This window comes from Pituophis catenifer, unplaced genomic scaffold (genome assembly GCF_029215685.1).
Source record: "Pituophis catenifer annectens isolate HBS135680 unplaced genomic scaffold, rPitCat1.0.hap2 SCAF_2, whole genome shotgun sequence".
NCBI lineage: Eukaryota > Metazoa > Chordata > Lepidosauria > Squamata > Colubridae > Pituophis > Pituophis catenifer.
The window spans coordinates 93,327,660-93,399,748 of NW_027256882.1; positions in this window are offsets into that span (position 1 = coordinate 93,327,660).

Genomic DNA, 72,089 nt, shown 5'->3' on the forward strand with positions numbered 1-72,089 from the left:
GGTCAGACTGACTAATCTACTTAGTTAAGTATCTTCTGTTGCCTAGAATTTCTTCTTCTATCCCAGTCCTACCTGCAGAGATCAGGGACTGAAAGTGAGGCTTCTGTACACATTCTACACCTGTGCTCTACCTAGATAACTTATCCTCTAGTCAATTTGACATTTCGGCTCCATCAATCATTTTTCTAAAGCACTCCTTACAGTGAATTGTTTCAATTTATACCCATCCTTTTTTTTTTCTCCCCAACACACAGCCCAAAAGCTAGCAGGTGCCTCCACTTGTTTCTGTTCAGGCACTGCATAATACTGAGCTCACCGCAGTGCCATAAGACGGTGTATTTTCCTTTGTTCAGTTTGCTGTTTCAAAGGTTGCTCAGGGCTGGTTTCATATTGCACAGCAGGTTTCCAGAAGAAAGCAAGTGCGTCTTGACTTTCTGCACAACATTAAAGTAACTAGAACATGGGATTAACATCCAATTAACCCTTACTTTCTATGAGGCACCTGCCAAGGTTCACAAGTGACTGCACAGACTCTTTTAACATGATTTAAAGAGTTAAAAATTTAAAAACGTTTGCTTTCATACAAAGGCAATTAGCTGAATTAATTAGAATGTTTCATCTTTCTGTTCCTTTCAGTCCAAACCATGCTGGCCATTTTACCATTTTAACAATGAAATACCCCTGCAGACAATAAGTTGAATCCTTTTCCAATCATATACAGTAAATTATATTCTACACAGTTGTTTGCTTAGTTTATTAAAAAATAACCCAAGCAAAAACAACTGTTCATATCTATTCTTTTACTGACACTTAGAAGAAGGGGATCTGAGTATTTATTTAAAATAGAACTAATTCAACATACAAAGATCCTTACTGCATTAATGTACTTCCAAATATATATATGGCATAGGGTTTGGAATCATCATCATAATAATCAATATCGAGTCATCTAATTATGTTGCTGCTTGAGATAATGTATGCTATAAGGTAGATTGGGATTTTTCATTTAGTTAGTATTAGACAACTGAGATATTTCCTTATTTAAACAAAAAAAACTGAATGACCATGGGAAGGCAAAAAAGCAATGGGAGAGGAAATGACTTCTAACTTCCTTCCAATTTCTTGCAGTATCCTTATGGAAATCTGGCAGGAACATCAGAAATCTCCTTCCCTCCCTCCCTCCCTCCCTCCCTCCCTCCCTCCCTCCCTCCATTCCTTCCTTCCTTCCTCCATTCCTTCCTTCCTTCCTTCCTTCCTTCCTTCCTTCCTTCCTTCCTTCCTTCCTTCCTTCCTTCCTAATCTTCAATTTGGCAGGTTATGAAACTGATTAATCTCATAATTACATGGAATTACATGGAAAGTAGTGATTAGAATAAAAATCACTATTTGCAAATGTAATAGTAAGATAATTATTAACAGTGAGGGATGATTCCTTCCTCTCTCCCTCCCTCCCCCCCCGTTTTAAAACATTTTAACAACTGTAAACCATTCAGAAATGTTGGGTATCAGACTACATATAAATTTAATAAAATATTACCAATAATACACCTGTAAAGCAATCTGACTTACTGGGGCATTGGATAGATCACAAAACACAAATAATTTTGTCTTCAATTTCTCACTATTGCTGTCTCTCTGACACTTCCTCTACCTGTCTAAATATAGTACTAGTCACAAAAGTGAAAAGCTAATGTAGGGAGAAGTTGAAGTTGGAAACATATTATTGCTATCAACGAGGCAAATATATTGGCTGCTATGATGGAAGATTAGACTGTAAAGGGCAATTTTCAGAATTTAAATGAGCTACAGTTACTTATTAAATATATATCCATGTGCACACATGTAAACGATAAAAATACTATTAATTATTTGATTCAATTCCCTCTGGCAAACACAATTATAAACACATAAGTGATAATTCTATCAAACAGAAAACTAACAGGGGCTTATTGATACATATGGAAAAAGAGACTTATATTGCCAGTAATATAAAGGGTTTTCTTTTATTTTTCATAATGTACCAGCAGCATTATACTATGTTTCAGCATGTGAATATAACTGCCTTTCATTTATTCAGGATGAAATCTGAGGCTAAAAATTAACTACTTAGATGGAAAAAAGAATAAGGTAATGAAAGATAACCATGCATTGATATTATTTCAAAGGCGTTGTAAACAGGGCCTCTTGGACAGGTTCAGAATCAACTACGTCTAAATATCATGTAAAGTTCCTGTCGCGATCATTTGTTTGACTATTTCTTTTTATATATATATTGTTTTAAATAAATAAAAAAATTAAAAAAAAAAAGAATCAACTATGTCTGCAATGCCAAGAGATTATAAATTACCATGGACTAAAACAATAACACTGTAATTTCCATTCAGTGGAAGCACCAATATTATACTGCAAGTCTTGGAAAGTCTGCAAGTCTTTCCAAGTTAATTTATACCAATGTGCTGTCCATATCCAGTCTTTTCACATCTCATTTTAAGGAAGTCTCTATGAAATTTAGGAGAGCCTTGGTCCATTAAAGACAATGGACCAATGGCATTCAGGGTAGTTTCCTACACTGAGCATGATGACTGGATTATATTTAAAGCGTATTAAACTTCATGATATATAACAGCATTAGATTCTGCATCAGGTTCTCTGCACATCTCTATCAATAGTATTCTTGACACATGGAGGAGATAACTACATCTCATCTTTCCTTTGTAGTGAGAGTACATAATGCCTGAAGGTGAAAAAACCAAAGCAGATTTTTAATAACAGTATTCAAATATTTCTATCTGATGGATTATTACTATTAAGACAAAGTAATGTCAAATGCAACCATTGTTCCCTAAAGGCTGCCTACTCCAAAACAATTCTCCCATTTCTGTAATTTTGCTGCTATTTTCCAATTTTTCTGGGGAACCAACTGAAGAAAGTACACATTAACTGAATGGGTTAATGATACAACATACATACAAAATCACAAATCATGCAGATTCTCAAGACATAGTCCTATATCTCTGAAGATAAGATCAAAACCCTAAAAAGTAATAATTCTGTGACTTACAAATCCTGAAATATATATCCATAGTCAAAAGTTTTCCAAACAAATCATACAACAAGAAGTTCACTTTCTAGCAGTCTTAAATCATCCTGACAGTTACTATAAGTGTAAGCATGGAAGACAAAAATCTTAAAAGGGATGATGAAGAATTAGTTTTGTCTTCAGATAGAAATACCATAGGATCTACTTCTTTAATATATGGATTCAATTTTAAGATATAATAATGAAAAGATGTGACTGCTCTGTAAAAATAGATTATAGAGGTCATAACTGAAGATCAAAGATCAATTATATTATTATGTGGGGAAGAACAATATTTTGAGTCCAAGATTTTAGTTTGAAAAACATGGTTTCATAATCTCAAAAAACATCCTTCCCTGTTTTATTTCCTCCTATGGTCACATTGGCTGAGATTCTGGGAAACAATCCAATATCTGAACAGCAACAGATTACTAAATGCTGCTTGCAAGAATAAATTCTCACATTTCTTTGATTTTTAGGCTCATTACAACCTTCCACCTTCCTAAATTCCTATGCATTATCATGTCATTATCAATATATTTGGGAATGACCTCTTGTGACTCCAAAACACATTGCAAAAAACAGTCCCTGCAAAAATCAGCTTTTACTCTGGAGTTGTGAACAAATTTAAGTGAAGTCAATATATTGCATATTTTGCATGTTGGAAGATGACATACAAGCTAATCTTGAAATATTCTGATATGCTATCAACCTACCTGGATCTGGATCTTATTCATAAACCAACTGTAATTAATTTTATCTAAAGCATAATTAGATATCTAGTAGCAAAACGTCAGGAGGAGTCTGGTAGCCCCTTTTCCGACTCATACATTTTATGGAAAGGCTTTCATGAGCTGTACTACACTGTAAGTCAGTGGCCAATGATCAGAAGTACCTTGACCAAATGACAGTCAATAACTGCAAAGACTAAGAGGAAACTACCAATTCTTCCTTTTGGAGGTCCAGGGTTGAAAGGAGGATGTAAAAAACCTTCAATGCCTGATTGTGCTCAAAACTACCTGTGCCTTTTCTGTCCTTGCTTCTGTCCATGTGACCAATTCTCTAAAATTCCTAGAGCAGCCCTAGGATCGTGATTATAAAATCCTATATCCTCCCAAAATGGACATATCTAGTTTATATAGCACCAGCTAGACTAGACAACAATTTTTTTAAAAAGTTAAATCAATGTGTCCTTAAATTTATCTGGCAAAATAAAAAGCCCAGAATTAAACTTAAAATGCTTCAAGAGGTGAAAGAAAGAGGGGGATTTGGTTTACCAAAATGGGAATATTATTATCAGGCTGCAAATTTAGTTTGGGTAAGGGAATGGATCCTGCTGAGAAGAAGACGGTTGTTGATTCTGGAAGGTTTGGGGCTACAACAGGGTTGGCACTATTTTCTTTGGCAAGATAAGATTAAAAAACATATGAGTTTCGCAGGACATTATGTAAGGAATATCCTAATTGATACATGGAGAAAAATTAAGGGTAAAGTCTACTCCTCGACCCCTTCTTGGTTGGTCCCGTTAGAAGCTACAACATATAGTTCGCTTTACAATAAAGAAAAACACCTATCCTACTGGGAATTGTTGGACGCCCAAGACTGCTTAAAAACAAGAACTGAGTTAGAGCTTCAAGGAATAAAATTGGATTGGTGGTCTTATGCCCAGATCAGCTCTAAATATAAGAAAGACAAGGAACAAAGTGGTATAGATATGATCCAGCAAGAAATAGATAGTATTATACTAGGAAAGGAGAAAAGAATATTATCTAAAATCTATAAATTCTTAATAACCTATTGGATAGGGGATGAGATTGTTAAAGATTCAATGATTGCCTGGGGGAGAAATATTGATTATTCAATTGAACTGATAAAATGGGAAGAAATATGGACGAAACAATTGAAACTCCTGATGGCAACCACTTACAAAGAAAACTTGTATAAGATGGTGTATAGATGGCATCTCCCTCCTGCTCGATTAGCCAAAATGTTCCCAGGACTCTCCCCAAACTGCTGGAAGTGTGGGGAGATAGGTACTTACTATCACGTATGGTGGACCGCCCTAAGGTAATCGAATTTTAGAGATTTATACAGAGGTGGATATTAGAAATCATGGGATATAAATTACAATTGAAACCAGAATATTATCTATTAAATATTAGGCCAGATAAGATAGGCATGAATATATGGTGTCTGATTACATATATCACAACCGCAGCAAGAATATGTTTTGCTCAACATTAGAAGGGGAAAGACCTACCGGCTGAAGATTTGATTTTGGGAAAAATTATCGAATATGCGGAAGCTGACAGGTTAACAAAAACTCTGAGAGATCAAAAGGATTCCATATATTTTCAATGATGGGACCAATGGTATATCTGGTTGAATAACAGAACAAAAAAAAAAAAAAGGATAAGGTTAGTGTAGATTTTATTTTTTATTTGTATATCTTGACTGAAGTTAATATACTGTGTAAAGCTCCCGTCCTGATCTGTGTGTGAATAAATATTTTGTTGTAAAGAAATCAATAAAAAATTAAAAAAATAAAATAAAATTCCTAGAGCAGCCCCATCACAGGGCATTTATGCCAGTAGCAGAAACAGAACCTTAATCCTCCATATTGGTCTCTTCTAATTGAATAAAACAGCTGATTAAGATCAGTTTGGCCTAAAACAACACCAATACACTTTGGGTTTAAAATCAATCCTCTCTATAACCTGGAATGATTAGTTCTGTGGTCTATATGACTTATTCACCCATCAAAGGCTGCAGCTAGTGTGTTTTTTTAAATCCACGAAACCAGCCTGAGCTTTCTTTGGACATGCATCTATAGGGATATCTGTTTTGCCAGTGATAAGTTTACCAAGAGAATTCCTGAGATTGCATTGGTATTCTGTTTTTTTCAAAGTAACTTTTTTTTTATCTTAAAACATTTGCCTTCCTCATCTAATTCTAACTGTTACCTTTTGCTTATTCCCTTGCTATAGAAGGCAAACATTTCCGATAATCAGAGGACTTGTTTGTTTGTTTCTAGGACTACAGAAGGATGCTTACTTTTATTAAGGCTTGAAGCAAGAGCAGTCAATAGATTGAGGGTGATGTTTTATTCGAAGTGTGTATTCCATTAACACATTCCACACAACTCTCCTTTCTCTCAAAGTTATACAGACCCATTAACATAGTATCTGATGTCACAAATACTTTAATGCATCCTTGCAGTGTTCCTTGAAGTAATGAAGTGCTTACAGAGAGAGAGAGAAAACTAAATGACTTGTCCAAAATAATCAGTGGGGCTGTGAAACAGCTCTGTGGAAATTAAAAATGCTGCTAAGGCCATTACTTGTGTGCAAGGTAATGTTATTCTGAAAAGTTTAGGCTTTAACTCATGCTGCTTTTTCAGCCTACAGCAATACCCATTTTTCTAAATGTGTCCATTCTGTGATGCTCTTTTCCACCTCAGCCCAATAGTACAGGCTGACAATGTACATTACGATGAGGATAATATTACATTCACTTTCAGTTTTGTCTATGAAGACACAGTATATCATTTTCAACGTATGCATCAGCTTGACAGAAAACAAACACAGGAAGTATCGGTATATAAAAACCTCCTTGGGGAAACCTGAAACATAAACCATAAAGGGTGCAGTTGCTGAACTCTAGAATGAGTATCACATTCAACCTTTACTCGTAGGTTTCTGAGGAGCCTCAGAAGTTGCCACTCAATAATTTTAATAAGCAGAAGTAGGAAATTGTTAAATAATTGGGGAGCAATACTTTAGTTGTATTTCATTAATTAAATATTAATGAATTAAATTTAATTAAATGTAAAAAATAAATGAAATCAAATCACACCTTTTTGCCCTAGCTTTGCTCACAACTTTAAGGTGTTATTTATCACCTTTAAAGCGCTCCATAGCTTAGGACCTGGGTACCTATGAGTCCGTATTTTGCCACCAATAGCCTCCCACCGACCAGTTCGTTCTCACAGGGAGGGACTACTCAGGGTACCGTCAGTCAAATTATGTCGACTGGCGACTCCCAGGGGGAGGGCCTTCTCTGTGAGGGCTCCAACCCTTTGGAATGAACTGCCCCCAGAGATACGGAATATCCCTGATCTCCGTGCTTTCCGCCGTGCCCTCAAGACCCTGATGTTCCAACAGGCGGGGCTAAACATATGAACATGTGAATGATTTTTTAAATGTGATCTAATTCTGGGTTTTATTTAATTGACCAAACTAAGTAATAATTTTAATTAGCAATTTTATGATGTTTGTGTGTCTATATTTTTCTTGACTGTACACCGCCTTGAGTCCTACGGGAGAAAGGCGGTATAGAAATATAATAAATAAATAAATAAATAAATAAATAAATAAATAAATAAATAAATAAATAAATAAATGAATGAATGAATGAATAATAAATCTGCCTACTTTTCAGAGTATGATCTTTGGTGTGGATCACAACAGCTAAATGCAAGCCCTTCACTCCACTCTATGGTGATGCATATATGCTTGTTCCACATCTAATGGCCCCAGATGTTCAATCTCCAGGGCTTCTAGGCTGATATGAAGAAGCTCTTATTGTGTTCACCTAATGGCTCAATTAGGTAAAACATGAAACAAGGCAGACCAGAGTGACCTCTGTATCTCTGGTGTGGTACAATGATTTGTATCTGTAGTCAAGCCTAAAATTAATAGTTAAATCATAAACTGAACCATAAGATCAAGTGGCTCTGGGTTTGGGGTTCTTTGGTCCATGGAGAATTGCCACCTTTGGTCTTGGATGGGGTGGCACTGCCCCAAACAAACTGAGTGCATAATCTGGGTGTTCTCCTGGACTCACAATTCCTGATTGAAAAGCAGGTGGCAGTCATGGCCAGGAGGGCCTTTGTGCAACTGCAGATTGTCCACCAGTTATGGCCTTTTCTGGACTAACAATTCCTACTCAGGGTCACTCATGCCCTACTCACCTCCTGTCCTGACTATTGCAATATGTTCTACACGGAGCTAAATAATTAATTAAAAAATGATACATAGCATGAAAATTCTACTTTACAATTATTTATTTATTTATTTATTTATTTGTTTATTTATTTATTTATTAGTTCAATTTATATGCCGCCCTCCTCCGAAGACTCAGGGCGGCTTACAATGCACTTATAGCAATAGCCTTCATTCTTTTGTATATAGCTGCTTAGTAGGGCTTTTGGCCCCCTATAAGCGGTGTTTCTACAAAGTCAGCTTATTGCCCCCACAATCCGGGTCCTCAATTTACCTACCTCGGAAAGATGGAAGGATGAGTCAACCTTGAGCCTGGTGAGATTTGAACTCGCACTAATTGCAGGCAGCTGGCAGCTAAGTGCTACATAACAGCACTTAGTCTGCTGCACCACCAAGGATCTTTTTAAGATATGGGGCCACCATCTTGGAGAGCTTCTTCCACTTGTCACTTATTTTCCAAAATACTTCCCCATAAAGATTTACCTTAAATAAAAGAGGAGAGTGAGAGCTGAAAAATAAAGAGCAAGCCATCTGCTTACTATATATGATAGTTCTGAACATCATAAAACTCCACATTGCTTTTTTCCCCTCAGTCATGTGACTTCTTTCTGGGCGCTTGCGTTTAGGATTGGATGCAGCATCCTGCTGTCACATTACCATGATTGATTTCGCTTATTGAATACATGGTTCATTTAACAACTTCAGGAACTTGCTTTACGACTATCGAAAAAATGGTAATAAAACTGAGGCAGATCACATGGTAGCTCTGCTTAATAACTGCCCTTCTGCACCCAATTGTCATAAATCCAGGACTATCTGTGTAAAGGGTAAAAGAGTACTTTAAAACTGTAGCAGAAAAAACACTCAGAAATCACATATGCAAAGGAAGGAACATGGGTACCGAGTGGCATCTTCTGTTTTGCCCTCCAAAAACTGGTTGGTGGCACATTCTGGAGATGGGCAACTGGGCAATGCACCTAAAATGTAAGTCTCTCTTGTTCTTCAGTGCATCTTCTGACTATGTTTAGAATACTCTGTACAGTCTGTTGCCATGGCAATGCAAATTTCCTAACTGTGGAGAAGATGGTTTATTAGCTCAGCTGAATGGGCAAAGGATCCTCCTTCAGAAGTTAAAGGGTGGAAGGAATATGTGTGAAGACACATATGCAGCCTGATGTATGAAAATCAGAGTTGCTTGTACTGACAGAAGGGTAGAGAAAGGCAGTGAATTGTAGTAGAATAAAGCATCTACAGACTTCTCAAAAGTCATGGGAAATTACTTATAGTAAACCTGTCATCTCTGTCAATATGATGATGAATGCTTTTATGTTAAAGCTCCTATTGATGAGTCATCTCTGGTTGGTGGGTCTTCATTGAATAGTCTTCTTCTTCCCCAGTGATAATGAAGGTAAGTAAAAAATAGTGTAGTGTCATTCTCACTGTCAGCTCTTTGAGTTAGGGCAAGTCAAGAAGAATGCATGACAGGGATTTCAAGAATTATTTTTCTTGTTGTAAATAATAGAATCTTGAAAGCCTGTCCAAGTTTTTCTCTGCCTCATCATATATTAAACAAACCAAGGTGGTGGAATTTTGAATTCTTTTATCATCTGTCCCTAGAACACACTTTACATGGAGCTACTCTTGAAGAGCATTTGGAAGCCACAATAGGTGCAGAGCGCAAAGATGCAGGCAGTTTTGGGGCCCCCATAAGTAGCCTCTGTAACACCACTGCTCCACGAGCTGCACTGGCCACTGGTCTGCTTCTGGGTACAATTCTTGGTGTTGGTAATCACCTTTAAAGCCTTCATGGCATGAGTCCAGGCTACTTGAAGGCTACTGTCTCACCCCACTAGGACTGGCCCTTGCTGGCAGAAGAGGCATGTTGCAGGTCCCATCAGTTAGGGAATTCTGGCTGGTGGGGTCCAGGAGAAGAAACTTCTCTGCTGTCGCATCTGCCCTTTGGAACATCTTGCCTTCAAGAGTGATGTCGGCCCCAACCCTCCTTACCTTCCATAAGATCTTAAAGACCTGGCTCTGCCAGCTGACTTGGGATTCCGATGGAAGGGTTTCACACAGGTGGTGGCTGATAGAATAACAACAGATTCCACTCTCTTCCCTTTTCATCATATGCCCTCCCCCCTCCAATCTTTTTAGCTAGGTTGATTTTATAGTATTGTTGTAATGACCCGTCGTGTGGCATGGAAGCAACACAGTCAGAGAACAGGTCTAACTCTCTTTTATTGCTCCAATTTTGCCCCCAAACGTCCCCACTAGTGGTGGGTTGCTACCAGTTCGCCCCAGATTGGGCAAACCGGTAGTGGCGGGAGGCTCTGCCCACCTGCCCGGACGCTTCTGAGCATGTGTAGAAGCTTCTGCGCATGCGCAGAAGCATCATGCGTGTTTGCCCAGGAGCAAACCGGTAGCGATGGGTTTTGAAACCCGCCTCTGGTCCCCACATTAACTACAAGTCCTGGAGCCAAGCTCTCACACGCACCTTCAACAGATTCTGGCTGCTAGTAGTCCAGTAAGCAAGGTTAGCAAAACAATAAGCAAGGCCAGCAGTCTAGTAAGCAAGGTTAGCAAAGCAGTAACCAAGGCCAGCAGTCCAGCAAGGTAGGTAAACTGAGCAAGGTATACAAGACAGAGCACAGTAATCTCCAGACATTGGCAAGTGCACACGAGGCTCCACAGATTCAACACTTGTTCCTGTCAAATGCATCTCTTCCCACAGCATCTCCTTAAGTCTCAGTCCCCAGGTGTGCCTTGTGAAGAAGGATGTGGCATTTTCCTCCTGAGCAGCTGGCTCAGTCTGCGCTGTTCTCACTTTCTCACTTCTCTCCGTGCTCGAGAACCAGGAGGGAATGGTCCTTGCTCCTCGCCTGAGCTCTGTCTCTCCTGCTCACTGCCTAGCCACTCTTGGTCCTCCTGCCCCTGTTCCTCCCTACCTACAAGCCATTTTAATCCTGAAAAGTCCTGGCCTACTGGTTCTGTCCTTCCCCATTTTCCTCTGAAGCCAGCAAAGCCGCCCCTTCACTATCTGTCATCTCCAGTTCCAGCTCATCTTCCCTCACAGATTCAGGTTCTAACGGGGGCATGACAATTGTATTTATATTATTATAAATTATATATATTTCATCTTTTAATACTGTAAACTGCCTAGAGTTACCATGAGGCAAGATGGGTGGATAATACATTTTACAAATAAATAAATAAAATAAATAATCTTTGCTGCAGGCTTGCTTAACGGCTTGCTCATTTATTCCCTATCCCCTACATTCCTTCCCACTCACAAACTTAGCTTTCTTTTTAAAGACAGCATGTAGAGTAGTCTCCCCAAATGCCTCCCTCCCAATAAAGTTGCTAAAAGGTCACAAAATCTCATGAAGGAATATCAGACTCTCAAGCTATTCCACTGCAATGGCATAAAATTATTGCTGTCTCATATACAATCTCATGATATTCCACTAATTTTTAATGACTATGGTTGACACAAGAGGCATTGTGCAAAAGCAAATACTGTCTGCAAGCAGAAACACATGCATTACTCTCCCTGTGTCCCAAGCTATTCAAAGGGATGATATGGTAGTTCTTCCGATCTGAAGAAGTCCTGTTGTTGTGAAGTTCATCTGTGGCTGGATATGGAGATGGGCCTGTAGTTCCATGCTGGAAGTGCAGAATCTAGCACAATGGGGCCATTGTTGTTTAACTGTGGGCATAGGAAAACATGGATCTCCTAAACAGCAGCATAGCAGAAGAACAAATTACAAAAGATGCAACTGAGGTCAAAAGGTGTGGGCACAGGGGAGGGAATAGCTGTAGGGTTTTGTCAGTCTCTAACAACATAAAAACCCAAATGTTTACAGGGTGGGAGAGAATCAATCCAGGAGTCCTGCAACAAATAGTGATAAAGTTGGAGTGAAGAGAGAAGTCTAACTTTGGAGAAACAGATAGCTGAGTTCATGGAGATGTTAATGGAGTAGATGTTCATTGAGTATATGAATTTCAAAAGTATTTAAAAGACTCACCTTCATACGTAGATCAGGTAAAATAATATTATTAGCGCACATCATTTTTCTTGTGTAATCTTCATAGAGAAGGTCGTGTGAGATTTGTAGAGCTTATCTTGTATAACATATTTATAAATCCATTCAAATGTGCCTAATGCTGTTTTTGAGTTACAGAAGGACCTGTTTTATTATTCCAAAAGGAAGAGGCCAAATGGTGAGTCCTTGGTCAGTAAAAGGAGAAAACCACTCTTCCTATGCTCAGAGACATTTTGTAAATTTCCATTGGGTAATTAAAATATATATTGTTAGCTATCAGGCCCAGACACAATTTGTAGACCTCTAATTACACATTAATCGATTCTCACATGAAACCATTGTGTTTATTGCTTAGTAGGCTAATCTGTTAATCAGATACAGATTTTTAAACAGTCCTAAAATGAGTAGCTGATTTGCTGTAACAGTCTTCTAATATATCAACCACTTTTAGTGCATAAGCGGGTTTTTTTTAAGAAAAAGTTTTAAGCATGCTGTCAAATTTAAAAACAAATATCCCCTCATCCTGCCAGTCATAAAGATGCCCAGATGCTCTTTAGAGGAAAATCATCCTTTCAACCTGCAACATTGCTTTTGTGTGTTTTCAAATTTAGATGGCACTTGCAGTCCCTTTGAGGTCTCCTTTCAAATGTAGTCTCTAAGCAAAGAGCCATCTATAGTAAGCAAAATAAAACGGATCATAGAGGCAGATTATGGCTGATTATTTTAGTAATTTTATAGGAGATTTTTATCAATCTAGAGAAGAATTTGGAAAATGGGCACTTGTCTGCAAGGGCCGTTGCTCTGGGCTGCTTAGAAGTCTGTCCTCCTGTGGCCTCATTAACTGAACTCTCACAAGCTAAGCAACAACACACTGCCCTAGATTTCAAGAACTTGAAACTGACATTTCTAATGTACTTTTCAGTCTTCAAAAACAGCAGTTTTTAAAATTTCATAATAGCTCCCAAATATCCCCAGTTCAGGCAGTGTAGAGAGAAGAAAAGAAAAAAAAATAACCATGTTCTTGTTAGACATGAGTTTGGGTTCTGATAGAAGAAAATAACTGCAGTTTAGGGTTGAACTGTGAAGTTTGTGCTGCTCTCTTGAACTTGCTGGTTACCAACAACCACCAAATTCAGAGACCACAAGAACAATAGTGGGTTCCACTTAACTTCACTACCAGTTCGGAACTGTGATCATGTGTGCTTGCTTTGCTCATGCGTGGCACTTCTGCACATGCACAGAGCATCCATGATGACATCCAGGTGGGTGGGTGGAGCTTCCCACCACCGACACTACCAGTTTGCCTGAACTGGGGCGAACCGCTAGAAACCCACCACTGCAGAAGAACCCCAAAGTTTGGATAGGGAGATTGGATTAGCCACGGCCAATTGATCATGTTTGTTTGTTTGTTTGTTTGTTTGTTTGTTTGTTCTATCCATCTCAATGATAAATCAATTCTGGATGGTTAGGATATTCTAACATTCTCTAAGGCTTTAGTGCCAATGTGAATCCCAGTTGAATCTCTTACAGTGATAAGAAGAAGATGGCCCAATAGCATCAAGTTTGGACCCACTTGATAAACATCTGGTCAATTAGGATGTGACAGCTTTCATCATGCTACAACTATGAGAAATTGGAGAAGAGCTACATGCCTTGGGGAACAGCCAGGACCAACAAGAGAAAAATCCATGTATGAAGCAAGAAAACCTAGTTTAGGGGCTGAATGAAGCAGGTTAAATACTAACTGGTTGAGTTCCCTTCCACCTATTTTTCAGTTAGAGCAATCAGATCTGGGCTGCAAAATACCAGATCATTATTATGTGGCATAATAATGATTAAATTATTAGATGCCTGCTCTCAGCCAGCAATGGCTATCACAGGAAATCTTTCCCAATATAAATGGAGAGTGACTCTGCTTGCGCCCAAGAAAAGGTATTTCAATCTCAGCTTTATTGAAATTTCAGATACTATGTAGCATGAGTCAGCCAGGATGCAAAGGTAAGACTAAGAAGATGGCAAGTCTTAAACCATACATTCAAAATTTATGCAGATTTGTATAAATTATTTGTCCTGTAGGCTAATTTTGAATTCTGTAGTTTAGAATAAAATCAAAGATTATGTACAATCCTTCTATTTCCTTTTCAGACAGATACCATTACTGTATAGGTGAAAACCTTATGATATAAATCAGCAGAGGGTTTCAATTTTGGTCGCTACCGGTTTGCTCGCGGGCGCACAGAAACATCCGGGCAGGTGAGCAGAGCTTTCTGCCACCGCCGCTACCGGTTTACCCGATCCAAGGCAAACTGGTAGCAACCCATCACTGATATACATACAGAAATATGAGGACTCTGAATTTGGAATAGCTGATTTTTGTCATTATTAAGAATAACTGTACCTGCAATAAACTTTACCATTCTATCCATGTCTTACCTTGGCTTCTCATGAAAGCTGGTGAATAGGATTTGAAGTGCTTAAAAATATTTTTTTTAAATTGCTTGAATAAAGACTGAATAGAACAGGTACAAGGAACGATGTTGGTTAAAATATTCAGCTCCCATTGTCGAGGTTTTCTGTTAGTCTTATAAAATAGAGACAAAAGAGAAAGACCTTTTTTCTGTGTGGAATTTCAATAACTAGAAGATTGTTCCAGAGAATACTACTCCAGTAAAGGATTATTCACACTGTCTAATTTCTACATCACCAGAATGAACAATAATATATATATATGTTGTTCTTTTTTTAACAGACAGGAATGGATGACATTGCACTTCATTTGCTTCTCAAATGCAACCCAAAGATATTTTCCTGATGCTTTTTAAATGTGCAGTTTATATTGCTTTAAGGGTTCCTTGACCATGTGCTTTATTTCCTTTATTGCCTAATCCCAGCAATTCCTAGTTTACAGAGGAAGGAATGCACCTCATTTTATTTATTTAAGGCAGTTTTGCTGCTTCTATTAAAATGATCCCTCCCCCCCCCCACACTCCCATAGAACAGTTTGGTGTAGTGGCGCTGAGTTAGAAACTGTGAGACCATGAATTCTAGCCTCATCTTGGGCACTAGCTGAGGGTCCTTAGGTCAGTCATATTCTCTTGTCCTCTGAAGCAAGCAACAGCACACTACTTCCAAAAAATCTTGCCAAGAAAACTGCAAGGCTATGGTCCTGGAACTTGCCATGAGTCAAGGCTGATTGGAAGACACAAACTAACAACTCTCCCTTCCATCTCTATAAATCCAACAATCCATCACTGAATCATTTCCGCACTCTCCAGTCACTTGAGATAAAAGATTCATATATGTGTAGTGAGAGTTGTCCATAGAAACATAGCGATCAACCATTGTTTTCATAGACCAGACAAGTGGGAGGACACAGCAACTGGCAAATTGTCCAGATGGGGGAGCCTGAATCCCTCTCAATATGTTGCCAAAGTTGACAGGTTTTTCTTCAAGCCAGTTTGGAGCTGAACTACCAGGATCATAAAAAAGGAACAACTTAAAAGTGTAGTACAAATGTGCCCTAAAAACCTCACATTCCAGCAATAGGATAATTAATTGGGTACCCTCAAGTCAGACTCAGTTTCTAGTTCTTTGTGAACAGATATCCATCATTTTGACCTATCTTTTTGTAGCCCTTTTACTGAAACTCTTCATCTCATCCATCTACATTATCTGCTGTCATCCACATTATCTGCTGTCTTCCCAATCTACGTATGTCTCTGAACCTTGTTAAGAACAGTAGATTTTTTCCCCTCCAGTTTATATTCTGAATTACATACCCAAAGTACATGAGGTCCTGCTTGCTTATCACTGCTTCAAGAAAACAGACAGTTTATATGGTGGAGGACGGGTTGGTTTTTATAGGAGTCCATGAAAACTAAAGGTAGCTTTTAGTATATGACTCCAAATCTATGGCAATATATGCATGGCTTGAATAAATGTGGAGGTCACCAAAGAAGGAAGTGATTAATTCCAAATAACCTACTGAGTAGTAAGGAAAAAAAGGGTAATTTATTATCACAACAGATATCTAGCAGGCAACTGCTAGTCTCTCATGGTCAATGCTGCCTGTTCATTTTTCAGAAGCAGATAATGTAATGAAGGTGGTGGGTTTAGGACTTCCCTTTTCATTGCACAATAAACTAAGATTCAAAAGCTAAGATTTTTGATACAGTCAAAAATGCTCCTGTCAGAGGCTAATATGTATAATAAGATAATTTTCTTTAAAAAAAAAATAATGTATAGAAATGACATGTTTAATTTTTATACACATATTTGATCAGTTGTCAATATTTTCTCACATAGAGGTTCACAAAGACCCATTCAAGGAAAAAATAGAGCGAAACATTATCTGCATTCATTATTTTAATTACCAGTTGTTCTGTGTAATTATAGATGATCCTTCAAATATGTGTGTATGTGTAGTTGGGTGCTTTTTAAGTTGTTCAGTTATTTATACAATTCTTTGAGAAAGCAAAATGTAAGTTTACCCTATTCAGGTCATCAACCGAAGCATCTTTTAAAATAAAAGCGAACAGGGTCTTTAGCTAATGCATGGACAATATGTCACAATTGTCACAAAATGACAAAGGGTGTAAATTGGCATTAACAGCATGAACCACAGAGACAAGATGGAGGCTGCAGTTTTACAAAGCAAATATTCCAGCATAAAGTTCAGTGGTTCAGTTCTAATAAGAAATGTGTTTCTATATTTGTCCTGGCAATTTAGCCCTTCAGAACAAAATGCATTTAGACCAGATAGCAGAAAGAGTAAATATTTACCTCTTGACACTAAAAGAAAGGACAAAGCTGACAGGTTTTTGAGGCACTATGGGTAAACCATGCCAAATCTATCATGACAAAGAGATAGTAAATGAGATGGGAAAAGCGAAAATGGAACATTACGAAAGTATGCAAATAGAAGGATTTCATGTTAATAGATGCATCAAAATGAAGACAATTTTCTGAGCACAATCAGCTAAAAGCTGCTCTCATTTCAATAAAAAAAAGGCCCCCCGAGTATCTGTCATCTTTAAATGCACTCAAAAGGGTTCTGGGAGAAAAAAATGTTTATGGAAAGACATAAGGAAGACAATGTGGAATTTAAGACCCTCTCCCCCACAAAAAGGAATGGATAGGATGGAAAAGTGTCAAAATTCCTGTGCAATTTTCAGTTTCGCAAATATTATTTCACTGTTGTCTGCAAGTCATTAAAGAAATAAACTCCTAGGCAACCAAAGTTTTGTAAATCCCAGGGAAGCTGAAATTTACCATCCCTTTCCTTATATCAATAATTATAAACTACAGAGAATAAGAACACATTAAAATATGACTCATGTAGCTTGAGGCACATCTGCCAGCTTTATTTTAAAATCATTCCCGGGGTTCACCTGTACCTGGTCAATTGTTTTGGCAGTGAGGCAGGTAATCCATGTCATTACTGAAATAGATCAATTTAAAAACATTCCTACCCTCGTAACTTTAACAGTGGCCCTGGTTATTGGTGACAATCAGTGGAACTTTTAACTCTGGAAGGACCAGTGTGGGAAAAAGTAGAACATACATTCCTTCTTAGGTAAGCAAGATTCCACAAAGTGGCAAAATAATAAAAATATTAAAGCACGGCAAAACTAATTCAGATTTAGGGAATCCTTTTTTATCTATGTAAATCTATCTTAGGAAAATAGAGATCGCTGAAGATGTTTGATAAAATGTATTTTGTGATTTTGGGTTAAAAATAAATTTATGATGAAGTTTTAATTAACTGCCCCATGTCACTGGGAATTGGATGGCATATAAAGTTAATAAATTATTTATTGTTTATTATTGTGTTTTCTTAAAATAGTTGCTCATAAATTTCTTGTCTAACATAAAACCTGAACTGTTAAACTTAAAAAAAAAATGATGAAAGGATTTATGATGCAGCTACTTCAGTTATCTGAAATGGCCATTTGTCAGGTCTCCCAGGTAAACCAGACAGGAAACATGACCAATTGAGCTAATTCTACTTTATTGTAAGGTCACACATTAAGAGAATCTTGCAGATCTTGAAATCTTGAAATCTTCTGCCATCTCCTTTACAGTTTGAGAAACCAGGGAAGGTTCCTTCTGAGCCTCTTTCTCTGCCTATTATGCAGCTGCAGGGTATGCCCTCTCTTACCTGACCATACCCTTGGCAACACTTCTCTCATTTTTTAAGGTCTTTTTAGTTTATTTAGTTTAGTTTAGTTTATTTGATTTGTATACCGCCCTACTCCCGAAGGACTCAGGGCGGTGAACAGCCAAACAATAAAATACATAAATACAAAAAATTTAAAAACCAGATAAAATCAAATTAAATCATTTTGGCCCGGACAGATTAAAACACCCCAATAATTTAAAAACAGATTAAAATTTACATATTAAAAGAGGGAGGAGATTAGGCCAAGCCCGCTTGATGGAATAAAAAGGTCTTCACAGCACGGTGGAAGGTACGCAGATCCGGGATCCTCCGTATCTCTGGGGGGAGCTCATTCCAGACGGAATTTTTCAAATACTATCACACTGCCTCAGTTCCTTTTCTACAACTCATATTATAGAAATCTGATAGTGATTGTGTGAATGTTATATTAATTTTTGGATACTCCTTTTAGGTTATTTTTAACATGTTAAAGTTAATTAATGTTAAATTAAAATCATATGTTTTTACTTTTTTTTCTTAAAAGATGAGCTGAAAGGTAAAATAAATGCATCTAATACCTTCCGCCCAAAAAAACAAAAAAAAATTTTTTTTTTAAAAAAATTCATCTGCTAACTGCTAAATTAATGTAAGAACTAAAACAGACATCCAGAAAAGGCATTTTTAAACATAGGCCTCCATTCACAATTTCAACATTCTCCTCCTAAATACCAGATCTTTAAAATTTGGCAGGCATTACTGAATCAAATTGATCCCCTCACCCCTGCTCAGTCAAGTTTTGATCTTGTATAACATATCAGTTTGTTCAAGAAGGATCAAATGCTAAACCTTTTCTCATCTATAAACTGCATGATTAACAGCAACACTTTTGGAGCCCTTAATTATTTTTGAAAAGTATAAAGTTATGAATGTATACATGTACAGAAACAATTCAAAATAAGCTAAAATTCAACAATAATTCAGATGCAATTTTCCTACAATAACTATTTATGTTTGAGGGCAAAAAAAGAAGGGGGTTGCAGAGAATGAGGTAGCTGGATGGAGTCACTGAAGCTGTCGGCATGAGCTTAAATGATCTCCTGGGGATGGTAGAGGACAGAAAGGCCTGGGAGAAAGTTGTCCATGGGGTCGCGATGGGTCGGACACAACTTTGCAACTAACAACAACTATTATTTCTGTAAGTGACACCTAAATAGATGGAAGGTCCTTGTATATACCATACTATCTAGTTCAAACAACAAAAAGAACTTAAATTTTGGTAAATTTATGTATATAATTTGGGTTTCCTTACTTCTTAATGAGTTGGGTCAATTTTTTCTTATCAAGCCAATTTCCAAACTTTTTCCAAATATTTTCTAAACCATTTCCTGACAAATTAAATGCTGAATATGAAGAGGCTGCCACCTCTAGATTAGCTATGGATCAAGGAAACACAGATAAAGTTTGATTTAACGAAGTTATTATCTCCAATGAAATGCTGCATTTTGAACTAATTACAGTTTTAAATTGTTTTCAAAGATAGAGTCATGTAAAGCACATTGCAGTAGTTTATGCAAAGGGTGATGAGGGCATGGGTTACTATCAGTAGGGCAGTGGTTCACCCCGGTTTGGCCGAACCGGTAGCAGTGGTGGTGGGAAGCTCCGCCCACCCGCCCGGACATCATCAAATACACTCTGCGCATGCGCAGAAGCTTCTGTGCATGTGCAGATGTGGCACACACACAAGTGAAGCAAGCACATGTGCGAGAGTGAACTGGTAGCAAAGGTAAGTGAAAGTCAGCCCTGCAGTAGGGGTATTTTAATTTAAATGTAGATCCTAAACTGATATTATTTGGAAAAATTCTTTAGGCCACCTAACTTTCATTGTCGCTCTACTGAAACAGAAAGGTCAAATTTCCAGAAAAAATAATAAAGTTAAAAAATATTTAATAAACTATTCTGCTTTCTTCTCATGCCCAGAATTGCCATTTCACATCTACAGGTATTGAGCAAAATAAGAAACCTCATGCCTTTGAAGGCAACAAAAAGAAAAACATTCAATTGACATAACTGGATCATCAGATTCTGATTAGACTTTGTCTATTTAGTTCCTGTAGTATCACCTGTGTTATGACTTGCTAAAATGAAACTGTTCATTCCCTCTCATCAGAGGAACCATATCAAAAACAAAATACATGATCTTGTTTACATAAGCTAAATCATGATTAATGTATACCATATGGGAGCGTGTGCTATTACTAATGAATAGTTCCCTCTATGGCAACTGATAATAGGTTTGCAAAACAGACAAGTTGGCACTTACCAGAAGAATAGGATAAAAGATCAGAATAGAATAATAGCCAACTGGCTAGCAACTTCAAAATAGCAACATTAGCAATTAGAATGAATTCAGCTTTAAAACAAAGGTTCAAATGGGGCAGCACTATTTGGATGGCTTTCTGAACAGATGCCTGGGACAGCAATATTTATGTCTGCTTCTCTCTTGGCCTACAACAGGAAGCTAAAGCTACGCTTCAACAAATAACTTCGTCAATAGCTTGAAAAAAAAAGCCATTAAAAGATTGAATGCTTGTCTTCCTGAAATTACTTATAAATCTAACCAGGTAAGAAATTTAGAGCAAAAATTAAGTCAGATCAAAGAACTTCTATTACCCAATCCAGAAAAAGGGATTCGAGGACAGAAGCCACTGCTTTCCATCCACATACCCTTGATATGCATACAAATGCCAAGACCCATTTATTTAATAACATTTAACTGAACTCATTAGTCCCTTTTGATATGTCTTTTTAAATGGAACACTGTAGTAAATCTATTCTGGATTATGCATGGCATAGTGTGTGCAATTCTTCATACCATTAAAACTGAATTTCCATTGGCTGACTTTGTCCATTATTTTTATTACCCCTGCTAATAATAAGCCAATCCATTGATGGTCTGGGACAACTGAGCATTGAAGTCAGTTACTAAAGTTTTAACCAAGAGATCTGTTGGATCAGCAAATTTCCTCACTGCAAAATCTCACTCATGCTTCAGCCAAACAGGGATGGGCCTTTTAACAATAGCACTTCATGTCAAATGAGGCATCCTTGCTTTTTCACCCTTAGAGTAAAATTAATGAAATACATGAACTGCTTGGGTAGATATTGTCTAGCCAATGGAGGTTATGATATAATAGTAGCTTCTGGATGATTAGATCATCTCTGAGAACAAGCCATCTAATTCAGGCAAGGAGGCAGTGGAATAGTCTGGCACATGATACACAAATTTCGTATTCTGTCTTGCTTTCCGAGCTACTGGTGTTATTATGGTTCGGATGTTTAGATTGGCTTTGGCATTTTTATTCACCTATTGAGTCCTTCCCAAGTACCTGGAACAGGCAGATGTTCACTAATGTCTATGGAGTTGTTCACTAATGTTTAAGGTATGGTTGTAGGATGTAAGTTGTTCCAAGTAAAGTTGCCTTTTGCAATTGACTAATGGTGATTTTGTCAATGCTGATGGTGTTCAAGTGGTGCTCCAGATGTTTTGGGATTGCATCCTAAGTACCTATTATTTATTAGTATTGTTTCCTTTCCCATAATTTTACTTTTATTTCTAGGTCTTCGTATTTTGTGACTTTCTCCAGTTCTTGCTCTTCTGTTATGTTGTTTCCAGGTACTGCCAGGCCCATTATCCTGACTTTTTCATCTTTCTTATAACAATTGTTAAGTCAAAAGCAAGTGCTTGTCTGTTCGAATTCTATAAATCCCAGAGAATCTTAGCATCTTCATTTCCTAGTTATCTGATTTGTGATCTTACCCAGTCTTCTTGCAGGCAAATGGTATTTCTTGTAGATATTCCAATGTACCATGCTTGCTACTTTGTTGCTGAAAAATTAGCCACAAAAGCCTCACCTATCAGAAAAATTGTTTGATGCCACTGAAACAATAACACAGTTATAAAGGCAACCCTGAAGAAAGCCCCAAGAGAAATAAATCCCATACTATTGGCAATGGCACGAAGAAGGCAGAAGCAGCATCCATTAGCAGAAGAAATCAACAGGCCAAATTATTGAGAGCAGCAAGAGGTGTTACAACAACTGTGCCAAAACCATTGTAGCAGCAGCAATTGAAACCAACAGTGTCAAGACAGCAGGGTAGCATCCATTATAAGTTGATTTAATAGTGGTGAAGAAGAATGTGACAGGACAGCTGATAGTGACTGTGCTGCCCTGCACAGTCATGCAGAGCTCATCCTGCATGTACAATTTCTTGGAAAAGGTATGTGTGAGGCAGATAAGGCATTAAAAGATTAATTCCAGGGGAGTTAGCATTGTGTGTAGAGAATAGCACATTGGTGACATATAGAAGTGAGGTACTGTGACTGAGGATTTGGTACTAATTGTAGATAGAAGAGTGAAGACACTGAGGTAGACACCAGCTCATAAAATCTAAAAAGACATCAGTTCAGCAACAAGTGGCAACCAAAGTAGCCAGCCAATGTGGGAAGGTCTGTGATCGAGTGTTATTGGCTGATTGTTTCTGGCATAATCTCCAAGAAAGGCAAAAATACTAAGAAGACTACCTGTAGAAAGTTGCAGCATTTAATGGCACAATCCAACCAACCAGCCTGCCAAGCTACCAGCCAACCAACAGTCAAGGAGGGTGACAGGAAGGGCAAGAGAGAACCCTTATATGTCTCTTTAATTTTATTCTTTGGCACAAGCACCTGGTTGTGAAAGTAATTGGCAAAGTAGTTTGAGCAAGAATGGAAGAAAGGAACTGTATTTATGACATCCATGGGCAAGGAATCCCAGCAGTAGCAAACCAGTAGTCCTTGCCATTATAGGAGAAAAGGAAAAGGCAGCAAAGAAACATCTTTGGAGTTCTGGCTGGAGAAATAAGGAAGTAGAGACAATTCAGTTTTTTACAGAGAAGCTTTTGGAAGTCTCACCTGGTTAGGGATATGGTAGATTGCCATACACTAGCTTAGAACAAACTTTGAAAGTGAAAGTCAGAGAAATATATAATCAGAGAATGGACAGGTGAGAAAAAGCAAACTTTTATGTATTACATTTGTTCAACAGTATAAATGAAATTCATCAGGAAAAAAAAACCTCTATGTGATTACCATACCAAACCTCACAATCAATTAGAAAAATAAAGGGATGGTAGGTAGTAAGAATAAAATATGGCTATCATCCTTTATAATATAGTCCAACTGCATCAGGATCATTAATTTCAGGCTTATATTCAGATAAGACATCATCAAGGAGAATACAGTAAATTTTTCAGTGGTAAAACAGGGAAAACAGACTTTCATATTGGAGAGAAAAAAAACCCAAATCAGAAAATCAGATTGAATAATCAAATCTAATCAGATGGCTCTGAAATGATTGGGATACTTTTGCATACATGCAAAAATACCTTTTCTGAATTAATCTTAAAATCTATATGGAATCAATATAATTTTATAACAAGTGTCTACATCAAATTTTCCCAATCTATATGAATTGTCTAATTGAATAAAATCAAATTGCTGAATCAAATCCATTATTCAAATAAAATTTTACCTAATTACAGAAGTCAACTACTGATGTCTTCATTTTTCTCTTGCATGATCCACCCCCATTTGTATTCTATAGAGATTTCAATTAATTTCAAATATTCTTCTTGGATGGCAGTTCAGATATTGGGAATATTGGGAATCAGGTAATAACTGAATGAGGACACCAACTTTTGTTCTTCTTTCTTCTTAAATTGGCTTGATGCATTGCTAGACTTGTTTCTCAAATTCTCAGAACAAAACCCCTTTAAACTTGTAATAAATTTTGTAATTGCCACCTGAATATTGGCAGTGTATAAGAGGTAATATTTTTAGAATCTCTCTGTAGCTCATGGCAAGCTTCTGATAAACAGCCAAAACATCTTCCAACAGCTTCCATGAAGCCAATAGATTGATTCCAAATGACAGCTTGACTGGTAGTTTCAATTCTACTTTTCTTTTAATGCTCTCAGTAATTATTCATTTTTTACAGTGCTGATAAAAAATAATAGATCACAAATTGTTTAGTCTTTTTTGTTTAGGGGGATAATACATCTTGTATCAGGGGTGAACTCTACCGGACCAGATCGCTTGATCCAGTAGCGATGGAGGCGGGTGGTTCGGAGAACTGGTAGCAAAAATCCCTGCTCCCCCATGCCCCGCTGAGCCGCACAATCATCAGAGGCTTTTTTTTTTACTTTTAAAAGCATTTTTTTTTTCTACAACCTCTTCGGCCGAAAAAATGCTTTTAAAAGTAAAAAAAAAAAAGCCTCTGATGATCGTGCGGCTCAGCTGGGATCATCAAAGGCTTTTAAAAGAAAAAAAACCTTTTTTTTCTTTTAAATGCCTCTGACGATCCAAGCTGAGTTGCCTGATCATTTAAAAGAAAAAAAGTCTCTGCTGATCAGGCAACTCAGCTGGGATTGTCAGAGCCTTTTGAAAGCATTTTTTTTACAACCTCTTCATCGGTTTTAAAAGTAAAAAAAAAAAATGGCCACGCCCACCCAGTCAAATTACATCCCCCCCACTAAGCCATGCCCACAGAACCGGTAGTAACAAATTTTAGATTTCACCACTGATCTTGTATTAATACTAACTAGATCAATGAAATGAGATGGAAATGCAAGTATCCAAGAAAGATTTCCAAATCACTCACAAATAGACATGAGCAATAAACTGTTTTCATCTTATTTTAAATGAAACTCTCTCTTCCATTGTCAATATCACGATGTTAGAGAAAAGGAAAGGGTGGGAAGGAATCTGTGTCCAACAACCACGTGAATTCCAAATACTTCCAAGCAAGCATTAAAGTTACCTAAGAAAAACTGAACAGAGAATTTAGATACATTCGGTAATACTTATAATTGTTGCTTTCCACGGGCTAGTTATAATACTAATGATGGATTCTATCACTCTATGGAAGAATAGTTAACTACCATGTTTCCCTGAAAATAAGACCCTGTCTTATATTCTTTTGAACCCTGAAATAAGCGCTTGGCCTTATTGCCATGCACATAAAAGCCCAATTGGGCTTATTATCAGGGGATATCTTATTTTGGGGGAAACAGGGTATTTGCAGACATAAGTGTCACTGTCTTGAATAATGTATTATATTAAAAGTAAATCTGGCACAGATTTTAATTTAATTTGGAACTAACTTTTAGACAACAATATAGTATATGAATTTGTACCTCATCCAAAATGTACGTTTCTCTCTACATAAAGTCTTAATATTTTAATTTTATAGAAACTAAACAGTCTTTTCATAGTATGGACTAGACAACCCAGGAGCCATTGGATCATCATTTCATAGTTTCAAAGATAGTCTTGTTTCAATGATATTTCCTTATCCAAATAGAGGAACAGAATCACCATGGGTGGGCAAAAAAATCATTGGCACGAACTACTTTTAAATGCTGGCTTCCCCATTGAGTTTCCTTATGTGAATCTGACAGACAGTGTCAGGACTTTCTTTCTTTCTTTCTTTCTTTCTTTCTTTCTTTCTTTCTTTCTTTCTTTCTTTCTTTCTTTCTTTCTTCCTTCCTTCCTTCCTTCCTTCCTTCCTTGAGAACAATAAATAAACTACATCATTTGAATTGCTTTTTCTTTTTCTGAGATCTCACCCAAACTAGCTGTGCATTTATTTCAATTGTCTACCGTATATTTTTAGTTCACTTATTTGGTATTAAACAAGCTCTTGTTCTTCAAATGTAGCAACAGAAGAGAGAGAAAAAAGAAAAAAAAGGAAGAACTAGAGAAGTTGTATGAAACAACAATAATATCTTCAAAGGAATGAAATTCTCAAGGCAAGAAGAAAACAACAATACACTATCCTTTCTGAATATCCTCATCAGCAGAGGAAATGACAGCAAATTATAAACACAAATCTATCAAAAAAACAACCCACACTAACCATTACCAAACTAACAACCCAACCTCCCACAAAAGGAGCTTTGTAAGAACATTATTCAAATGCATTGTAGCAACCCAAAAGACCAGAAAAAGGAAGCAGACCTTTCAATATCTTCCAACAAAATGAATAGTCATAGAACTTTATTAAAAATGTGCCTGATCATTCAATCCATTATAGCACAATTAACTCAAACTATGAAAAAGATAACATTATCCTATGAAAAATATTTCAGAAACCAACAGACTAATTCAACAACATGGCATTACTATAGCACTGTAACACACAAACTAATTAAAGCCTTGCAGACCATTTCTAATAAATAAAAGAATTCAGTAGAAGAAAAAGCAGGAGCCATCTACAACATATAGCGTAAGGACTGCAACAGCCACAATATAGGACAACCAGAGAGAAGACTAGCAGAATACATCCGTAAGTACCAACTAGCAGTCACAAGACATGATGAAAACTCTTTAATTTTACAACATATGGACAGACTTAACTATAGTTTCAACTAGGAAACCATGATCATCCTAGACTAAGTCAAAGTCCAAAAACATTAGAGAATTCCTGGAAGCCTGATAAATCAGCTATCAATAGATAACCTGGAGATAAACACATTTACATACCATTCAAAACAGATAATACAAAGGTGAAGAAGGGAGCAAAAAGATATTAGCAAAGTGCTTGATCATGAGGAGACTGCTGTCATATCAGAGATAAAGCATGAAATCCAAAAACAGAAATTTAAGAAAGTGAAGGAAAAGATTTAAAAATCTGTGAAATCATTCACACAGAGACAGAAAACTAACACAATGGAGGTAGTAGACTAGATGCAGGATATATTGGAGAATAGAACTGGTAATATGGACTCCTAATACAAAAATGTTCAAGACTAATTTACAAAAATGTGCTTCAGTATTTGGATAAAAGTGTTGCTTTTAGAGTCACCTGATCAGTGAGAAGGGCAGTATATAAATTTAATAAATAAATAAAAGTGTTATATCTTATATTGTATATTAAAATTCTCAGCTCTTCTGATCCGCGGCTGGGCGGCTCTTCAGATGAATCACCAAACGGAAAAACAGAGTTTAGCCAAACAATCTTTAATCCGCAATGGTCGGGTATCAAGGGAAAGCCAAGTATGGATGTAACAAAGTCAGCACTGAATGTTAGGTTTCTTTAGAGATTTTTAAAGCAGCGCGCTGACCGTGCCCACGCCCCACCCACATACATTTATCTTTCACAGCTGCGCCTCATTTCCACCTTTCCGAGCCGATAGTACTTCCGCATTTTGAGAGTTGCAGACGGTGTTGCTGCACGGTGATGGTTTTTGTAGAGGCAACCCTGACCCACAGCCTATGTGCAAGTATTAGCAACCACCACCACCAGAACCCATCGAACCAGTCACCACTCCTAACCCGAATTTCTAACAACAATCCCCACTGCCTTTCTGTGGATTTGCCAGCTGGCCTTAGATGCCTCTCTCGCTGACAAACATGTCGAGCTGATGTCGGGCTCGACAAAAATACTGAAAATTTTAAGATGTAATAATTGTTGGACAATATATTTAATATGACAGTAAGTACCATCTAGGTAATATCTATAATAGTATAGTATAAGTGCATGGAGAGATATATGGACCAAAATGAAAAAAAAAATTAAGATTAAAGAAGAGATCATATAGAATATTGTTTTTTATGGCTTTAAAACTTTTATCTATAGCACTAAAATTGTACCCACTTCTCAAGTCACAATTTTTATATCCTATGTAGAATTTGAATATTTACATTTATAGATGTTTATGTGTCTGCAATTGTACTCATGCAGACCAAAAACTTCATGATGGTTTAACTGCAACCCTAAATTGTATTAGCTCCCTTTCCATAGTAACGCTGTTCAGATATGGTAAAATAGGATATCGTCTTTTGAACTATGTACCAGAAATCAGCCAGGACTATTGAAGAAAGTTTTCTGAAAATTATTCTGCTTTAGCATTTTCTCAGAACAGGTGTATTCTATTGCTCAATTGGCACAAGCCAAAGATAAGGACTTTGAAAAGGATATGAGATACTATACATGCAGCCATTTTGTCTAGCTGCAAATTCACAAAGTGCAGTGCTCATAGGAAACCTGACAGTCAGCAGCCTTTCGGTCAATATGTAATTAAAAGTTGGCAACAAATATTAAGAGCACACTGTGTGTGTTTACAAAGATCAGCATGCTTAATGGAACTACTATATATTAAATATGTATAACCCCATAAGGGGACTCTATCCCTACCTTCTAAGCACATTGTATGCAATGTTTAGATAAAATGTGTTCTGTGGACTAATATTTATGGTGAGATTTCAGCAGATGATATATTTTTTTTTACAAGAAGCATCATCTCCAGGATGAGGCAAAGCAGCTATTAGTTCTTCTTTTTAACACAAAAGCATTATTATAAACAATTTGTTGAGTTTCAAAGATTGATGGCAGAGTGGATAAAAACAGTCTGGATAAAGAAATCATTACAACTAATGGTGCTGTTAATCATGTTTATTATTGATGAGAGAAAAAGAGAGAGAACACACATCAGCATCTATTATTCCCTTCCATACTAACTGAGCACATTCTATACCCTCTAGAGATGACACACACATCCAGAAGTCTCCTGTAATAAGTACCATCCAGCCATTACATTATATAGAGAACTCAATTGGTCAGGACTTTATTTTGTCTGGACCCCACCAATGTCGCTCAATGATATCAGCCTTAGAGAGACATCATTGTGCAACGCCAATTTTTGGAAGAGACTTTCTTGCTGCAGATGCCCAAGTTAAATGTATTGCTATCATGATGGCATTACAGTAATGGGGAGGGTGTTGTACCTGAGCAGAATTCTGATAACATAATGACTGAAGAGCCTAGGATGATTATTTTACTATGGGATCTGTACTAAATGAGTTGATGCCCCATTAAGTCACATAGGATAAAGGAAGCTGTAGAGCAATGGTCCCCAATCTTTTTGGCACCATGGAGAGAGGTTTTTCCATGGATGGGAGAGGGTGTGATTTCACTTGTTTGCACAGCCTGGTTTCTGGCATGCTGTGGACTAGGAATTCGGGATCCCTGCTGTTGGACATGACCTTTGCAATGAGGTAGAAGTACTCCTACATGGAAGAAACAATTTATAATCTGAATCCAAATGAATATCTATGTCTTCTTAAATGTAATAAGCCAGGAAGATCAAAGGTCAAGCAAATAACTTGTCCAAAAGAACCTGAACAGAACCATAGACACTGACCTGTCAAACCTATGACTTTATAACTAAAGTGATCAATTTTTATCCTCACAATATCTAGTCAACATTCCGCAGTAAACTATGAGAGTTCTGTGTAATTGCATCTGTTTATTGGTAATACAGTGGAATTCACTGAATATCTTCACTCAGCAGAAATGGAAGGGGTTTTCAATTTCTAGTACAGCCTGTCAAGGCAGCCTTGTGAGATAATCCAGGCAAATAACACAGCCAAGAGTACTAGCTCTATCTTTATTTTAAGGTTACATATTTTGCAAATTTCTCTTTCCCTTGCCTTTACTATCCAAGAAATGTTTCTGAGAGGTTTGCCATATCCCCTTTCCTTCTCTGTGGTCTAGACTGCAGCCCGTCTTTCTATCTCCAAAGCTCATTCCCACAAACCATTACATCTTGTGATGTTCCAGAATTTGCCTCAAGATTGGAGAAAGCCTCCAAAGAAGATTTAGAAAATGTAAGTGATTATAAAGGAGAAGAAAGAGCCAACAATGCTTATAAAGTCTCTCCTTATGACACTAGAGGCAACCAAATGTTAAATAGTATGGCGTCACACCTAATTGCCTATTAGAAAAGGCTGATTACTTTATGGAACTTTTACAGGTTGTCCTCCACTTACAACAATTCATTTAGTGACTGTCCAAAGTTACAACGGCACTAAAAAAAGTGACTTATGACCATTTTTCACAATTATGACCTTTTCAGCATTCTATAATCACATGATCAACTTTCAGATGATTGGCAACTAGTTCATATTTATGACTGTTGCTGTGTCCCAAGGTCATGTGATCATCTTTTGCCACCTTCTGACAAACAAAGTCAATGGGAAAGCCAGATTCGCTTAACAACCAGGTTACTAACTTATCAATTTAAGTAGTTCACTTAACAACTGAGGCAAGAAATGTCATAAACAGGGCAAAACTCACTTAACAAATGTCTCACTTAACTACAGAAATTTTGGGCTCAATTGTGGTTGTAAGTCAAAGACCACCTGTACTTCCTTGGAAGTAGCTGAGGATAGAAACATTAAGCTTATAAAAGGATTTTGTTCCTTAGGTGACAAACAGATCTAAGGAATTAGATGGAATGTACAATCTTAGACAGGTAGCAATGTAGCTTTTTGATGCTGGTGCTAATGCAAATATCATGCATTTGACAATTAGGTTACCTTAGATTTTGTTTAAAAATCTGGTTCAGTTTTGAGTGTTGCTTTTAACAATATATTAATATTCTAACTTTTTACTATATATGATGGTTAATAAATGAAAAATACACTGCAGTATAACTACTAGACAGATATACTATTTTTCATTGCTATATTTAAATCTCATACAGAATCCAAAGTGACTCACTCGAGATGCAAGCAAAGAAGGATAAAAACTGCATACATAAATCATTTTAGATATGTATAAGTCATCTGTTAGAACTCAAGTTTTCCATATTTTTAAAAACAATAGTTTGCGAAACAAAATTATACAATATTTTCAAATATTTAGTAAAGATACAATTATAAAAAATGATATTGCTAACATGATATGTCCTTTATCCCAAAGGATCTCATTTCTAATCATCAAGGTCTTGGTTAATGCTATGAAAATTTTATTAAAAGTATTGTCTGTGGCTTAAATAAAGTGTACACAATAGTACGCTGAGGTACCACCTCTCAAACTACTGCAGATTGACTATTTCATGTTCCCCTGGCTCATGATAAGGAATGGTACAGTTAGCTATTGTACCATCCAAAAAGTTTTAGAAAAAGAATCAGAGTGCACAAACATTTTAAGCCCAAATTAGCTTTTACTAAACTCCTAATTATAAAGGTATTAATTATAGTGCTAGATATCTCAAAAGAACTGATGTTCCATAAAATCTTTTCAAAATGTTTTGACAATCATTTTTAATATTTAGTCCAGACAGCTTCTGCATTAATTTGCATGGTTCTGTATGGTATACTAACATGATAACTTCCAATTCTGAGTCATCGCTGTCTTAAACATTTATACTTAGGTTCATAATTCATGATTTGTAATGTTGAGAAAGATCAACAATACTTCCAATGTTTGAATAAATTAATATATTGGCTGATAACATATGGACATTTTTCTCTAGATAATACAGAACATAGTGAACAGTTTAGCTAATAGGTACAATTAGACTTAATAGATTTTTTTGTTGTTGAGCCCAACACTAAACAAACACTTCTAGATTATTTGCCTAAAATTGCAGAACAACTTTGACTCACAGCTTCATCAGCACTGGGTTTAATGGAACTCAAGAGTCTGATATAATTGTCATCTCAAACTTACAAAAATAGATTCTGCAATTTTTATGAGTGCTGACAGATTTGTTTCGGTTTGTTTACATGAACATTGTTCTTATATATTTTGAAAGTGTGAGCCAAAAAGTTAAGCAGCTGTAACAGCCTGCGATTAACTTGAAATCTGATGCATTTGTTTGTTTTGCCTTATATTATATCAAAGCCGTACTTCACTCACTATCTTAGATATGTCAGCCTAAAGGATTACAATTGTTTACTATGCACCTGACTCTTACTCATCTAATTAGAACTGCTATATATTTATGGAGACATCATATCCCTAAGAAATCCAAGTAACCCCCTCCACCCCCCACAAAAACATGTAAGCAACCTTTATATTTCATATTAAAGACTTTGTTAGAATAGAATGGAATGGAATGGAATGGAATGGAACGGAACGGAACAGAACGGAACGGAACGGAACGGAATAGAATTCTTTATTGGCCAAATATGATTGGACACACTTGTTCAATTGCATCTGATTATGTTCAATTGCATCTGATTATGAAATGAATCATTCTGTGTTCAGCCTTTTATTGGTACAGTAACCAATCAGATGACTTTGAGAAGTTCATGCACAGTATTGCCTTCCCACTTAAACTGCCTGGCAGCTAATTCTCAAAGGAAAACAATCATCCATACCAAAGGTAATATGTAACTTTTATGATTTGTAGTAGCAAACATCAATAACCTGATTTGCCAAGACTGAAATCCCTTTTAAATCTAGGTAAGATAATTGCTTTATTGATAAGAGCCTTGGTAGCGTAGCAGACTAAAGCACTGTTAAGTAACACCAGCTGCCTGCAATTATTGCAAGTTCAAATCTCACCAGGCTCAAGGTTGACTCAGCCTTCCATCCTTTCGAGGTAGGTAAAATGAGGACCCGGTTTGTGGGGACAATAAGCTGACTTTGTATAAAAAAGAACACCGCTTGTGGGGGGGGGGGGGGGCGAAAGCCCTACTAAGCAGGTATATACAAAAGTATGACGGCTATTGCTTAACGCATTGTAAGCTGCCCTGAGTCTCCGGAAAAGGGCGGCATATAAATCGAATCAGTCAATCAATCAATCAATCAGCTCCAGAATAATGCACTGCATGTAACAATTTCATTTCACCTGTCCCAAATTCCCATTATTCAATTTGTTTGGATTTTGTGAGAGAGGCAAAGAATCAGTCAATTTCTTCACATCCTGTATAATTTTATATATTTGTCCAAGCTATAGAATGTTTTAATCTTTCCTCATAGGATGCTGTAATTGATTATTACTTTGGAAACTATTTTCTGCCTTTTTTTTCCATTTTAAGATTCTTTGAGAAGAGTATCAAGTATGATTAAATTGTAAAACTGGAAATGTTTTTTAAAATATAAATCAAATTAAAAAAAAAAAAAAAAAAAAAATATATTTTTCCAATATTCCTTTTCATTACTTAGCATCCATCAAAAAGTTGATTTCCCCACTCCAAAAACAGAGATCAAGTTTGAAAGTGGACCAGATTTAGCTGCTGTAGAAAAAACAATCCAGGAAAAATGTCCTGATGAATCATTATCATTGAGACAATTCCACAGTACATTAGAATATTGCTGACTGTAGATCTTAAGCATGTTAAAGTCTCCTACCTTTGCTTCTTAATGTTTTTGTACATATTGATGAATGAAAAATAATAGATAAACAATGCAAATTTTACCACAAAGCAAATTTAACAAAATTAAAAATCCAGAAAATAAATAAAGAAAGAAAGGGGAAACTCTGGTTTCTCTTCAGATCGTATAAATCTTTCGCCTTTTACAAAATTTATTCTTGCTCCTGATTATTTTACTTGCAAAGCAGGCTATGAACTGGCATTAATTCAAGTATCTTTTCCATTTAAAACCAAAATGTGGATTATAAGTGCTTATTAGACTTATATACTACCATTATTGCAGGGTAACATATAAAGCACTCCATTTTCCAATTTCTCATCAGGACAACTTTTGAGGTAAGTTGGGCAGACAAAGTATAACCGGCCCAAAGTCAGCTAGTTACTTTTCATGACTAAGATTGGATTTACAGCAATGGCTGTAAGGTGCACTTTTCCCTATTATAGTTCAAAATCTTACACCACTCTCAAACTATCAACTGGTTCCTGGCTCACCAGTGCCAATTAAAAATATTTGGAAGGTTCAGTAAGTCACCAAATTAATGCAATTGTAATAGTTCAGTAATTTATTCATTATTACGCCATCTTAGTGTACTCATAAATTTTTTCCTTCTTTGAATTCCTGTAAAAAGGTAATCAGAAATTGATTCTGGAAGTTTTCAGATAAAAAGCCATTTCCAGGATTTCTGCATTGTTTCTTTTTTCATTTCACACATATTCTAAACGTAGCATTACAATTGGAAGTAGGTCTGAACAGGATTGACTTTTATTGCTGCCTCAAACTGAACTTCTTTAAACTCTTAGCACATCCCATCTTGATAAAGACCACTCCAACTAGCACAGAAATATACGATCAAAAGAGGCTTCATATCAGTGGTAGGTTTCACTTACCTTTGCTACTGGTTCACGCAGATATGCGCAGAGCATATTTAATGACGTCTGGGTGGGTGAACGGAGCCTCCCGCTGCCACTACTACCGGTTTGCCCGAACTGGGGGAACTGGTAGCAACCCACCACTGCTTCATATAGATTTTTACCTCTCTTATTATCTCTGGCATTTGAAAAGGCTAAACAAAGCAACAATGACTTTTTCTTCCATAAGTTTGTGACAGTCACTTAGATTTGGCCAAAGTAACAGATGTCACTTAACCCAGTAGATTTTTTAATCTTTCACAACAAGCCAGATATCTTATCCACTTCATGGTTTATAGGCAGCATATTTTTATGAATTCACTAAATTTCACTATCCACTATTTTAGAAGGTGAATATGTTATCCTATAAAGGTCTGGACTTATCCTTGTGGAACAGGGAAGCCAAATACTTTAATACAAGTTTAATTGAATGGTTTATTTTATGAAAACATTTGAGCTGTCTATTATTACTTCTGCTGCTGAATAACACAACGGTTAGAACTGATCTATTTTAGGTCTTTTGGCGAATCCACATTCAGTTGCTGCTCTTAGTGTAGCCAAATTTTGTTTTGTTTATAGAAGCAAACAACCCTTTGGTTTTAACCCAGAACTTTGTATGGCAGATGTAGATATAATGGTGGTAGATCTGCTTTGCTATGTCACGTCTCGCCTTCAGTCTGTATTGTTCTAAGATAGTAATAAATACTGCTGCTACACTATAAAATGTCTATGCATAATCATACCAATGAAATTTAGAAAGCCTTCAGGCCAACATGTATTTATTTCAACTGTTTACCTCTCACCTGTCAAGATAACAAACCTCCTAGCAGCAATATAAAAATTATAAATAAGGAGACTATATGGAAACTTTCTACTAGTCACATAACAGTAGATATCAGCCTAGGGTGGGATAAGAATCTGCCATTCCCATAAATGGAAATAATATATCCAACCAAGGGGGATTTTCCAGCAGTTATACTTGCTTTCCTAGTTTCTCTTCAGGGAATCTTTCCCATGGAGACGTTTGTGGTAATTGCCCTGTGAGGTGGCATCCTTCCCACAGAATAGTTGGTGGTAATGGGCCTTTGGGATGGGAGGAAATGTCCAACTGAGAAACCTTCATAGTGGGTTTTTTTTTTTTTTTACTGTCTTCCTGGGTCTTCCAACAGATAAGTACATTTCTTCATTAAAGTGCCATTTATATCTCACTAATATTTAGTGCTTTAATAACACCACAGTGGTGATATAGATAATTAAGCAGTTTGCAAGGAACCTACGATCTGTAATGGGTTGAGGATTATTTTTGTTATCCTTAAAACAGCAGGTTCACCCAGGGATACAGCCATTCACTTATGTAATTAAGTTTAGAGCCAATACACTGTGTCAAACATTTTAATAACACTATGTTTTGCCATGAGCTGCCAGTTTTGGGGATTATTGTGGGGCAAATAAAAAAAATCCTCTCTTTCAAATTTTAATTTCAGAAATTAAACTTTTAGGAAAGACTTTCTTGTTTAAAAGAAGCGCCGGAAAAGACGCCTAGAGAGCGGTTGGAGGGCCAGTCATTCCGAGTCTGACTTGACACTGGTAAGGTCTCATATTAAGACCTACCTAGTGGCGATAAAAGTGGCGAAATCTAGTTATTTTGCCGCTCTTATCGCGTCATCAGATAACCGCCCAGCCGCCCTGTTTAGGGTGACCCGCTCCCTCCTCCATCTGGGAGCGCGGGAGGACCCCTTGCAGGGCCGAGCTGAGGATTTTGTACAGTATCTGGATGATAAAATAACTCAGATTCGGGAAGACTTGGCCGCCGACTGGGTTAGTTCAGACGAGATGACTGAGGCAGGCCTTGAGAGTGTTATCTGGGAGGAGTTCGATCCTGTGGCTCCCGAGGACATGGACAGGATCTTGGGGCGGCTGAACGCAACCACATGTTTATTGGACCCGTGTCCCTCCTGGTTGGTGCTGGCTTCCCGGGAGGTTACACGAGGCTGGCTCCAGGGGATTATTAATGCTTCTTTGAGTGAGGGTGTCCTGCCGCCTGCCTTGAAAGAGGCGGTGGTGAGGCCTCTCCTCAAGAAGCCATCCCTGGATCCGGCTGTTTTGGCTAACTATCGTCCAGTCTCCAACCTTCGCTTTATTGCGAAGGTTGTTGAGAGTGTGGTGGCGCGACAGCTTCCCCAGTACCTGGATGAAGCTGTCTATCTGGATCCGCTCCAGTCCGGCTTCAGACCTGGGTACAGCACGGAAACGGCATTGGTCGCATTGGTGGATGATCTCTGGAGGGCCCGGGATAGGGGTTCTTCCTCTATCCTGGTCCTATTAGACCTCTCAGTGGCTTTTGATACCATCGACCATGGTATCATGTTGCGCCGGCTGGAGGGATTGGGAGTGGGGGGCACCGTTTTGCGGTGGTTCTCCTCCTATCTCTCCGACCGGTCGCAATCCGTGTTGACAGGGGGGCAGCGGTCGACCCCAAGGCGCCTTGTTTGTGGGGTGCCGCAAGGGTCGGTCCTCTCGCCCCTCCTGTTCAACATTTATGTGAAGCCGCTGGGTGAGATCATCCGTGGTTTTGGGGTGGAGTTCCATCAGTACGCTGATGATACTCAGCTGTACATTTCCACCCCAGACCATCCCAATGATGCCTTGGAAGTGATGTCCCAGTGCCTGGAGGCCGTGCGGGTCTGGATGGGGAGAAACAGGCTTCGACTCAACCCTTCCAAGACTGAGTGGCTGTGGCTGCCGGCGTCCCGGTATAGCCAGCTGACGCCATCGCTGGTTATTGGGGGCGAATCATTGGCCCCCACGGAGAGGGCCCGCAACTTGGGTGTCCTCCTGGATGCGCGGCTGTCTTTAGAAGGGCATATGACAGCCGTGGCCAGGGGGGCTTTTTGTCAGGTTCGCCTGATACGCCAGTTGCGCCCCTTTCTGGACCGGGACTCCCTACGCACGGTCACTCAAGCACTCGTCACTTCTCGTCTGGACTATTGTAACGCTCTCTACATGGGGCTCCCCTTGGGGTACACCCGGAGGCTCCAACTGGTGCAGAATGCGGCTGCGCGGGGGATTATGGGAGCGACGGGGCGCTCCCATGTGACTCCTCTCCTGCGCGAGCTGCATTGGCTTCCGGTGGACTTCCGGGTGCGCTTCAAGGTGTTGGTGATCACCTTTAAAGCGCTCCATGGCTTAGGGCCAGGGTACTTACGGGACCGCCTTCTGCCACCAATAGCCTCCCACTGGCCGGTTCGCTCCCACAGAGAGGGCCTCCTCAGGGTGCCGTCGGCCAGACAATGCCGGCTGACGACCCCCAGGAGGAGAGCCTTCTCTGTGGTGGCACCTACCCTATGGAACAATCTACCCCCAGAGATACGAGTGATCTCCGACCTTCGGATTTTTCGTCGGGCCCTAAAAACTCATTTTTTCCAGTTAGCCGGTCTGTCTTGATTTTAGGGTTAGTTTTTAAAATTTTAATATTGATTTTAATTGATAAGTTTTAAATTATGGGCCAAATTATAAATTATTTTAACTTTATTTTTAAACTGTGATGTTTTGTATAGATGTTTTTATCTTGGCTGTTCACCGCCCTGAGTCCGAAAGGAGAAGGGCGGTATAGAAATTTGAATAAATGAAATGAAATGAAATGAAATAAAAGGACCTGACAGTCATGAAAACAGAAATACCTAACCTATGCTTTTATAAATTTTAAAAGTGGCCCCAATAATGAAGCACCAGAAAATGACTTTGTGGCGTATTTGCCAAAATAACTCATAGAAGAAGGGAATCAGTTTTGTGTAATCATTTTTGATTTAAAAATATACAAGAAAATTAGCTGCCTTTGTATCAGCCAATCAGCTATGTCATAATGCATTCTACAAACATCCACTTACACCATTCTATATTTAATGTATCTCATATGAAATGTTCTCTGTATACATGGATTTCATTCTAGCTGTCAGATTTATAAAGGTTTTATATTGCATGAAATTCTCCTCTAGAACACCTTTCAAGAGTTGCTTGGGGAAATACCAAGACTGCAGTACAGCAAGCTATCTTCTACAATTAAACGTATCTAGGAAAGATTTTTAATATAGTGACCAAACAACTACTTGATTATCATTACATAATTTATTGATGGGTATATTTTATGCTTACATTAGGATTAGATTTTTTTATTTTCAACAATGTATTCAGCAAAAACCATTTTGCTGATCTTTTTGAGAACATTTTATGCATAGATATATTAATTATCAGACATTATACTTTACTGTATGACAAAGTGATGGATTGGGTGAAAGCTTTATCAGTACAAGTTGATTGGAATACTGTACGTTGCAAATACGAAATGATGACAAGATTAAGCATGAAATCTGCTGAATTTGCAACTTGATAAAGAAAGAATTAAGACCCATTATTTCAATAGTCAAGTCTAAATAATTTGACATATTATGAAACTGTGAAATACTGCGCTACACTGTGAAATAAAAATGAAATACCAATTTCATAATTTAACATTTTACTTGTACAATAAATGCATATATTTTTAGCAGTGAAGTAATTACATATGCAATACCATTCCATAGTATTTGAACAGGCCTTTAACAGTTCCTCAAGCAGAAGCCTGGTGGCGCAGCAGACTAATAGCCTGTTATTATCATTCAGCTGCCTGCAATTACTGCTAGTTCGAATCTCCCCAGGCTCAAGGTGGACTCAGCCTTCCATCTTTTCTAAGGTAGGTAAATTGAGGACCCAGTTTGTGGGGGCAATAAGCTGACTTTGTATAAATATACAAAAGTATGAAGGCTATTGCTTAATGCATTGTAAGCCGCCCTGAGTCTCCGGAGAAGGATGGCATATAAATCAAATTAAAAAAAAAAAAGCAGAATGGTCATCATTCAGGGCTATTCTAATGGATCCTTTATGTATCAGGGAGTAAACCAGATGGTTTCTAAGAGCCCACCAACTCTGTTACTTTATTGTGAGTAATAAGATCAGTAAAGTTGGAAGAAATCTATTTTAGTAAATATGACTTCATCTATTTGGGAGCTTGATAAGCATTACAATGGTTCTTTCCTTATAGAATCTAGCCTTAAATAAGCCAGATTGATTTCATTATCCAAGCAGTCATCAGAAGAATAAGGCTATTACACTGTCACTAATGCTTCTTCCCATTACTATCAGTTGTCTATCAATCCATATCAAACTTTGACTTGTCCTTGCCTCTCAATTTTGAACTCAAGAGAGTCATTACTCCTGCCTCCCTACAAACATGAAGTTCTACCCTGGCTGAAAAATTAGAATTTTATACTATCATCACAGTTTTCATAGGAATTCATTTTTTTTTTTTTTTTTTTTTTTTAATTTGATTTATATGCCGCCCTTCTCCGGAGACTCAGGGCGGCTTACAATGCGTTAAGCAATAGCCTTCATTCTTTTGTATATTTTATACAAAGTCAGCTTATTGCCCCCATAAACTGGGTCCTCATTTCACCTACCTTAGAAAGGATGGAAGGCTGAGTCAACCTTGAGCCTTGGAGAGATTCGAACCAGCAGAAATTGCAGGCAGCTGTGTTAATAACAGGGTGCACTAAACCCCTGTACTATCAAGGCTCTTGATATGCAGAAATAAGAAATTTTGATAGCCAAGCTATTTGCATCAAAGGTGAAAATGTTTTGCAAAACAGATAAAAAGACAGCCTGTACTGATTTCTTATCTGGAGGGGGAGAAGCAGCAATTCCTCGTTAAAGTTAAAATATTCAAGAGCTGCCATAACTCAGAAGAAGGACATTGAATTATGATTTTTGTAAACTTCTATTAGTCAATTGGCAAAAGCGCTGATCGGGTTAATATTTTCCTTGTTCTTTTGCAGTATTCTGAGGTCAGTGGGAAGGAAGACAAAGACATTCTAGAAACATTACAGATGGAAGCAGTACTATTCAAGTTCCTTGGTACGTGAACTTTGAAAATTTCAGTGGATATTACAATGTAGGGATATTCCATATGCCATGGTTTGTAAAAAAAAAAAAAACTTTATTTCATAACCATAAGGAAACAATTAACATACTAGTTTTATTACAGTGTATTTCAAATCTAAAAGTTAACTCTCTAATAAACTCATGAAAGAAGGAATCTAATCTACTGCTATCAGTTCCCAACATGGTAAAATATCACTGATGTGATCTCACCATTTCAAAAAAAAATTAAAGCCAAATTGATTATTTATTATGGAAATAAAATGCTTTCTTTAAAAAAATCCATAGACAATCCCATAGCTCAGTGATGCCTAACCTTTTTGCCATTGCGTGCCAGGAGCAGGGGGGTGCCCGCACGTACCCACACCCATAATTCTATATGCCCCACCCCCATGCATAGGTGTGTGACCCTTGCACCCCCTAGAAAGCCTCTGGAGCCTGGGGACAGCAAAAAATGGGCCTTCCCACCATCCCCCAAGGCCCTCCGGAGGCAGGAAACAGCCTATTTCACTACTTCTGGTGGGCCCAGAAGGCACGAAAATCAGCTGGCCAGTGCGCACATGTGCGTTGGAGCTGAGCTCGCGTGCCCACCAATATGGCTATGTGTGCCACCTGAGGCATGCGTGCCATAGGTTCGCCATCCCAGCCATAGCTAATGTTTTCATCTTTTAAAACAGCTTATGAATAGAAAGAATGTGAAAAGAGACTGCCAAAGGAAGTAGTGGATAGCTTTTGCCTTTTATGATCAGTCATCAGTTAGACTAGTACTTGGTAGAGCAGCTATGAAGGCCTTGGGAAAGATATTCAAATGCTGTGATAGATCCATGCTGGGAAAGATCAGAATGATGCTAGTCACAGTATTCCCTGTGACGCTCTATGGAAGGCAAAGTTGGACTTTGAAGAAACAGGATAGGAAGAGCATTTGAACTTTGGTTGTGGAAAAGCCTCCTAAGAATACAATAGACCCGTGATGGTGAACCTATGGCACGCGTGCCAGAGGTGGCATGCAGAGCCCTCTGTATGGGCACACACACCATCGCTAGCTGATCTTCTGGTTTACGGCACGCATGTGTATGCCGGCCAGATGGTCTTTGCGGGTGCCAGAATGCTGGAAAATGGCCTCAAAACTGCCTAAAAAACGGCCTGAAAACAGCCCCCAAAATGGACAAAATACAGGCATGTGTGCGCCGGCCAGCTGGTCTTCTGCTTTCCAGTGCTCCGGCATACGTGAAGACTAACTGGCCAGTATGCATGCATGTGCCGGAAACCTGAAGACCAACTGGCCAGTGCACGCATGCGCACTGGCCAGCTGGTCTTCAGATTTTTGCTGCTCCAGCACGCGCACATGCATACACATGCATGAGTGTTCCGGTTTGGGCACTTAGTGCTGAAAAGGTTTGCCATCACTGCCATAGACAGTCAAGAAAACTAATCAAATTAATCTGAAAACAAATCAACCCAAAGTTATCACTCACGGTACAAATTATCATGGCCAAATTATCTTACTTGTTGTTGAGAGTGTGGTGGCATGACAGTTCCCCCAGTACCTGGATGAAGCGGTCTATCTTGATCCATTCCAATTGGGCTTCAGACCTAGGCATAGCACGGAAACGGCATTGGTCGCATTGGTTGATGATCTCTGGAGGGCTTGGGACAGGGGTTGTTCCTCTGTCCTGGTCCTATTGGTATCATGCTGCGCCGGTTGGAGGGGTTAGGGGTGGGGGGCACCGTGTTACAGTGGTTCTCCTCCTTCCTCTCTGACCAGTCACAGTTTGTGTTGACGAGGGGCCAGAGGTCGACCCCGAGGCGCCTTGAATGTGGGGTGCCACAGGGGTCGGTCCCCTCGCCCCTTCTGTTCAACATTTATGTGAAGCTGCTGGGTGAGATCATCCATGGTTTTGGGATGAAGTACCATCAGTACGCTGATGACACTCCGGATCACCCCAATGCTGCCCTTGACGTGATGTCCCGGTTTCTGGAGGCCGTACGGATCTGGATGGGGAGAAACAGGCTCAAGCTCAACCCATCCAAGACCGAATGGCTGTGGTTCCCAGCGTCCTGATATAGTCAGTTGGTGCCATCTCTGACTATTGGGGGCAAGTTGCTGGCCCCCACAGAGAGAGCTCGCAACTTGGGTGTCCTCCTGGATGCCCGGCTGTCTTTAGAAGAACATGTGATGGCTGTGGCCAGGGGGGCTTTCTATCAGGTTCGCCTGATTCGCCAGTTGCATCCCTTTCTGGATCAGGACTCCTTGCGCACGGTCACTCATGCTCTCGTCACTTCTCGCCTGGATTACTGTAATGCTCTCTACATGGGGCTCCCCTTGAAGAGCACCGGAGGCTCCAACTGGTCCAGAATGCAGCCGCACGGGTGATTATGGGAGCGTCATGGAGCTCCCATGTAACACCTCTCCTGCGTGAGCTGCACTGGCTCCCAGTGGTCCTCTGGGTGCAATTCAAGGTGTTGGTTACCACCTTTAGAGCGCTCCATGGCTTAGGACCTGGATACTTACGAGACCGCCTTCTGCCACCAAGATCCTCCCACCAGCCAGTACGCTCCCACAGAGAGGGGCTCCTTTGGATGCCGTTGGCCAATCAATGTCGACTGGCGACCTCCAGGGGGAGAGCTTTCTCTGTGGGAGCACCTGCCCTCTGGAACGAGCTCCCCCCCGGAGAAATGGACGATTCCGGATCTACATACTTTCCGTTGGGCCCTCAAAACTTTTTTATTTCATCAAGCCAGGCTGGCCTAACTCTCCAATGGTGTAATTTTAATTTGAATTTTAAATGGGGGATTTTAACTGTCGGGCCAAATTGCTTAATATATTTTTAAATTGTTTTTAAATTTTGTATTCTATGTTTTTTATCTATGGCTGTTCAACGCCCTGAGTCCTTCGGGAGAAGGGCGGTATATAAATTTAAATATTAAATTAAATTAAATTAAAATTACTTCAGACACATTGTGTGAAGCCCTAACTTACTGGAGAGGGCCCTAGTGCTGCAAAAGGTGGAAGGAAAGAGAAGAAGAGGATGACCAGCTGCAAGGTAGAGGGACTCAGTTAGAAATTCTAACTTAGAATGGTGATAAGTGCACCATTGCAAGATGTGAAAGACCAACTTAAGGACAGATCATCATGGAGATAAATTATCTATTTGATCACTAAGAGTAAACAATGACCTAATGGCACAATATCAAAATCAAAATCAAAAAGAAATCTTGGTTGCTAACAACTTTCCTTGGAATTTGACTTGGTTTTCTTTTCTTATTCCTACTATTTCTTTGCATGCTCCCTGCTTGGTGAATTTGCTTATGCATGTATGAAACCTGGACTGCAAGTTATAATCAAAATAAACTTGGTAGATTATAATCTTAAATCAGATAAGCACTTTCATTTGTTCCAAGCAAAAGAATGCTAAATGTTGTAGCCATTCCTTATTCCTGCTCTTAATAATTTTGATTGGCTTCTCTGTACCATTTCCAACTTCCATCCTTTTAAAGGTGATTAGAACTCTGTGTAACATTCCAGCCAGAGTCTCATCACAGATTACTATAATGGCATTATTTCATGAGCAATTCAATCTTCAGTTCTTTTCATAATGATTCAAAAGTGGGAGTTTGCCATTTTCACATTTTTTTGACATTTTCATCATTTTGTGATGCCAAAATCTGTTTCCAGGTCAATCATTGCTATGTGAAATTTTACTGAAGTATAGGTAAAGTTTGAGAGAAAGGGGTCTGCCGCCCGAACCCGTGATCCCCTTCCCACGATCCCCTTCCCGATTCCAAACATGTGCAGAGACAAAAAAAAGTGTACCGTGTTTCAGGCGGCAGATCTGGCCAGGAGGAAAGAGAAGTTGAGTCTGCTGAGAAGGAGGATGGGGGCACGCGGCTCTGCAATGTGCAGAAAAACACTTTCAGGCGGCAGCGCTACAATCTCCTTCCCGAATCCAAAGCACTTCCCAGTTCCCCGCTGCACATTGCAGGGGAACTGGCCGCCACCTGAAGCGTGACTCTTGAGAATTGCATTGGGGAATCCGGGCAGCAATGGCTGGAAAGGAGGAACATTTCCCTTTAGGGGCTCCCATTCAGCTCGGCTTGGCTCCTGGGCGCAGAGAGGGCTTAGGCAACGGCGGCAGCGGTTTCTCACATTGCTGGGGAGTGAAGTCAGCATGGCCAGAGGGGTGACCAGCCGCAAATCGTGGCACCTGCCTTGTTCCCTGAAGCTGCAGGGCAAATTCCCCCCCCCTCAGACCATCCCGAAGAGGTTTGTTCCTCAGGCTGTGCTCTGTCCCTCCCCCCAGAGCATGCGAGGGGTTTCTTTGGGGGAAAGCGAGTAGTCCCTGCACCTTTTGCTTGCAGGAGGAGGAGGAGGGTGGCGCCACCTTAAATACTGGTAGGCAGAGGTAAAATACTTTTTTCCTTGTTTTCCTCCCCCAAAATTAAGGTGCGTCTTATACTCCGGTGCGTCTTATACACCGAAAAATACGGTAATTTTCTTGGAATTACTCAGATTCTCCTTCTTGAGTTGACTCCTAACTGTAAACTTGGCCACTTCACTGATCAAGCCTACTTCAAATTTACATACTTCATATGTACTGTAATTCATATTTACATTAAGTTTAAAAGCACCAATTTCTGGAGGAATCCCTCTTTGCATATCTCCTAAGTATGAGAATTGCCCTTTTATTCCTCTGCTTGCTATTTTGTAACCAATTGCCAATTTATGAAAGCACCTTTCCTCTTATCACACAGCTGCTTAGTTTGCTCAGGAGCCTTTCTTGTAATATGGTATGAATATGCAGTGAATTAATATTTTATGATTTCTAATTTTGTGCTTTACATAGCCTAAATAACATAAGTGGGAAGAATAAATGTAAGTAAATTGACAATATTCCACTGATGAAAAGTAGAATTTCCTCTTGTTAGAATAGTGCAGCTTTCTGATAGGTTTTCATCATCAGCTGAATACTGGGAATACAAAATGACTTAATTTAAAATGTTTAACAAGAATTTTATAACAGATTTTTTTAAATCCTATTTAAGTTCCCCCCCCCAAAAGAATACAAACAAAATGAAATCTACTTTAATGCACAAGTTATGGGAGAGGAGCAGTCTGTTATTCTCAGATGTCTGTTAAATAAAAAAGGAAGCCATCATAATGATTTGTCTCATTTATATAATTATAACATAATTATATATAAGTGGTGGGTTTCTACCAGTTCGCTCCGGTTCAGGCGAACCGGTAGCAGTGGCGGGAGGCTCCGCCCACCCGCCCGGACATCATCATGAATGCTCTGTGCATGCTCAGAAGGTTCTGTGCATGCTCAGAAGCGCTGTGCGCAGCCGAAGCACTCACACGTGCGCTCACAGTTCTGAACCGGTAGCGAAGGTAAGTGAAACCCACTAGTGCATTACATCAATTGTAAGTATGCTGTAGTTTATAGTAAATATGATGTAGAAATAATATAAAGTAAACTTTTCTTCATTTAAGCTTTGCTCCTAAGGACTTCAAAGACACAACCATGAAGGTACTCTGCCTTTTAGTAGAGTGTTATTTTTAGCATCCCAGTCTGATACTTCCTGATGTACTCATTTATTTATTATATTTTAAACCACCCAATAGTCAAATATTTCTAGGCAATTAACAACAAAGCACACCAGAAGAAGAAGAAGAAATCCAATTCAAGTTAAAACATAAATTAAACCAAATAAATATAAAAATGCCACAGGAGTTAGGTAGCAGCAACAAGGCCATCATTAAAATCTAAAACAAATTCAAATACGATTACAATATGACGAAAGTGCTACTAAGGCTCTGGCTTTTCAGAATAGCTAAACTGGGTAGATGGTGCCGCTTAATTGGGTAACAGGAAGGAAGAGGCATCATTTTTAGCCTTTCCTTTTTGAAAACTTGGAGAAGTGTTAGAGCCAACACCACTGCCATCACAATTCACTTTAAACTATTGGATCACTCCATGGGGACCTCTCCAAACATAATCTTCAGGCAATTAAAAACTGAGAGATGAAATACATTTCTTCGTAATGATCCCATATTTTTTCAGAGGGTTTTAAACATACTTATAAGAGTTTTAATTACTTCTCTGTGTCACATGCTGTATTTCTAGGGTTTGGTTATACATTTACAATAGTAGCACCACATGTCTTGTAAATAATTCATTTATATTATTCAGCAAAACACAGCTAGTTTTAGATAACAAATGACTAATTTGTTCTGTAGAAATAATATGATCCAAAGCAAAGATGTAGATCTGGCCTACAGTGCAAATGTTAGAATAAGCAACTTGCCTATGCAATGTAATTTCCTGTTCTCCAAAACCATTACACATAGCGTACTTCTTTTCTTATCTCTTTTTGTCCAGTCAAGTTCTGTCTTACTTGATATGCCATTGCAAAGCTAGTAAAATCTCTCATATTTAAAACACAGCAGTAATGTAATAGAACAGGATATTTCATTCAATGTCAAGAAGGAAATAAGATCAAGATAACAAGCTGTAACTGTGCTATGTTCTGACTTTCTTGCTTATAAATATTCAGAAAGCACTGGATATTTGTTTTTCAGGTTACAAATGCATGCTTGTAGCTGTTGCATACCAATCAAATCAACAGATAATCTAATATAAGTACAGTGCATTAAGATATTGCTATATAAATGATTAATTAATAACAGCTATAAGCAAATGCTTAAGAGTTAATCCAAGCATAAGTGTATACCTTGGCAAGCCTGATGGTTCAGAGTTGTTGATCCAGATTTTGTTTTCAGAGCAACATTGGAGTGAAGACAAATGATGTTCCTCAGGTAACCGCCAATGAGAAATCAGTCTTGAGTGCCAGAAGCTCTATCTTCTGTGTTTATACACCCATGTGGCTTTGCTTGAAAGGGACTATAATTTCTTCTAATTCTTTAAGAATCATAGAAGGGGAGGGAGGGAAAGAGAGAAATTCTAGAGTCACTTGTTTGGTTGATTCAGAATAAAACATAAGAAAGCATCTGATGGAATAAAATGTCACATGAAGAAAAAAAAGCTTCTGATAATTCATCATATGTGACAATTCTTTTCAGAATAATCTTTGAATTCAAGAATTCAGGTGCAGAACTATTCAATTTTTTTTTTCCTGTGAAACAATTACAAAATGTACAGAAATGGAATCCTATTTTACTGTAATTTAAAATGGCAAGTATAAATTGACATCAATACTAAACCTTCAAATAATAAGTTCAAAACAAATGTGTATTGTTCAAATTACAGGTTTAAAATTTAAAACATAAACAGAACAATACACCTACAATTTCATGCCTTGTATGATATGTTTCTTCTGATACTTTTTTCAATTAAGCATAGATAAGTGCAATGCACTGGAGACATTCTGAGAGAAAGAGAGTCCCATGTGCAAAAAATACAAATGCAAATAGAAGGCAAGAGGACATAATTTACAAAGAACAGAGAATTCCTCTTAGGCTATATGTAATTGCTGTGAAATCATAAATATAAACTTCTTGAAATGCTCAAAGATCTCTTTATCATGTAATATATTAGTATTGTAACCCGTTGTTCATTATTTGACAGAAATATAGTATTCCCAATATTGGTAGCACCCAACTTCATAATTATTCACAAAACATCTATTTGCCTAGATCATAATGCTCGGAGGTATATACATTTCACTTAAATTCCCAATTAAAAAGTTATTCTGTATAACAGCATTGATAAAAGCTTAAATATTCTCTGCTTTGGAGAGAATTGGCTTAGTTCACTCTGATCTATGATTAGTTCTCAGAGAAGAATAAAGGATAAGATCTGCCCAATACTTGACTTTGATCTGCTTCAAGAGAACTTTGAACTGAAACCACATGTTTTTGAGATTGATCTGCAGAAAGATCTGAGGTCTTTGCCTACGCTGTTTATGTTGGGCTTGTTTGGAAAACCCTTGTCAGCCAATAATTACTTTTGCCAATATTTTATGCCTGAATCATAGAAAAATCTTTCTTTTTTCAAGATATGAGGTCCTGCAATCATCACTGCTAGAAGGGAGATTCAATAGCACTCCTCTGAAGAGTCTCTTTGTCGAACCCTGAGAGAATAAGTAGAATCAGTTTCATAATATACTCCTTCATTGTCTGTTCTAGTGTGAGGATGTATTCATACCTCTACTAATCAGTTATCATGAAATCTTGAAGGAGAATTTTTTTTTCTTAGTTGAGAGCTAGTGTCAATCTCCAAAAAGGTTGTAAAATTTTTGCTGAATTGCCATTGTAACCCGTTGTTTAATGTATTAGTTTCTATGTTTACTATATTATATGAATTATGCATATCATGCATATGCAATCATGCAGATTTTGTATTGAAGTATACACTGCAGTCTTTCTAAATAATTATATTGATCGATATGGTGATACAACTAATTGTACAATAATGGTACAAATAACTAATGATAGAACTATAGCTAAAGCATTCTCCAATTATGCTTGTTAATGCAATTCCATTTCTGAGTAAAACTAGGGAGTGTTTATGCATGAAAAGTTTTCTGTAAACACCATCAACAATATAGTCCCTTTTCTGAAGATCAAACAAAGGTCTTTCTAAGGGTAAATATGAAACAATAGAATTCCATCTCCTCCCACTCATTCAATTGCTCGGTCACTTGCTTCTTCATAACAATTCAAGACACACGTGAACTTCAACTTGTGTTCTTCAACAAAATGGAATGTCGCCTCACATTAACAAGGCAAAGGTTATGCAGACAAATTTGGATGATGCTGAATTGTTGCAGTCCTAGAAATATTCCATCTCCCCAATATTTAATTGATAATAGTTTATATTTTAAAATAAGTCTTCTTCTGTATCACAAATTAGAATGGAATCATTTTCTTCTGAACATGAAGACCAATCAAACTAGCTAAACATTATCGAATTCCAGATCTAAAACCACTGCTTAAAATTTGAAAAAAAAATGTTTGTAATTATGTTCTCTGTATTCCACTGCACTTTGCAATTTGGTATTTTGCTCTCATTTTTCACCCACTAGGGTAGTGTAGGTAAAACAGAGGATGATACTATTTTTTTCAGTTTCTGATAGTAAGAGCCAGAGGGTTGCATTTCCAGCCCCCCAAGGAAGAATAAGGGAATGATATTTTTATGTAAGAGCCAAAGTAGGTTTTCTTTCCAGCTATTATTCAGTCCCAGGCCAGAACTCCTAATGAGCTTTTCCGACTTTGATTGTATACTGGAACAATCAACCACTAAAATGAAAATATGCACTACCACTCTTTCAGATGTGAGCTTGGGAAGAAGAATTCTGTAATAAAATGATGAATTGTGTTTATTATTTCCACTGTATCTTCTGCACTGTTTTTAAGTATCTTCCTTTGTAAATATCCCTTCAGAAGAAGGGATATTATTCAGAAAAATACAATATATTCAGAAAGAGTAAAATATACAATACAATATAGAAGTCTACCCTGATATCATTTCTCCACCTGATACTTTTTTCTTCTTCCTTTATGCACACACCTCCCTTTTTAATACCTTATATCTGTGTTTTTTTAAAACTTGGTAATTTTAAGATGTCTAGACTTCAACTCTCAGAATTCACCAGCCAGCATCTAATATCCACCTGATGAACTAAATTATCCTCCTGGTGAACACTCTCAGTCATCCTTTGTTTCTTTCCACAAAACTTTACTAAATTTCAAAAAAGTATAAAATGCAACAAAGCAAAAAAAAAAAGCAATATTGGGGATTGCAGACAAAAGAGGGGGAAAAACTTTAAAAAGAAGTAATTTTCAACTTTCTTCCATATAGATAAAAATCAGTGAGACTTTGAATCACAATAAACCATAAGAAACAATAATTCTATTATTATAAACAAGTCTAATCATCAATTCCCAAGGTTAAAATTTCATTTCTTTCAGTTTCAATCAAAAAAATCCAAGAGTGGTTTCCAAGTAGAAGCCAAGTTAGATAAAGTATTTTCTTTAATTTTGCCCTTTCCGCCAACTCATTAATCTCACCAGCCATTCTTCTATTCTGGGTATATGTGAGTCCTTCCATCTCTGCACTTAGAGAAGTCTTGCTGCTGTTGTAATGTATAAGAACAAAGTTCCATTTTGTTTTTTCAATGTATTTGTCCACATGTAAAACTTCTGGCTTTAGTTGTACGTTCAGCTTAAGAATTCTCTGATATATCTGATTTCAATAAGTCTTATCTATCTTACATGTCCACCAGAGAAAATAAAAAATGCCTTTGTCCTTCATTCCTTGTTGTATTCTTTTTCAGTGTCTTTTCATTGTCTCAAGTTGGCTATGTATAATATAGAGATTGATTCTATCTCTGTCTTCTACATTGTACTCTATTGATTCTGATTCAGCCAAAAAGACCTTTCCATAGGTTTTTTGTTGTTGTTGTTGTTGTATTTTCCCCATTTGTTTCCAGGGCTCTCAGATTGTTCCATTCTTCTTAGCCCTCAGTTTCAGAAGACTGATTGGTAATTAAGTGACTGGTGCCCATTTACTGATCTCATAGCAAGGGTTGCCAATTTCTATTTCATGACATTTGAAGGATGGCAAGGATGAGAGCTGGCTGTGCTCGTGAATCATCACTGACTAAAAGGCAGGCAGAGGATTCTAAGAATGTTTCTCCCCTTAATCATAAAGTTCTGTGGCCTGAAAAAGGTTGAGAAATATTTTTCCCCCTTCCGATTTCACATCAACCTTAAACCATTGAATGTTCTTATCAGTCAGTTTGGGGTTCAGTATTATCTGACCTGAAAAAGGGAGCTAGAACTGAATCTAAAGGAGACCAAACTTATGACAAAAGATAGAACAAAAATCATTAGAATTGACAATAAAGATATTGAAGTGGTGTAAAGTAACAGGAAGTCAAAAAATAGGCTGTAGATTCTAACACTATAGAGTAGCGATGAAGGACCTGGAAAAGATATTTAAGTGTCATCATTTTTATATAATTATAAAGAGTAGAAAAGCAACTGTTTTTCCGTGAGACTCTATGGAAATGAAAGTTGGACTTTGAAGAAGTAAGACTGAAGCTTTTGAGCTTTGGTGTTAAATAACACTTCTGCAGATACTATGGATAACCAGAAAACAAAAACAAATGCAGAAAATCAATCTGTAGTTCTCATTCAAGGCACAAAAGGTCATTATATCTTGGATATAGTATGCAAAGCCCTAGGTATCAGGAGAAAACTCTAATGCTGGGAAAGGTAGAAGGAAAGAGAAAAAGAGGATGACCAACAGCAAGTCATTACATGATTTAAAAAAAAAATTAAAAAAATGGTGGATGGACTCAGTTACAATGACAATGGGTACACTGTTAGAAGATTTGAATGGCCAAGCTGGAGACAGACCTTCCTGGAAAGAATCTATTTATGTGGTTTCTAAGGGATGACATCAACTTGAAGGAACAAAATCACTCAATAAGTCAAAACTGTCATACCTAAGGACTTTTCTGCCACCTCATGTCAATCACTGATAAATCAAAATAACATTCATCAGTAAAAAAGAGAAACAGTATACATATTTATACATTTTTATGTAAGTGAATGGATATGAAGCAGTTTAAAACAAATTATAAGTGAATATATATAAAGTTTATTTGTGATTGTGGAATGAAGCAAACATAAATCTTAAAATAAAAAAGAGTTAATAACTGGATACACATACTATTGGAAAGTTTTCTATGCATTCTCCAGAAATGATTAGATTAGATTAGATTAGATTAGATTAGATTAGATTAGATTAGATTTATTGTCTGATGGTCAGTATTTACAGATGTTAATGTAGTAGTGTTTCTTGCCTCTTTTAACAATTCTCTGAAATTCTTTGTTAAATTCGTTGGTGAGATTTTTGTTTTTCTTAACTTTGAATTTCTCTTTTTTGCAATTTCCATTGTTTGTTTTGATAATGTTTCTTCATTTTTTATATTTCCTTTCCACATTATTTCTATTTGTAGATTACCTTAAAAGATGGAAACTATCTAGGTATGGGATTCCCTATGTGTCTCTAATCTACAAGGAGGGAAATTACTTGTCCATCCATTCATATCTATTTCTTTTTTCAAAGTAGAGTACTAGCTTTTATGGCAATAGTTCTGCTTTTTTTAACCTGGATTAATGCATTTTAACCATACTGAAAGAAACACATGAAGGACAGTATCAGGTATATCTTGAATGCTATTGATTTTATAATTCGAGTAACAGGAAGATAGTTGATTTTTCTTAATGAGGAGTAAGCTTTTGATAATTTGGAATAGTCTTTTATTCTTATATCTCTGAAGAATATGCATTGTGTCTGACTTTTTTGTATTGATACAGAATAATCATAAAGAACATGAAGACAAGATCATAACATTTTCCTTTTCACAACAAATGAACTATAATGTCTCTCTTCTCCTGGTTTTTACTGGCATTGACAAAAAGATGTCAGGAATTAAATTAGTAATTCAAGAATATAGACTAAAATTATATGCTGCTGATTCTGTATTTAACTATTTATTCAGCCAAAATACTTTTTAGAATTTGATAGAATAAATATAGTGATGTGGTTCAGTGATACTGGATCAATAAAGATGAAACTCAAATGTTGACATGGCACTTAATTGAGGTAGAAAATAAAAAATTGAATTAAATAATGGGGCTTGAATAAACCAAAACCAAAACCAAAACCAAACAATACCAATGAAATAGCTGGGAATTTACTTGACAAAATTAACAAACACTTATTTTTTTAAAAAAAGTATTCACACCTGGAAAAATATCATGAATATGAAGAAAAATTAAAATTGTGTGGGATATGAAGAAATGCATTATTAAAATGAACACTGCACCAAAGCTTAACTTTCTATACTAAATGAGTGCAATAAAAATTGAAAACAAGGTATTAAATGACAGACAGAAACAAGTAAAAAAATGTATGGTCTAATAAATGTAGAATCTGGGTTTCTATTAACTTAAAATCTTTAGTTGCCTGGATAGAAATGACCAAAATTCTAAATATAGGTAAGATCATCTGACACCATGGGTTGAAATATCATCAATATGCTGATGACACTCAGTTTTACATATTCAACTCTGGTGATCCAAGCGATTCTATGCCTGCTTTTCATAATGCGTGGAAGCTCTCAGGGTCTAGATGGAGTACAACAGCTGAACCCAGGCAAGACAGATGCAAAATGTGAATGCAAAGGACCTAAGGATCTGGTTGTTTATCATCATTAGTTCTGAATGGGGTTGCACTACCTCTGAGAGACCAGGTGCACAACTCCTGCTCCTAGAGCAGGTGGTTAGGAAGACTTTCGCACAACTTCATGTTGTGCACCAGTTGTACCCCTAACCTGGATTGTGAAGCCCTGGTCATGGTCACTCTTGCCCTATTCATCTCTCAATTGGATTACTGCAGTGAGGTCTACATGAGGCTACCCTTGAATAGTATTCAGGAGCTACAGCTGGTCCAGAATGCAGCAGTGCTCACCATTCTAGAACCCCAGTTGCACATATGACACTGCTACTGCATGAGCTGAATTTGTTATCAGTTTGCTTCTGGATACAATTCAAGGTTGTTACTTTTAAAGCCCTATATGAGTTGGATCTAGGGTACCTGAGATGGTGTCTCTCCCCAATGGGATTAGTCCATCCCATTCGAGCCAGCAGAAGTTTCAAATAATATTACAGATGATAAGAAACTCTAATTGTTATCTTCACATGCAGCCTGATGGAAGGCTGAAGTTTAAACACTCAGTTCTGTAATTCAGTCAGAAGAAAAGAAAATAATGAACATAACACAGGAAAAAAAAACATCAAGGGATTATCATAAATTCCTGGCTAGACTTCTACCTGTTGCTACCTAATTAGTAATCTTTATTTATTTGATTTAAACCAACATAATCAGTGGACTCTTGATAAACTACAATTTGAAATTTGAAATCAAATAATCAAATAGTCAAAAATGAAATTCAGAGATACCTAAAAATGCATTTTAAGCAAACAAAGAATAAATAATGAGATAGATGCATTCAAAAAGATTCTTAAATAGCTGTTTTTAATAACTTCTCAAAATCTAATAAAGAAAGAGCTACTTGAATTTCACAACTACAGGGTATTCCAAAGCACAGCATCATCACAGAGAAACAGTATCTATAGACCCTGTTTTTCTTGAACTAACACATTCTCCTGGGAATTTACCATGGACCAGTGATGGGTTTCCCCCTGTTCACACCAGTTCTATAGAACCGGTAGTAAAACCAGCGGGAGGCTCCATCCACTGACCCCGACGTCATTAAAATGCTTCTGCACATTCACAGAAGAGCGCGCTTTGATCACATGTGCATGCGGCCCCGTTACGAACCGATAGTAAAGGTAAGTAGAACCCACCCCTGCCACAGACAAGTCAAACTAAGGTAGAAGAGTTACTTCTGGAGGCCTTTCCCTTCCAATATACTAGGTTATCCACTTCTTGGACATTCTAGTTTTTAATCAAAGATTGTGATAGTTTCTTGGTCCATAACTTCTTTCTGAGTTCTGTCTCTATTTTTAAAAAGATCAGCCTTTTCCTTTTTTGAGAGGAAGATGGGATGGACTCTGTACCCAGCCTGATTTTGAATGTGGCCAAGAGCCAATTTGTCTATCTCTATGACAAGGGCAAACAAAAAAAAAGGTTTAAATAAATAATTTTTCCTTATTTTTCAGCAAACCTGTTTTCCTTTCAAAGTGATATACACTCAAATTGCACAGTTCACTATTACTATGACTGACATTAAGCCTTTGAAAAGTAGCTTACATTTTCTTTGACAGAGTGATGCCATGCAGGAAACATGATTCTCTTAACTGAAGCAAAGAGGCAATGTGATTTTCTTCGACAGTAATGTGCATCAGTACCACAAATCATTTTGGGTCAGAATTGTGAGAAAAGGCTCTTTCAGTGTTTTAAAGCAAGCCAATATTGAACAATATGACTGCCCTTGCATTGCTCTTTGGAGTGAAGGGAACATCATGGTTTGTACAATAGCTTTGAGGAAATGCTTTATTTAAGCCCCCATCCAACCAAAGCATCCTTTCAAAAGATTTGCAACCCCCAAGCAACATATCTAATATGTAATTTAACTATCAGCTAAATGGATTTACCTCAGAAGTATCCACTGCTTGATATAACCAGTATTATATGACTGGCATTGTCTTAAATAAACAAACAATTGTTGTGAGCTTGGTAATTAATGGTTTCTATTTCATCCTAGCCATGAAATCACTGGAGGGTATTAAATACAATATTCCACAAAGTAGCTTTTTCTCTTTGGCACTGAAAAAAGGGTGTATGCCTGCTTTATGGCATATTATAAAGCCTGGAGGAATAATAGTCCTGAATCACTCCCAATGTTTGGTTGGATGGCAAAAGGAAGTGATTTTTCATGAGCAAGGCAAATTGTGAATACTTCCCAACTCATCCTTTATAAAACATTTTCAGTTGAAGCAGGTGAGATTCCTGGGAAGAAGAGACATATCTCTGAAGAACAGAGGTAGATGTTAAGTAAGTAAGTAAGTAAGTAAGTAAGTAAGTAAGTAAGTAAGTAACTAAACAAACAAATATATGTAAACAAATAAATAAGTAAATAAATATTATGCTGCAAACGCTTTAGAAAAAGCTTACCATATAATGATTCATTACGCAGAATTGTGAGTGAAATATTTAAAACTAATCTATCATCCATTCATAGCATAATTAATGGTAAGATTTATTGCAGAGTGCTTTGATTCCTGTTTTTCTAATAAAGAAAAGACAAATATACAACTACACAGTCAGCATCAACTTGAGCTCAGCCCATTAGATATGGAAACCTAACGCTTAATTGCTTGATTTAAATTTGGTTAGTAAAAATGCATACTGTAGCATTGCTCACTTAATTATGTTAATTTATATCAGAAAAGCTAAATTTACAAAGGCAATACTATTAATTATTTATTTTGCCATTCAAGCCAAATATATGTTACTCAGCTAATTAACTTCCTTAAGTCTCCTTCCCTCTAAAAAAATTCCCAACTTTATAAATTGATCTATATATAAAAAAAACCTACGCTGCCTGTCTATATAGCATTTTTCCCCCAGCTGCTTTTTTTCTATTTTGTTTGCAACAGGAGCAAGGCTATAATCATTTCAATGATAAGAATAAGGACATAACTTCTTAAACATTGTAAGATTAGCTACTGGTTCTCCCTTCCAATGGAGAGGTAAGTCTGAAGTCTTACTAAAGCTTCTCTGTGATGGTCATAAGTTCTACAATTTATGAGGGAAAGTGCAAACAGGGCATTCATTCTACATGGCATATTAGATCCAGAGGATTTAAAGCTGCTGCTTCTTCCCTCCACACATGCTTCTAGAAAGGAAGGAATGTTGCCCCCGATGAATAGCTGGCTTATTTATTTACCCTCTTTGAAAATAATGGTTATACATACATACATACATACATACATACATACACACACACACACACACACACACACACACACACACACACACACACACACACACACACACACATATATATATATATATATATATATATATATATATATATATATATATATATATATATATATATATATTCCTTTTTGGAAAAAAAAAAAAGCTTCACAACTTTTACTGCAGCAAGTCACAGGAAAAGACAATTCCACCAGCTGAATCCCCCCCCCCACACACACAATTTCTTCAATTCCAGAATGGTCTACTGTTTCCAGTGAACTTAAATGGAACAATTCTGCAAATAGGCATACCATAATAGGCATACATCCAAAAATATTTCCAAACTCTTCATCAGCTGTCCAACATTTGTTTTTCTACAGAGGTGTTTTTTTTTTCTATTTTCAGTCTCTGTGCAGTATTTGAGGGCTGATTAAGCTTTCCATGATGTAGCTCAAAACCCTTTTGACATCAGGTTGGTAAGGGAGAACATATGTGAGATGATCAGCTATATAAAGTAAGTAAATGTAAATGATATGTGCAAAAATTAATGAACAATGATTTGGTGTTAAGGACATTTTCTGAAAAGAAGAAAAATGAAATGTTGGGAAAGTGAAATAGCAGAACATGATGCAAGATAGTTATTGGTTCCAGGTCAACGAGGGTCAGTAGTAATAAACAATATACTAGAGTAATTCCAATTAAAGCCTAAAAATGTTTATTCTGCATAAATAAAATGAGTTCATATCCAGTGATATTCTTGTACTTTCATGTTAAAAGATCTACAGTGTGGGCATATGCTAATTTTGGAATTCTGGAATAACACAACAAATCTAAAGAAGATAAAATACACTGAAATGAAATAATTCTTACAAAAAAAAATTAGCATCTCTGTCTCACTACAACAACAATCTATCAGTAATCCTTCTAATTAACACTCAAATATATTTTTAGAAATCCATGGGGTACTGTTACTGAGGGCACTGGTTTCATTAATATTTTATCTTTCATTCTTCATGAGTTGGGTAGCTAGAATGCTCAATGAACATTTATGCAGGCATGTTGATAACAATAAAATAGAGTACTAATGGCTGCACCAATTAGCATTGCATTAATATATGAGAAAAAGCCAGTTTGCACACTGTCAAAAATAATACTTTAATCCCATTTGGCTATGTCTTTAAATTCAGGAAGCCGGAAAGATATTTTCCCCTCTATACTTCACCATTGATCCTTGAATATGAATGGAACAATTGCTAAATTAAACTTCCATTTTGTATTTCTTTCAAAAAAAGAAAAAAACAGCAAGGTGGCTAGACTTAAATACAGTAGTGATGAGAGTACCATTGGAAGACCAGATTAGGGATAGATGGTCAAGGAGAAAATCTATCTGTACAATCACTAAGACAATAAAAAAGTGACTTGACGGCACAAAGATAACCAATCACTCTCCGATTAACCAAGCCAAAAGGTATCACTATGCATATGCCATTATTTGCATCAAGTGTGATCAAATCTGTCTGAGAAGGAATGTGGGTGTACAAACAGGCAGACAATATAGATGGTTGACTTAAATAAGGAAAAGGTAGATATGTCCTAAATGAGTATACAGAGTTTTTCACCATGAAAATGATTGGGATTCATTTTCAAGAATACAGTTGCCTCTTGAAACTGCATCTTTGGGTTCTCCACCACAATTCTCCACTATTCAGTCAGAACTGAAGAAGCTTCTTAGATGAGAAATGAAACGTATTCAAGGAAAAACAAAGAAAATCTAGTTGCCTTTTGAAAAATCACCTTTGAGAGTAGGCACAAGGTTTCACTGCTTCTGAAAAAAACAGGTTTCATGTGGCTGAATTTCCTACAGGCTTTATTATTTATTTAGGAGTACACCACTATTTGGACTACTCTAACATCATTTTACATACTTCATGGGCTACTTCCAGGCACAGTTGCCAGGCACAGCTCCTCACTACTAGGATGGCCATTCCCCTGGGTTAGGACACAAAGATAGATAAATCAATCAATCAATAAACAAGCAAGCTGACAGATCTGTAGAGTGTTAAAATGTGAGGGATGCAGCAGAAGACTACTCAAAGGCACTTCAACAATGCCCCTTTGACCTGTCAGAAATGCCCCTTTGGTAATAAATTTGGCATGGGGACCTCTATCTTGTTACTAGCATTTCTATATCTACAGTAGCCTCTATTCTTGGTTGTGTCTGATTGTTTATGTTCCTTGTTTACTGATTTACTATGACTAGTTGTCTCTTTTGGTATTGTTTGGTTATATTAATCTTACTGGAGGAAGGGAAAGACTCTTTGGAGCATTATATAATAGATTATCAAAATTGCAGATGACACAAAACTAGGAAAATAGCTAGTTTTCTGAAATGAAAGTCCTGCATGTGGGGAGAAAGATGGGGTGATCTAGCTTGCCAGTAGTTTAAGGAAAAATAATCTGAGCTTCCTAGTAGATCAAAAGTTGACACTGAGCCTGCTTTGTGATGCAGTCACTAAAAGGATAACTGTCATTTGGCTATGTATTAACAGGAGCAAGGGACTCATATAATGGGAAATAATTAATTACTCCATTCTACTCTGCCTTGAGTAGATTCGTTCACTCTCAATACATAGGGAACCAGAATCAATGGAAAGAAAATTCAAGAAGGAATTTCCTGATAGGAAAAAAAACACGAACAAGTGGAACACCCATCATTACAGATCCCCAAACAAAAGCCCCTGTAAAAATACCTTGGCAGATCCTGCACTGAGCCAGGAGGTTAGAATAGAAGACCTCTGAGATCCCTTTCGACTCTGATTTTATGATTCTACGATCTCATGTGATCAATATTTTTAAACAAAAACGGTATGTTTATAAAACCTTAGGAATACTCAAAAGAATAATAAACATGATTAAGGGTGTTTAATTCCCTGCCCTATTTTCTTATATAGAACATCTTTTAGAAGCAACTTCAGCATTATTTCTCCTTGAGTCTGAAAGAAAACCTATACAAATGAATATGCGTTCTTGTGAAACACTGGCATAATAGGAATGCAGAGGCTGTGCAATACACTGCAAGCAGATGTGAAATATAATTGGTTGTTCACAGATGATTTATGCATTTAGAATTAGAAGCCCATTATTTGTTGAAATATTCATGCATTTCCAAAAAGTTCCTCAAAATCCTTCATGTTTTTTTTTAAAAGTTGAATTGAAAACACAATAAAACTTCCAGATGATGACATAAAACTTTAAAGACCATAAAACACCAGTCATATAATAAAGTAACTGAAGATCAAAGGCCTGTGCATATGGGAAGAAGCTATCATTTATGTATCTTGCCTCCAAAATCTTTTCGTTCACCAAACAATTTGAAGTTAGGTAGCTAGTATGAAAAGGCCGTTGACTGGTTTGTAGAGTTTACCATGAAGCAAGCAAAAGACCACATTTAGACAGCTAACACTGTCAACTGTTTCTATGTATCAGGGGTATTCAGAGGGTATGTCATAAAAGTCAAGATATTGGCTGTAATGGTGCCATCAAAGTTCTGCCTGTTTTATTCTGCCTGGTACCACAATACCACAATGCCCATAAAAACTTTGTGCCATCTCAGCCACCATTTTGACTTTTTTTTTTACTGTACCCTGTAGACATCCCTACTATGTAATTGCAATAATCTAAAAGATAACTATAAGCGGATAAGATTTATTTTTACCCAGAAAATAATGCAGCCAGAATTATGGCCAGATCTGATTAATGGAGAATCAAACCTCCAAGAAACAAGGCTAACTCATCTAAAGCTGAAGGCACAATCTTTCAAGCTTAGTGTTGAGGACATGAGGGAGATCTAGCCCTGGGCTCCTCATATGTGGGGGGGCCCCAGGATTCAGGTGCAGTTCTCTCACCCTTTCTATTTAACATCTGCATGATGTCTCTTGATGAGGTCATTTTGCAGCATGATTATCCATTATTCTGATCATACAGGCTGGACAAGTGATGTTGTTAAGGTGCTAGCCCAATATCCGGGGAGTAGGGTCTGTGAGGGTCTGGCTGGAAGAAATATGCTGTGATTCAACCCCAGAAAGACAGAATGATTCTAGTCACTTGTTCTAGCATGTTCTAGTCACTTCCTTTTTGGACTACTGCAATATGTTCTATAAGGGGCTGTCCTTCAGGAAAACATCAACTGGCACAGAGTGCAATAGTATGTAGAGTTTGGGGCAACCTATGATTGGCACATGTTACACTGGTTTTCAGCTTTGTTCTCAGTGCAATTTAAAGTGCTAATTATCATCTTTAAGGTCATGTATTGCATGTGGCCAGATCATTTGAGGGACTACTTTTCCCTCAGGACATCTAGCCAAAAACTAGATTGGATGGGTAGGCTTGTCCAGGTTCCCCTCAGTAAAAAGTTCTCATCTGGTGGAAATGAGTCTTTTCCATAGCTGTACCTATCCTACGGAACAACCTAATATCAGAGATACCGAAGACCCTCAACCTCCTTGTTTTCTGGGAATCCCATTAAACTTTGGCTGTTTCCTCAGGTATTTGCTTAGGATAGCCAGTGAGCCAAGCATCTGTGTTTTTTAGAGAATAATATTGTGGCATTTGATGAGGTGTCAATTCTTTTTAAATCAAGTACATTTTATTATTGGTATATCTACTTGTTAGCTGCCAGCAAACTTGTTCTGTTCCATTAACAGCAAGCTGTTTCACTTCTAATCATGGTTAGTACTTATCCAGCCTATTATTTTATCCAAATTCACCTTCACCACCTAGTTGGCATCCAATTATAAAAGATACAGAGATGGGTATCAAGAGCAAATACAAATAATTTTAAGATCACACAATATCTTTCCTTTAACATTATTATTTTTATCATTATCATCATGCACTTGCAAGCTTACTTTTATTTACATGCATACATATATGAACAACACTTTGAAAATTCAGTAATAGCATCAAATATCTATGTTAATAGCATTCTATTTTTTAAAAATCCTGTTAAACCATGGTTTACTATTAAAAATGAACCATGTCATGATTTGTATATACTATATGTCTTCTGCTATTTTCTGTTAATGGTTATAATACAAATCCATTCATATAACAATTGATGTTATAGTATCTAGAATACTAACATAACCTTATGACAACCCATCAGCTCACAGCCCAACAGCTTGTTACAATACAACAGCCAACTCATCAGTTCACCTGATGTCCTCTGCTATTTGAAGCATACAACAGATATATGATGAACTATTAAAATATCCATTACAAAATAATTGTTTCCACTTGGATCTCCAGACACTGAATTCCTTTAATCAAGGGAGCATTCCTAAATTTGGGTGGTGTCATCATCCCCATCCATCAATTTGTTTCTTCATGATGCAGAACAGAAAACGGATCACCTGATATCCTACTTTCCATCTCTATTCTCCTAATGTTATATACACTAAAGGCTGCTGCTTTGATGATTGTCCATGCTATTTGCCCACAGCATAGCTTCAGGTGGCTCTGGAAAGTTCTGTATCTTTTGACTTATGTAGATCTATAGATACTATAAACTGTTCCTATTGTTTATATGTTGCTCTCCTGTTTTTGTCTGCCCTTGGTACTATTTTTGGCAGCTGTCAAATGATTTGCATGTTTGTTCTGACCTGGATGTAGAGAATGTCTGGGAGCTTTCCAAGTGCAAATTAAACTGTCAATTACCCACTGTAATTTTCCACAAACTTGGTCTCATCCAGTGTGTTGGATCATAACTTTCATTATTCTCGTCACCTTAGTTTGAGAGTTACACTCAGGGGCTTTTTAAGACTGAGCAATTTGAGGACAGAACATTAAACATTAAACCATTAAACCATTTCCCCTCACCACACACACACACACACACACACTCACACCCATCACCCCTTCCCGCAGCATCCTATGCTGATGCAGTTTTTTTCTCTGTTGGTGTCAATTGAAGTTAATGGCCCATTAAATGGGAAAGTAAATCCTAGCTGATTAGTTTTACTGCTATAAATGGGAAGTGTCAATTATTGGATCATTTCAAATACTGAACTGTAGGCTAGGGTTCTATGTGGAAGGTCCATGGCAATTACTTCCCTTATGTGTGTTCCTGCTTCCCAAAAATGTTTTGTCTAAAGGGCACTAAGTTTTTTTTTAAATAATAGCAGAAAAAGAAAAAGAAAAGGCACAAAATACCAAAATACTTATATTGTCAAAAAAGGAACCCTCCCAAAAAAGTGAAAATACTACAGAAATAACAAAACATAAGTATGCATCATTATGCATCAAATCATGTTGTTCCGCCAGGCTGGGCTATCAATGTAAAGATTTTAATTGGTTTTAAATGGGATTTTAAATTTGGGGTTTTATAAATTGGGCCTATTATTTAATAATTTTAATTATTTTTAAATTTTGTCTGTCTTTGTGTTTTTAATTAGGCTGTACACCGCCCTGAGTCCTTCAGGAGAAGGGCGGTATAGAAATAAAATAAAATAAATAAATAAATAAATAAATAAATAAATAAATAAATAAATAAATAAATAAACAAATAAATAAATAAATTACAATAGTAAGCAGTTACAATTCTAATGCAAATTAACTAATGCAAACATTATACAAGTGTATCTCTCTATGTGTATATTTCTAACACACTTACATAACTACCGTGCTTTCTTTTCAAACTTCTGTATTCTGCATAATTGATTCCCATATTTCATTACACTTATCCAAACAAAGTCTATGTTTATACGTTCATAAGAAGCAAGTGTAACCAGGTCTTCAATTCATTGAATAAATGGGGCCTTACATTTATTTTTTCAATTCTACAATATCAGTCTTTTAACCTGGTTGGAGTTGAGCTACACCAACTGCTAATGTAACAATATCAAATGGAACACAGTAAGATACTAAAAAGCTGCAAACAGTTTGTAAGCATGATTGCTCAGTCAGTCACAACAAAAGTGAAGGGCAAACATCTATTTTGAACTGTAAAACAGCAAAATAAATGAAAGGAATCATAGCATGCTCAGGAGGGCCGATTTAGGTACTAGAGTCTGTCTTAATAAAAACCTTAAAAATCACTAACAATAAGATTATTTGTGTTAGGTAGAAAATTGTCTGATTTGCTAAAAGGCAAATTTAAAATACTTTGACAGAACAGACAAGAGAAAGAAGTTTCCAAATTATTCAGTAACAATCTGAGAAATCCTGTATTATAGCAAGGAGTCAGGATGACTAGATGATGAGAAAGTATCTGTTGAGGAAAGATAATATGCCCTTTTGAACTGAAATGCACTGATTAATGTATGTGTCAACTCTTGGTGATCACATAGACAGATTTTCTTTTTATTGATGTGGCTTTCTTGGTAAAAATCAGGAATAGTTTACCAAATGTTTTCTGCCATTCAGAAATGCTACCTTATCACTAAAGTGATTATCTGCTTCCAGCATCTTCCTATATCGCTGCTTACCCTACATACTGTAGGTGTCCGTTTGCTTTAGTGGGCAGCTGGGATCTCCAAGCCTTGGATAACCCTGCTGAGAATATATATTCTTGGCATCCATTCCCTACATTCATTCTTCATCCCTCCCAGGAACACTCACCTCCCCCACAAAGAGAAGCATAGCAGGACTTTGTTGTAATAACTTTACTACAAGTTTAGTATAACAAGAAAATCTTGAAAGACCTATCAAAGGACATTTCAATCAGTAAACTCAATAATGTTTTATGAAAACTTGATTTACAAGTTTCCATCCATAGAGACTAAGCTGAACAATAAATATTATGCAAGAGAACACACAAAAGATAAGACATAATCATGCAGCATACATTATTGATCTACAGGAAGTTTTATAATAGAACTATACATTAATAAGGGATAATTGTATTACTTTTGCATTGACCATCTGGGACAAAGATGGTCCAAGATAAATATAAATATAAATATATATATATGAATGAAATTATCTTTTTAAAGTTTTAGACATTAGACATTATATAGCAATGATCCTAGAGAAGGGAAAAGAGATTTAAGTAGAATATGCAATCTTAGTGCATAAGCCTAATCTATAATTTAATTATTTATTCAGTTCGCATTTGGGAACTTCCACTTCCACTGCTGTATAATCAATGTATCATGACTCCTATTAGAACCCAGCACCTTGTGCCACCCTGAAGAATGTATAAATGAAAATGAATTAGATTCTGATTGATTTATAGCAGAATCATGATGATCTGTCCCCGTCCCCACACACACACACACAGCCAGTCGAGGGTTAAGGAAACACTTTGGAACGCACCCAGTTCTTATCTCCAACTTGGCAGCGATAGACACACCGTCTGCCAAGTTACTTTATTTTCACAAACAGACAGATAAGATACGAACGTTCAAGAAAGTCCAAACAGAAATAATATTCCTCCCAGCAGTTCCGGACGAGGCTTTAGTGACTCCAAGGTTTTGCTTTGTTCGTCACAAAAGATCCTTGACCACCACTCTCTATTATATAGTCTCTGGGGTGTGGTCTCTGGGGTGTGGTCCAGTGACTCAGTTCTAATCCCTAGCACGCCTCCCAAGCTGCTGCAAACGTTTATCACGCCTTCGGAGGCGTGCGTCCAGGAATGATGTGTCATTATCACTTTGACTCGAATCAGCTGTCTCCTCTCCCTCGGCCGGCACTTGAGACAATGCCAGAGGGGAGGGGCCTGGAGAGGGAGGCCTGGCTGACTCCTCTTCCTCATGCTCGGAGCTTTCTTCCTCCGATGGGACAGGCTCAGAGGGCGGGGCCACAACACATGACTGCTTTTCCCCTAGGATCTTTCAGACTAATAATTTGTTCTCCACTAATGCATCCATTCTCCTTGAATCAGGCCAATCAAGACCAAGCCCCAAACTCTTACAAGGAGGTGATACAGCTATAGGTTTAGCCATGGCGCAGTGGTTAGAATGCAGTATTGCAGCTAATTCTGTTGACTGCCAGCAGTTTGATTCTCACAGGTTCAAGGTTGACTCAACCTTCCATCCTTTTGAGCTTGATAAAATAAGATTGTTAGGAGCAATATGTTGACTCTTTAAACCACTTAGAGAATGTTGAAAAGCACTATGAAGCAGTATGTAAGTCTAAGTGCTATTGCTATAGTAAAGAACTGCCAGCCTACAAAAAGCTCCTAGAGACTCCTTCTCCACTGACAGCAATCTTTTCTAGAGGCTAGCCAACAAAACACACTGCAGCTAACCAAGTTACTCATTTTTTTTCAAGTGTAGCCATCTTTGTTTCAGGCTGAGTTAGCTCTTTTTTGTCCTTATAGCAGTAGTCAGAGATATTCCTGCTTGAATTTGTATTTAATTGTTCCATAGAAGGAGAGTATTTCTGCTTTGTTGGCAAATAATTTGCCAAATGATTCCATGTGTTGCTTACTGTACACCCACCTGAAACACTTGCTTATGAGATGGGTGGCTCTACAAATTAGATAGATAGATAGATAGATAGATAGATAGATAGATAGATAGATAGATAGATAGATAGATAGATAGATGATAGATAGATAGATAATGAAGAGAGAGAGAGAATAGACAGACAGACAGATGATAGATAATTTGGCAGAGCTTGAAAGGAAATCAAGCTGAACATTGAGAATTTTAGGAATAGAATAAGTAGACAAGTTATGTAAAATCAGAATTACTTAGAGATGTTATGGATGTTATCATTCAAAAGGCCAACAGTTTACAGACTACTTTGTTCATGATCATTAACAATTCTGTATTCAACGAATTGAAGTCTCAGTTGAATGAATTCTCCATTCACTGAAAAGCTTATAAGAAGTATTTGATTCAACATTAAGGTAGTTCCTATTCAAGCACACTAAGGCTGTAACTAATGGTAACTATGAGTGAGAATTCTGCTAATTGGGCTAGGCAGATGAGCTCTCCTAGCCATAGATTATCATCCATCTCTCTTCAGGGCCCTTCACCCTTCCTCTATCTTTCACAAGTCAAAAGACTGGAGGGAAAAATTTACCAGAGAAATATTCTTCCAAAAAACAAACAAATTATGACTTCCTTTTAATCATACATCTAGACATTTTTTTACATCCAAAGTAAACAGCTGCAATAATGTGTAATATTCAATATTCCTACCACCTTAGATATAGCAGAGTTCACTGGTTTGAAATCAAAATATATTTTTGGATAAACCTTGTAGCACTTTTTAGAAATACATTCAAAATCAGTGTTCTCTACCACAGAGAAAGAAAAGTCTGGAGAAGTAGGAGGCGAAGTTACAAAAAGATAAGTTAATTTTCTGAGAAATATTTAAAATGAAGGAAAACAACTATGTAATTTTCACTCAGAATAAAATATTCTCATGAAAAGACTGATGTAACTATATTTTTCGATAGAAAAGTAAATAAATAAATTGTACCTCTTAGCTTACTGCCATCAGTATTACCATCAAACTGTTTTTCCAGGCTTTCAGAAATTTTATGGGTTGTTTACTACACACGCATTGATTTGAATCTTTTCTTTCTTGAACAGTCTTATATCATCAACCTACCATGTCACAATTATATTTTATATAATTTAGTCCTGACCTCTCAAATCCTCATCTTACTAATGGATTTTAAGGCCATTTTAACAATTTATAACAATTTATAACTGAGTAACCCTTTAACCTTTTTTTTAAAGCTAGGCACATAACTATATTAATATCGTATTTTGAAAATAACTAAGAAGCATAGGTCAGAATAGATTCTAAGTATAAAATTTTTTTCCATACTCTCTTAGAAGGTTAATGTGTAGAATATTCACTGTAGGAGGCACTTTAGCTGGCTTCAAGGAAAACCAAATTAATGGAGAAAAAAGCTTTAAAATAGTTTAGGGGACTAAATACAATAGCACTTTTAAGGACCAGCAACTGTGCTATAACATGAAAATTGTGCAGAGAAGACAGAAAAAGACAGAGATCAACAGCAAAGAAAAACTTGGATAAATCCTGGCAGTTGAAGTCTTCCTTATATTAAAAAAAAAAAAAAATAGCAGAACATTGTATTTGAAACACATGAAAACCAACTGAAGTCCTATATAATAAGATGGAACTATGGTGGATTCATTTTGCTGATCATACAGTTGCCTGACTTCTTAAAAAGCTCACATCTGACACTGCAGTCTCAAACATCATCTTGAATGTAAGTATGATGTATTCTCTGCTTGGAAAAATTATCAATATGGAATTTTCTCTCTCCCTTTTTTATGAATTCTTGTTCAAATTTTCTGCCACATGCAGAACCACTGGAGAGGCATGATGATAATACATGTAGCAATAACACGTGGCAATAGCACTTAGACGTACATGCCACTTCACAGTGCTTTACAGCCCTTTCTAAGCGGTTTACATATTGCTCCCAAACAACAATCTGGGCCCTCATTTTACCTATCTTGGAAGGATGAAAGGCTGAGCCTGTGAGATTTGATCTGCCAAATTGCAGGCAGCCAGTAGTCAGTAGAAGTAGCCTGCAGTACTGTACAAGAGCCTTGGTGGTGCAGCAGACTAAAGTGCTGTTAAATAGCACTTAGCTGCCAGCTGCCTTCAATTACTGCGAGTTCAAATCTCACCAGGCTCAAGGTTGACTCAGCCTTCCATCCTTCAGAGGTAGGTAAATGAGGACCCGTATTGTGGGGGCAATAAACTGACTTTGTATAAAAAAGAACACCATTTAGGGGGGCTGAAAGCCCTACTAAGCAGGTATATACAAAAGTATGAAGGCTATTGGTTAAGGGCCTTGATAGTACAAGGGTTTAGTGCACCCTGTTATTAACACAGCTGCCTGCAATTTCTGCTGGTTCGAATCTCTCCAAGGCTCAAGGTTGACTCAGCCTTCCATCCTTTCTAAGGTAGGTGAAATGAGGACCCAGTTTGTGGGGGCAATAAGCTGACTTTGTATAAAATATACAAAAGAATGAAGGCTATTGCTTAAAGCATTGTAAGCCGCCCTGAGTCTCCGGAGAAGGGCGGCATATAAATCAAATTAAAAAAAAAAAAAAAAAAAAAAACGCATTGTAAGCCTCCCTGAGTCTCCGGAGAAGGGCGGCATATAAATCGAACCAATAAATAAATAAATAAATAAATAAATAAATAAATAAATAAATAAATTCTAACCCCTGCACCACCATGGCTCTTAAAGAGCTTTTAAAGAGAATTTGCATGATACTGAATACATCTGCTTGGCAAAATATCCAGATAATTTTAATTGCACTTATTACCATTACCTGTTGGGAAAGGTAAATTTAGTTTTCACATGTTCAAGTTTACCTCTGGGCATTTAGCTGAACATCTATTATTGTCTGGAATAAGGAACTTGGAATTTGGGGGCTTAGTTTGAAAGTAATTATCTCAACCCATTTAAATCTTAACAAACACTCTTTCTGTTGGAATTGGTTTCAATACATGCCCTTAATGCTGCAAGGCATGTATGGGAAATATTGGGCCAAAGATTTAACATTGCCCAGTTTATCCTTGAAAAGCTTACATTTTGATAATCTCAGTTTAAAAATAGTTTCAAAATTGGTTTTGTGAATAAACTGAGCCTCTCACAATGGAAAAACCTACCTTAAAAACCTACCTGAAGCACAATGCCGAACTGAAAATATCTGAGCCTGAATTTGAATATTTTCACATCAGGGTTATTTTAAGAGAGAATGTGAAGCTGTTATAAGCTATTTCTGAAGATCCAATCCTGTTTTCCCAAGCTTGCATGGAAATTACATTTTCAAAGCATAGCATTTCTTCCTCTCCTTATCTAGCATTCCTGATTGCTGCTTATGACAGTGGAAAAGATCTACAAAAATGCAAGCCTTATAGGGATTATTTTATGGATTTTTTTTTAAATAGTTCTCAAAGCTTAGCTCCTTCATCCCTTGAGAAAGCTTTTTTTTAAAAAAAAGATGTTACTTTTACCTCTTCCAGTGTTTGAATAGTTTCTATTTTTTAAAAGAGTGAAAACATGACCTTCCTGTCACAATGTTCCTCTCCATCAGTGCTGTTTTTTAAAAAGCCGAGTACAATGCATTTTCTTGCATTTCTGTAAAAATATGTTACCATATATACTACACACACACACACACACACACACACACACACACACACACAAACATATTCTTGGATTCGATAAACAACATGCAATGATGGGGGGACGGTTACATATCTGCCAAATTTTTATGTCATGACTAATATATTGTGGAATAATAAGAGACTGAAAAACGAATATTTGTGAGATGCTTCAGATTATAACAACTGGATGTGCGATAAAGCACAACTTCTTGTGACATTTTTTTTTTTGGCATCTGCAAGCTATTTCAAGTGTATCTGCAGGGCTTTGATAGAGGATAATTTGTCTAAACATTAGGCATAAAATATTTTCTTCTTACAAATTTTCTCTTAGGGAGAACTCAGACAAACTGTTCTTTCTGGTAGAAGCAGAATCTTCCATCCTTGACCAAATTGCCCAGGGCTGAAGGCAAGGAGCATTCATGGGTGATGGCTCAAAAAAAATCAAGATGTCTGCTGAAACTGTGTGATTTAAGCCCCAACTCTTTTTTACGTGTCTTGACTTTTTTTGACTCCTTCAAAAATGCTCCAAGTTGGAGCCCAATAGATTTTAGCAGTACATTGTGATTGAAAAACAATTAGAAATGTTGGAAATGCAAGAATAATTATGGAACATACTATCACCTCTGGTGGACGTTTTCTGGTGGCAAAACAATTTTGGACTAAAGTTAAAAAACTATTAGAGGATATAATACAGAAACCTGTAAAGGGAGAGCCAGAGCAATTCTTATTAGGGATTCCAACAGAAAACTATACAAAAGAAATTCAATATTTAATATTACATATATTAACTGCAGCCCGTATAATATATGCACAAAACTGGAAGAAGAAATATCCACCAACAGAAGAGGATTTAATCAAAAAACTCCTCGAATGCGCAGAGATGGACAAGCTTACAAAGGAACTTAAGGAAAGAGAGGACTCAGATTACTATAGAGTATGGTTTATATGGTATGATTGGTGTGATAAAAGAAAAATGAAAAAAAGGAATAAAGGGGGAAAAGGGGGGAACAGAAATAATACTCTATTGCTTATTTTTGGATTGTATGTGTTGAAGATCAAAGTAAAGAGAAGTTGACACAAAGGAAATTAGATTTAAATAGATTAAGATAAAGTTAGAATATATGTAAATAATAAGAAAGGATCACCTTAAACGAGCTGTTAATAATGGAAAAATGATTTGTATATATGTGTTGTTTGTTTTGTGTTTGTTTTTAATGTATTCAAAATAAAAAAAAACTTTTTAATAAAAAAAACAATAAGTCAACAATTGATGGGTCTATTTGCTCCAAGAATCATACTAATTATATTATTATTAGAGCCAGTTTGGTCTAGTGGTTAAGGCATCAGGCTAAAAACCAGAAGACTATGAATTCTAGTCCCACCTGAAGTAGACAATGACAAACCCTTTCAAAATCCTGCCAAAAAAATTAGTCCAGGCAATTGCCAGGAAGCAAAACTGATTTGAAGATATACACACACAGAGAGAGCTTTCTTATTATAAGTTAAGGTTAATAAGTCATAAGTCAATATTAGTCATAAGGCAGTTCATGTGCAAATAGGAACTTTGGCTTTTTTGCGTAACTGAAACAAAAAGGACACCATTGTGTAACTGAAACAAAAAAGACCCTGCCTAATTCAGATGAATGTTGGAGATAAAGTGTTTTTGCTACTGCAAATTCTTTGGAAAAGGACTGATTCTAGATGCTATTTCAAATACTAATAATGTTCCTGTTTTTTATATATAAGTTGCCTTTCATTTGATTTCCACATTATCAGGAACATTACATTTTTTTCATCTCTTTGTTAATCTCCACTACTGGATATGGCAGAATTACTATGGAGGAAGGAGAACATCCAGCTCATTTAAGGAATCAAAGGAGCCTCAGCAAGCATTCCATATATCTATTACTGTGAGCTCCATTCAATCAACTTTTTTATTTGTTTAATGCTCATTTAAGAGTTTTAAAATAAAAGATTAACAAAATGCCATTTAAATTAAAATACCAAAACAAAAATAAACTGTTTTAATCACAACAATTAAAATATAAATAATCAGAAACAATCTCCCTCATTAAAAATGCATCCTAGAGTGGTTACACTGCAGGATTAATTAAATG